The sequence below is a fragment of the Physella acuta genome, unplaced genomic scaffold, assembly GCF_028476545.2.
Source record: "Physella acuta isolate Inbredline_101_S28 unplaced genomic scaffold, ASM2847654v3 ptg000150l, whole genome shotgun sequence".
Taxonomy (NCBI): Eukaryota; Metazoa; Mollusca; class Gastropoda; family Physidae; genus Physella; species Physella acuta.
In genome coordinates, this window is record NW_026731669.1 from 965,477 (window position 1) to 1,037,565 (window position 72,089).

General features: G+C 35.4%; 1 protein-coding gene across 1 annotated transcript; it reads right to left on the bottom strand.

The window, feature by feature from the left end:
• Nucleotides 1-25,969: 25,969 nt before the first annotated feature.
• On the bottom strand, nt 25,970-53,172 carry LOC131935621 (nuclear receptor subfamily 4 group A member 2). The gene is made up of 9 exons (XM_059292124.1): nt 53,094-53,172; nt 47,773-48,008; nt 40,731-41,740; nt 39,773-39,959; nt 38,529-38,658; nt 29,854-30,014; nt 28,303-28,505; nt 27,398-27,576; nt 25,970-26,702 (listed from the first exon to the last, which is right to left on the bottom strand). Exons 1-9 carry the CDS (start codon nt 53,158-53,160, stop codon nt 26,443-26,445), a joined length of 2,433 nt encoding a protein of 810 aa, XP_059148107.1. The 5' UTR covers nt 53,161-53,172; the 3' UTR covers nt 25,970-26,442.
• Nucleotides 53,173-72,089: the final 18,917 nt, after the last annotated feature.

Consider the following 72,089-nt stretch of genomic DNA (forward strand, 5'->3'; position numbering starts at 1 on the left):
TTACAAAACGTTCAGTAAACGATAATATTAACTTAACCTGCAACTGTCCGTTAGAGAAAACTTTATTTAAGCCGAAAATTATAAAATGAGACGACAGTAAAATAATGCTTACAATTATATTATGTATGCAGTGACAAGTAGTATACCACTCAAGAAATGAATAATTTAAAAACCTTGTTTTTATTTTGGTCCGGGAAAGTAAAAAGAGCGTGGCATAGCACGCATCATAATATTGCCGCAAATGAAAAGGCTGAGGTGAGAACAATAGACAAACTCAGGTTCATTTGTTTCGTTGACCGTCCGTTTTACAGGCGACTTAGTTTTGGGTTTTAGCAGTTTAACATTTAACACTTTACAGTAGACATTAAAGCAAATGGGGACATGATTTTAAAAATAAAGCTCGAGTGATCTCCCCTAAACATTCTCGAATATATATATATATATATATATATATATATATATATATATATATATATATATATATATATATATATATATATGTAACGAGTCCCCGAGTCTATCCTGCCGACAACGCCAAATGTAACGAGACTTATCCTGCTCGCAGAGCCAAATGTGACCTTCCCGAGTCTAACCACTCATTCCACACAACATTGACCACAGCATAGATACTCGAAGATGCAGGTTCATTATTGATCCTTTTATTACATGAATCAAAGAATGTTTCACAATAATATATTGAATCAAGAGAGATGTTTCACAATAATAGTCTGAATCAACGGACCCCCAACAGTCCTCACTAGGCTTCATCTAACTGAATACACATGTCTAACGTCCTTCTTAACACAATATAACCAACTGGATACTGCCACACAGACTCACTGAGAGAGAGAGACTGACGGACTGACTCACAGACCTTCTGAGAGACAGACCGACTTTTCTGAGACTTCTGAGACCTTCTGAGAGCTCGAGCTCAGCCGTCGCCTTCCTTATATCCCCTTCATAATCGTACTCATATTCGGTCCTATCATAATCGTAATTGTAATCGATTCTAATCGTTACATCAGACTGTTAATTACGCCGCTTCTGTCGTACAGTCCGATTTTAATAAGCCACCTGCATCCTGTCACATCAAAGTTGACAGACCGTCTTTCGTATCGCTTCCCGAGATACTACGCCTTGGCATCAGCAAACACCTGCACTGTGACGTCAGACTGTAACACGTTATGTCTCTTGGTAACTTCCCCTAGTTACATATATATATATATATATATATATAATTCTCTACGTCGAGACCATGTGGGACACCACCACCACAAATCTATCTATCTTCTAGCCTCCTCCCGCCCTTCCCTCGCCCTCCAGGCATACGCAACAGACCATAGCTCTATCACCCCCACCCCCACCAGTCTTTTTCTACGAGATTCTATTCTATTTTTAAAACGTTTAAGTCATTAAAAATTGCTTAAAAATCATGTCTATATCCCGAGTTTACATCCCCCGTAGTGTTGTATAAGAATATTCGAGAAAGTTTAGGGATGATCACTCCCGCTTTATTTCATACGCTGAAAATAGATCTATATTTAAAAAAAACAATTAAAATTTCTAGACTTTCTACATGGCCAAAGTTTTATTAACCGATTGTGTTATCGGGCAAGTGGACGATGCATGGTCGATTTGAAACTGGACAACTATGACAGCATACGTCAACATGGTACCTCCAATCTGAAAAAAGACGATGTTCACATGATGATAAAAAGTTGAAATCTTAAAACAAAATTAACCCTTAGACATCAATGTGCAAGAAAATGTTTTTTATATTAGTTAAACTAAGTTCTTACGATCCGTTTTATCCATTACAAAACTGGATATCGGTACGAAATGGGATGATTAAATTTTATATTTGTTTTGTGCTATATTTTCATTAATTTACAAAACTATGCCTTAAATTATGAGGCTTATTTTTGTATCGGTGTGCATCATATAAATATAATGGTAGTGTGTGTTGGAGGTAAGTGAGTTTGGCAGATTGGTTAGGGGCATGTAGTTGGGTTTGCATTGTACATCGAGGTACATTTATATATGTATTTGCAATATATATATATATATATATGTAACTAGTGTAGGCCTAGTTACTAGTCACTATTGTTAAGAACGCAATAGTGCAGGTGTTGGACTGATAAGCCAACTGATAACGATCATAAAGCCACGGCGTATTTTGGAAAGGATACGACAAGCGCTGTCAACTTTGACACGACTTGGCTGACGTAACAGTGCAGATGTGTTATTAATCGGACTGTACGACAGAAGCGGCGTAATTAACATTCTGATGCAACGATTAGAATCGATTACGATTACGATTACGATTACGAATCCGATTACGAATACGAAGGGGATATATAGGAAGGCGACGGCTGAGATCGAGGATTGATGATCAGTGAGGGGATCAGTCAGTCAGTAGGAGAGTGGGAGTATCAAGTTGGTTACTGAACGTTGTGGACGTATTGTGTTATTAGGGACGATAGACATGTGCATTCAGTTATGTGAAGACTAGTGAGGACTGTTGGGAGTCAGTTGATTCAGACTATTATTGTGAAGCATTCCTTTTGATTCATTATATTATTGTGAAGCATTTCTTTGATTCATGTAATAAAAGGATCAATAGTGAACCTGCATCTTCGAGTATCTATACTGTGGTCGATGTTGTGTAGAATGAGTGGTTAGACTCGTTAACATTTGGCACTACAGGCAAATAGACTCGTTACATTTATATATATATATATATATATATATATATATATATATATATATATATATATATATATATATATATATATATATATATATATGTATTTTAAACTATATAAGATATAACATTATTATATGATCATAAATAATTTAAACCAATTAGACAATAAACGTATTACTATTAAAGATAACTGTTACAGCTTCGTTAATTAAATCGTGTTTTGCTTTCTACATCAATATTAATAAAACGTGACCTGACCATGAGAAATGTTGACCAGTCAATGACGAACATGCCGTAGACAGAGATGCCCAAACTTTGCAGGTTCTGTTGACTGGCAAACACGGACACCTGTAGACATCAGACATGGGTAGCTTGAAACATTGACCGACAGTATAAAAAGACCAATATATAACCAAATATCGCTTTCCATTAGTGTAGCTTGGTGGTTTGTTATTCGAAATGTCTGCGTGTGTTAGAATTGTTTCCTATCGCATATTTATTCTATTGTTCAGCCTATACATACAATAATAAAAATCTTTATGTCTTTCATTAGGGTGGATAGAAAATAATTTATCTTACTCTTAAAACCATAGAATCCGACGCTTGGTTCCATCTTGACGCGTACACCGTACTCCACACTAAGTTGATCTGATATAAATGTACATAATTTTCATTAAAATCGCTTTTATAACACACATTGAGCAAACAAAATACTTGTTGCATTAAGCAAATGCATAGACAATATACTCGTTTTGTCTACATTATAGAGTTAACGATTATAAAATTTTCATTTTTATAATAACGTAAACCTTTTTTAAGTATTAGACATTAAGCAAATCAGCAGTTAAAACATTTTTAAGATTAATTAAATTGTTAAAATATACTAGAAACAAAATTTGTTTTGAGCCAAATAGTAAAATGCGTTGATTTGTAATTAGATATAGTTGTTAATAACTGACAGTTGATAATGCAACGTAGGCAATGCATGCAATTGATTCTGTCATGAGAATAATTATCTGACTGTTGTATGTCTAACTTTAAACAGATACCATTACAGCTTTAGTCTTCAGACTACTCTGGCTATGAGATTGCAAATGACATTTTTAAATTTCAGGATCCGAATCTAATCGAAAATGACACGAAAGACATTTATTGATGAAGAAGAATGTCATAATGATTGGCCTTACAATCACATATATTCAAAATTCCCAATCTTAGAACTGTCTTGAAATTTAAAGACGTCTATTTAAAAAAATAAAATAATAATCTGTACTTACAAGGCTAAAGCATGCTACGATTCAGAGACACAGAGAACAGCTGAGTCAACAACAAAAATAATCTAAACTTGTATAAATAGGAGTGGTCTAGTGGTAGAGAGCAGGACTGATAACCCGCAAGTCTCGCGTTCCAATCCGGGTTCATGTCAGTAGACCGTCCCTGAGTCCACCCAGCTCAAACAGGTACATAACTCACGTTAGGGAAAATAAAGACAGCTTGGCATAGTGCTGACCACACTATCTCTTCATATGCCGAGGTCACAGAAACAAGTGAACTCTACTTCACTTGCCCTATTTACCGTCAGGTTTGAATGGGAACTTTGCTTGCTTTGCTTTAATAAATAGATTTCTAAGAGGATTATTAAATATAAAATAGCAATACACGCTAGAAAACACAAAATTATTGAAGAGGTTTGGACAGGAAACAATAGAAATAGAAACCATAGAGCAGAAATGATGATGGATCTGCATGGAACCCCCAGGGCGAGACCCTGATGTCGACCCAGGAAGACATGGGGGCGGGCTAGAGGAGGCCGAAAGGATAGGAAGGAATTGGGAAAAGCAAAAAACAGTTGCAGGAGACTGTAGGGAGTGAAAAACTAGGCTCTGTAAAGCACCAAAATAGAAACAATAAAATGAGATGATATTTCGTTTATCTGTGATTTTCTTACCTGGTCGCGTACCCTTGCTCCGCCGTAAGTGACCGCAATCAGCATAATAGTTGATATCGTCATTGTGAACACGGAGACCAGGATATGAACCGTTTCCATTGAACCGCTAATGACACCGTACAAAACACCGCAGAAAGCGGGGATGACGAACATATAACACGCAGCGACAGAGTGTTTGATGACGTCGTGCGTCTTGTCCATGACGTCGATTAAGCATCTCAGTTGTACCAAAAATTCGTCAAATTCCGCCTCGGCTTCTGATTGTGCGATCTCTTCGCGGAAGCAAATTTTGACTTTATGAATCAACCCCGACAGTTCGGTGTGTATGGCTTTCATTAATACAAAAATGACCAGATAGACACTGAGCAGCAAGGTACTCGACAGGGCGGCACTGGTAAAATAGTAAACCATTCCAAGGTAAAACAGGGTTTTATTCTCTTGAGTGAAGGGCCAGTATTGTGACTCTAGTTTGTTAAACCAATAAACGTATGAGAAAGCTACACAACAGGATAATGTCGACTTATAGACCATGATAAATATTGTTGCATACCTTGTCCATTTAACCAGCTTCTTGTTTTCTTCGTTAAGACCGAACTTTTCTTCGTATTCAAACCACGAATTGATGAAGAACCTGGCGTTTGAGTAGTTGGTGATATAGGACATGACGAACAGATACGTCATGTGTAGGTACATCAGAGCCTCTATTAATGCCAGAACAAAGTGCTGGTCACGTTCCAAAGTGTTGCGGAGAATAAAAACATAGCGGATGTTGTCGGAGAGGTGAAATAGAAAAATAAAAACGCTAAAAATAACTTTACACGTCTTCACAAAATAGTTGTTTCCATATTGACATCGGGTATAAGATGTTTCCCCTACTTCTGTCATTGATGAGATTTTTTTGTTCTTCTTTCTTGATAACACGCCATTTGAGAATATGCTGTTTTTAGAATGTTGATCAACATTGCTTAAAGCGACAACATTATTTTCGTTTTTATCAGAAACAGACATGACGGGGGAGGTGTGAGGTTCCCTGGGGCAGGTGCAGACGGCAGGTACGTAGATCCCAGACAAGTTTAGCAGGAGTGTCAGGTACTTAAAAATCTGGCCAAACACAGACTTGTGGAAATTTAAACCTAACCGGCATTTAGCTGCTGCCATGACACAGCCTGCTGAATTGTTTCTAATAAATATTTTAGAATTATTAATTACAACATGTAATTATATTCTATAAATTTTTAAATGAAACAAAATCTTCAAACAATATTCTTTATTTTTTAAAATTAACACTGTCATTAAAAAGTTAAAATAAATGTATTTAAGCCACTACATATTCTTCTTAGAAAATAGTTATAAACTACTTTTATACTCACATCAAACACTTATTCTTCTACGAACATAGTTTAAAACTACTTATAAATTCAGATCAAATACTTATTCTTCAAGACAATAGTTTTAAACGACCCATACACTCACACCTAATAGCCTACTTGCTCCTCTAAAACCATAGTTTAAATTTCCCCGTAATCTCTCACCAAATGTAACGTCCAGACTTATCAAGGTTGATGTTTGCTCGTTTATCATCGATCTAGATCTCTGGTGCAGCCGACTACAATGTTAACATGCGTTACATCTCCACATGCTTCTGTCATGCTTTAATTATCACACTTTTATCACACCGTAATCACAGATATATTGCTAAAGTTGTATAGGGGGATAATCGAGCTGCCCGCGTATAGCTTTTCTTTTTTTTTTTTGGGGGGGGGGGGGATGGGATTTTAACATTTCCTTAATGTGTATTACAATACAATTTAAAACACATTACAACATAATTTAAAACACAAACATTGAGAACCATTTGTTTAACGCCACAGTAAAACGTTGATGGTTTACTTTATCAGAATCTGCTGTTTGTGGTGCACGTTACAATGCATTAGCCGGTTGACACATCGGCACTAGATAAACACTTCCTGCATGAGGTTGGGAGATAGTGAAGTAGTGAGTCAATCATTCAAGGTCAATCAAAGTACGCATATATATATATATATATATATATATATATATATATATATATATATATATATATATATATATATATATATATATATATATATATATGTGTGTGTATATATATATATATTTGGCGCCCCTGGCCTTCCCGTGTTCGCAATGGTACCTACGTTCGCGTAAGTGAGTTCAAAAGACTATGAATAAGTTGGGTACTTTATTCGTTTACTAAGTTGAATCAGGCCGTTACGCCGCACGTCGTCATGGTGCGATTTGGTGCCCCGGGCTAGACTGTGGACACTTTGAGTTTATCTTTGCGTTTGTGTTTTCTTTGTGTTTGCGTTTGGATTTGGATTTGGGTTTGTGTTTGTTTTCGTTTGCTTTTTTCTTTGCGTTTGTGTTTTCTTTGTGTTTGTGGTTGTGTTTGTGTTTGCATTTGCTTTTTTGTTTTCTTTTTTGTTTGTATTTGTGTTTGTGTTATGTTTGCGTTGTTTTTTTTGTGTGTTTTGGTTTTGTTTTGTTGTGGTTGAGTTTGTGTTTGCGTTTGGATTTGTTTGTTTTTTTGTTTGCGTTAGTGTTTGTGTTTTCTTTGTGTTCGTGGTTGGGTTTGTCTTTGCGCTTGTTTTTGTGTTTTCGTTTGTGTTTGTTTAGTGTTAGTGTTATGTTTGCGTTTTGTGTGTGTTTTGGTTGGTTGTGGTTAGGGTGGGCAATGCCGGGTAAATGCTGATTTAAATATAAATGATGATAGACTATAGTAACCTTACTTATCAATAGTCTATCGCACTGTTTAAAACGAAATTATGCAGCATAGCGCTCACGTGATAGCCCAGGTCGCCAAATCGAACCGTGCAGGGGCGCCGGCGGACACGCCTGTTTCAATTTAGTGAACAAAATTATAATACTCCAAGCTTATCCGTAAATGGAAAGAAATAAGCATATAGGATTTGTAGGACCTGGCTTATTAAATGTTATTTATTTTAAAAAATAATTAGTAAACAGTATGTTCAGTGTATAGAATAAATAAAAGGCAGTATTAAAAATACCAACGACATTGCACTTAATCAATCCCCGCTAATTATGTAATTATTTTTTTTCCTAACACCAAAACAAAGTAATAAAAATAAATTCTTTCTTCCCCCGATTTAATGGTTTTTTAAAGGGAAGTAACTGTGTTTTCCAAATCAAGGGACGTTATGAGAACTAAAGGACAAAATGCAAATACATTTCAGACACAATTTTAGAAATTGTATAAACGTTGATACACTTTTTTAATTTAATGTAATGTTTATAATTTAAAATTATTATTCTAAGTATATAAAATGAAAATTGTTTTTAAAGACTTTCGGTAGCAATTTTTTAACTCATAAATTTAGACGATGAGTGCTTTAATAATCTAACACTTTAATCCATGGAAGTATCGGTTTTTTTTTTCTTTTTGTATTATATTCCTTTGTAATCCTTGATTACAAACATTTTACAAACATTTTACATACAGAATTGAACTTTATATATTAGATTCTATAGTAACTCGAATCATACTGTTTGTGGAGGGACTTTAATTCACATGAATAATGAACACATTTTGACTGTCCAATATTAAAGCCACTTTTAAAAGATAATTTAGATCCCTCAGAACACTAGTTCTTAGATAACCTTATCATATGTGCCAGTTTCATTTCCTATTTTTGTTTGTATGTCACTATTAAAATTTCTCTATGACTTCAGTTTATAGAGGGAAGCAACAGCCGTGTTTTTTGTTAGGTGTAGTTTGAAATGTCACAAACTTTGAAATATAGAGCCTGACATAGTCTACTTGAACCATACTTATCCACGTTTATTTAACCATAATTACATGTAGAAAAGTCAATTACGTTTAGCTCATGTTATGTTAAGTAATAAAATCCGCGAATGTTACCGAAACAAATTATTTAAACTTTTATAGATTAGGACGCGAAATGATAAAAGTTAGTTCTCATTTTTTTGTGTATGGTTTTAAATTAATTTTTTACATACGTAAGAGTTTTGTGTAGACCATGAAGACCGAAATAGTTAATTACATGTTCCTATTTCGTTTAGGAAATCTTAAACTTTTTGCCGTGTTTTAGATTACTTGAAGAGTGATTCAAAAGTCACAGTGAAATAGAGAGCTGAATAAGATCACTAAACTATTAGTATTTAACACAATAAATCGAGTTTACAGAAAAATAAAGTCAACATCTAATTTGAATGCGTTTTGTTTCATTTATATTGAAGGAAAAATGTAATTGTTCTTAACTTAATGATCTTTATGAAAAAGAAAAAACATATTTTTTAAAAAATAGAATCTGTTTCTGAAATTTGGTTATAGGAGTAGTTTAAATACATTGATCTTAAAATTTAAAAAATGTTTTATATATATATATTTATATATATATATATATATATATATATATATATATATATATATATATATATACATGTGTGTGTGTGTATAATTCAGAAGCATTGTCTCTTTGCCTATTAATACCTACTTTAACCACCTTTTAAGAGAAAGCGTTGTAGGGTTTTTTATTTGTTACATGCTTTTTTAAAGAAGAGTCTTAGATATAAGCCTATTTATCTTTATGAGTTTGTTAATGCGAAAGCGAAACTGACATCACGTGTGTAGTGATAAAAAAATATTTTTGTTTCTAAATATCGATAATCTAAAACACAAGTTCACAAATTTTGACTAAGATTCATCAACGTTGACGTCAGTAATGTCCCTTTGTGTTGTTCCACTTTGACTCGGGGCCGACTGTTGTCTGCTGGTCAATCTGAAACTGGACAACTATAACAGCATAGGTCAGCAACGCTCCTCCAACCTGGATTATAGAATCAGTGTGGATATAGTTAATTCTTTCGGGTAAATATTCAATAGAGCTTTTATAACTAAAATCGTATACGTTTTTTTTTTAATTAATCATCCTTGTTTGTTTTATTCTTAATTGTAATTAGACGAGATTTCCTCCAATTAGGTATTACACCTAAGGCTTTTTTTTTCATTAAAAAACACACTAAAAGGCAAGCATTGTTTGATTTTTCTCTCCTAGATGGGTTGCTATCACCAGCTATCAAAACGCATGTACCTTGTCCAAAACGATGATAATACATGTGTAATGATGACACATAAGAATTTAGATTATGTTTTTTGAAAAACAATTACCTCTAATAAAACGCCCTTTATCAATATATTAATTAAACCCGGAGTTATTTGCATAACTGAGACTAGACAGCTTACGTTCACACTACCAAAAGTCTCGATTTTGAAGAGTCCACCCAGCTCTGTTGGGTACCTAACTGACGTTAGTTAAAGTAATGGCATAGCGCTGACCCCACCATCCAGTCGTATGCCAAGGTCACAGAAACAGATGAACTCTATTTCACTAGCCCCATTGACCATCAGAATCGAAATGGAACTTAATATACTTACTTTGACTTAAGACTAATATATCAAGTTCTAGTTCACACTATAATAATAGAATGATTCATGATTGCGTATTGACCGTCAGAAATGTATACGTTTTTTTTTTAATGAACGATCCTTCTTCGTTTCTTTCTTAATTGTAAATAGACGGAATTTTCTCAAATTAAGTATTACCACCAAGGCTTTTTTTTTTTCATTCAAGAACACACTAAAGTGTAGGAATTATTTGATTTTCTCTCCTAGATGGGTTGCTGTCCCCAGCTATCAAACCTAATCTGCCCGGCCCAAAACGATGATAATACATGTGTAATAATGCCACATGAGAATTTATTTTTATTTTTTTGGAAAAAATATACATTTATTAAAACACCCTTTATCGAATTATTAATTAAACCCGGATTTTATTGCATAGCATAGACAACAGTGTACGACCACAAAGCCAAAAGTCTCGACTTTGAAACTGTAGAACATCTCTGAGTCCACCAAGTTCTGATTGGTATCTAACTGGCGTTAGTTAAAATTATTGCTGCTGGGCACAGTGCTGACCCCACCATACCGTCATATGCCGAGGTCACAGAAACAGATGAACTCGACTTCACTTGCCCCATGGACCGTCCGAATCGAAATAGAACTTAAGTTAGGCTCCTTACTTTGACGTAAGACTAATACATCAAGTTCTAGTTCACACTACAATAAAAGATTGATTCATAAATGCGTACTGACCGTCAGAAATGTTGACCAATCTATCACAAACATGCCGTAGACTGGGATACCCAATGTACGAATGGAATACTGGCTGACAAACACAGACACCTGTAAGCATGAGTTTCAGATGTTGTGACATACAATTTATACATGAACAAACACGATCAGACAAAATAATATGTAGAGGATAATTTTAACAGTGAAATAAAAAAGCGTCTGGTGCGATTTATATTTTACGGCCGTTTGTGGTCTATGTGAGAGTTTGATGCAGACGGGAAATGTTTTTAATATTATATATCCTTTAAGTGGTTTTCTATAAATAATTACGAAGTTTCATCAAAATTGATAGACTCAACCAAAATAATAAGCAAGTTTACATTAGATAATTTGTTGAAGGAGGATTTTTTTTTTAAAATCAATTTTAACGCCAAGTCTTTATCAAAGGCATAAATCAATTTCGATTTAAGTTGTAACTAGACTACCCGTTATCCTTTGATAACTGTGGGTTTCGGGGGGGGGGGGGGAATATCCATAAATGACGTCACTTTTGTTTGACGATTTTATCTTTCGCTTCTCTTTTCCCTATTGTCACACATCGTCACAAAAAGCCAGACCAAACATTTAAAAAGACGTCACACCTCAGTAAATATGTTTTTGTCTTTTTAAAACAACAATTTTGCGGAGCATGGGTCTGACCTCACAATTTCTTTACATGCTGAGTTCCCCGGTCTTTGTCTATCATAGAACAAACTATTAGACAAGAGTTCTTTTTATTTTTGAAGTTGTCTCTCCTTGATAGACTGCTGTCCTCAGATATCAAGCCTTGAGACTTTTCGGTTTTATCACCCATAGACGGACCAAGACACCTTTCTATAGCATGAAGATGATCTTACCTTCAGAATAAAAGATTCCGGAAGTTTGTTCCATGGCGATGCACAGACATTGGTCCAAACAAGTGTTATCTAGCAGATATAAATATATATGATACAATATATGGTAACAATGTGACTAAAATTATATAATTAATTAAACAACACATTTGTTCTATGTTAAATATTATAAAATGCATTTTTTTATAACAAATACAAATTGACGACTATACTCTCAATGGTAAAAAAACAACACGTTTTTGTTCTATCTGGTCGAATGGATAGAATAAATTTCAGTTTTTAATTAAAGTAACTGATATTTTTTATTCTTACATCTATAAAAATAGTATTAAAAAATACGCCAAACCTGGTCTCGAACCCGAGCCCCACCGTAGGTGACCGCTATCGTAAGTATCGTGTAGACGGCCAGCGTGCACACGGCCAGGACGATGTGAGCAAACGTCATTGAGCCACTGATGACGCCGTACAGGATACAGCAGTAGGCGGGAACCACCAACATGTAACTCGACGCCACAGTGTGCTTGATGACGTCATACGTCCGATCCATGACGCTGACTAATGAGTTCAGCTGCTCCAGGAACTGGTCGAATTCTTTTTCCGACTCGACCAAGTCGACGTGGTTGTTTAAACAGGCAGTGAATTTAACACTGATGGCTTTAAACTCGTTATGGATGGCCTTCATTAAGAAAAATAACGTCGTGTCGACGGTTACAATAAAACAGGACAGATAACTCGAAACGAAATTATACGCGACTCCGTAGATAAACATGTCGTCTGCGTCGAACGGCCAGGACATGAAGCTCAGGGAACCGGGGAAGTTACCGAAAAAGAAAATATTGCTTGCAGATTGAAGAAAACCGTACATTATGGTGATACCAAAGGCAATTTTGGACAGTTGGATTAATTTTTTGTTGACCTCCGCTAGTGCATATTTTTCTTCATAATCAAACCACGACTTAATAAACACCAGGAAATGTGAGTAATTAGCTGCATTGCTCGTTAAGTAAAGATAAAACAAGTACAGATATGTTAGAGCCAGTATCAATGCGAAAACGAATTTCGAGTTATCGTGATAGCTGTTTCGTAGAATAAAACAAAAGCGAATTACATCGCAGAAACGAAACAAACCATTAATAACAATGAGTAGAATTTTAAAAGTTTTCGTCTTACTGCTACTCCTGCATCTACATTGTGTAATGGTTTCCTTCTCTGAAGAGACTCTCACTACATTTGTAAGCGTGTTGTTATGTAAGATATTTTTTGTCTTATTTTTCTTAAAACACGAAATTTTGTTTTTTATTCCGCCTTTTTCCAAAACAGGTTTCGTTTCGTTTAAGCTAGAAACAAATAGCACTTTTCTCTTTTTGGTTTGTCCAAGATCAAGATCACACAGACAGATGTCAGGAACGTAGATTCCACCTATGTGCATCATCCACAGCAGATATTTCATCACTTGACCAAACACTGACCGTTGAAACTTGGACTGGAACTTATTTTCTCGCCTCTCCATGACAGATGCCTTTTACATCTTGTGAAAAAATAGGTAGTCAAATAAAATTGATCAATTATGTCTAAATTTTTAAATTTAGATTTTTGAGTGCAAAGAATTAGTTAAAGTTGAATTTGTAGAACTATTAGGATGACAACGAAAGTTTTAGACGTACAATTTATTTCAGATTTTAACGAACTAATAGAAAAACAAGTCCACTGAATTCCGACTCTGTTGTAGCAGACATCGGAAGAGGAGGTTGGACAGCATACTGGTGAATTGGAAAAATCAGACCATGTAAAATAACTCCTAACTTTACACGGCGTTTGAAGAATTGTTCTAGGTAACCATAGAAACCGAATAATAAGTACCGTCTTTTCAGGTAACACTTTATATTGAACAATATTTTTCTTGTTTTTGTAATGTCGGGTATAAGTATCGGACTTGTACAAAAACAAAAATGTGCACTGTAGCATGAGACAGACATGGTAGATAAATGCTCAATGCATCTTTTACGCTTTAACAATAGGCATATAGATAAAACTTGTTCATAAAATAATCTCTGTTTAATATTATAAAAAACAATAGAGAATATACTTACCTTTACTTAATAACTAGAAATAATAGCCCTCAGTTAAACCAACGCCATGAAAAGAAATGTCAAAATGCCGGGGCACAGCAAGAAAACGGTGTTTTGTGTAATGAGTAACTGGTTTTATCTTTAACAAATAGCGATTAGGTGGAACACTTGCAGGGCAGGGGAAAATCAATACGTTATTGCTCTCATTGGGTTACCGATCAAGTTAAATAAACAATGGACAAAACGAAAGTTGACTAATGTGTTTTTTTATAGCTAGTGTTGTCATGGTGATATATCGAACAATTGAACGTGGGTATTGTCAAGGCTTTGAGATACCAATCGAAGCTTTGGTAATATTTCGGAGTTGCTCTGGGGTGAAGTGTACGATTGCTAACCCGAAAGTCTGGAGTTCATATCTAGAAAACAATTAGATGATGTGACATGTTGACCGTTATAGTGTCACATCCATATCGGTGCCCAAAACAGGTCTCTGTAGGACAATGGACACACAAACGTTATGGAGATTGGATAAGATGCTGGGAGGTCGGCGTGCTCGGGTCAGTTAAAGTCCCGAGTTCAAACCACCGGACAGATGAGGCAACTCCAAAATCAAACAACTGCTGCCTATATGGCGCATAAAAAATTGACATGTAAACTTAATTGTGTTGGTGGGAATCTTTTCCAATACTAGAAATAAGAACGAAACAGAAAAATAATTCTATTATGTCCAGGCTTTAGCAGAGCAACTATATAAGGGATGGATTATGACGGGTTGTATCTCCAACATCCCCGCAGTGGATCAAACTAAGAAGGAAATTATAGTGGGGTCTGAAAGAGTGCTATTTCCCTTCCATCATGCAAACTAATAAAACGTCATAAAGAACGTTTTAATAAGAAACTTTTATGTAATCAATATACTACTAAAACTCAACTTTGTTTACATGTTTGAATAATTCTTTTTGTTTGTCTGATTGGCTACTGGAGAGAATCTGCACTATGTGAAGAGCTGTAAAATAGTATGTAGGTAGAGAACAATTTTTGTTTTCAGACATACTGTTAATCACAAATGTATTTAAAGACGTGAATTAATGTATTGATTTATTCATTGGTAGATTAACCACATACATTTCATAAATTTTTAAAAGTTTCAAACAGTGGCTTTACTTTGACGGAATAGTGACATCAAATGATTTGTTTACTTTTTACATCAACGATGGCGCTATCGAAGAAAATTATGTTCCCATTCCTATGTTTAACGCGTTCTAAAGCTAATTTTCTGTCGGTATAACTTTAACAATACGTCCGTTTGCTGTATTTGTTACGTTCCAACACTTATTTCAATTTTCAACTGTCTTTTTCATTTAATTTTACAATAAATTTCTCTAGATCTACAGATCAGCTGTCGAAGGAAGAAAAAGTTATGAATCTAGATCTAGATCTAGATCTAGGTCACTAGACTTTACGTAAATTCTAGATCTAGACTTAATGTAAATTCTATATCTAGAATCTATTTCAGACCTTCATTATTCTACATAAATCTTTGTTTGTTTAGCTATGCAATTGACTAATTTAAGATAAAATTTAATTTGAAAATTTCTAGACTTAGATCTAGATCTAGATAGGGCATATGCGCGGAAATCAAGTTGCATAAGGAGACTCATAGTATTAAGTTATAGCACACGAAAAATCAGTGACGTCATGAGTCTAGACAGCTTAATTGTTAGTGTAATAGGCTTTCATAAGGGTAAAAGTACCACAAAAAAAATGTCATATTAAATTAAGCTATTTCATTAACATTGTTCGCTACTGAATAGAAATATAATTAAATCAGATAATTATTGTATTAATCATATCAATTCTATAACGGTATTGTTAGTAACTACACCCAACTTCATGTCAGTAGAATGTGATCCATCCATCAAAGCAACAAGCAAGACGTATAAAATTATAAAAAATAATTTGGGTTCCGGACAAATTTTGACTAAGATTAAACAACGTTGACGTCAGTAATGTCCCTTGGTGTTGTTCCACGGTGACTCGAGGTCAACTGTTGTCTGCTGGTCAATCTGAAACTGGACAACTATGACAGCATAGGTCAGCAACGCACCTCCAACCTGAGTTGTAGAATCGTTGTAGATATAGTTCTTTAGGTTAACATACAGCATTTATAACTAAAATCGTATACGTATTTTAAAAAAACTAATCATTCTTCTTCGTTTTGTTATTAATTGTTATTAGACGGGAATTTATCCAATTAAGTATTACCCCTAAGGCTTTTTTTTTCTTGAAAAAATCACGCTTAAAAGGCAGGCATTATTTGATTTATTTCTCCTAGATGGGTTGCTGTCCCCAGCTATCAAACCTCACCTGCCCGGCCCAAAACGATGATAATACACTTGTAATAATGCCACATAAGAATTATTTTAATTTTTGGAAAAAATATACATCTAATAAAGCACCGTTTATCAAAATGATAATTGAATTCGGAGTTAATTTCATAGTTTAGACTACACAACATACGGCCACAAAGCCGAAAGTCAACTTTAAAACAGTAGAACATCTCTGAGTTCACCGAGTTCTGATTGGTACCTAACTGACGTTAGTTAAAATAATGGCTACTTGGCATTGTGCTGACCACACCATACCGTCATAAGCCGAGGTCACAAAAACAGATGAACTCTACTTCACTTGCCCCATTGACCGTCCGAATCGAAATAGAACTTAAGTGAGGCTCCTTACTTTGAATTAAGACTAATATATTAAGTTCTAGTTCAAGCTGTAATAATAGATTAATTTATGATTGCACACTGACCGTCAGAAATGTTGACCAATCTATCACAAACATGCCGTAGACTGGAATACCCAATGTACGAATGGAATACTGGCTGACAAATACAGACACCTGTAAGCATAAGTTTCAGATGTTGTGACATACAGTTTATACATGAACAAACATAATCAGACAAAATAATATGTAGAGGATAATTTTAACAGTGAAACAAAAAAGCGTTGGGTGCGATTTATATTTAACTGTCGCTTTGTATATATATATATATATATATATATATATATATATATATATATATATATATATATATATATATATATATATATACTACTAAAACTCAAGTTTGTTTACATGTTTGAATATTTATTTGTTTGTCTTATTTGGTTCTGTAAGGAAACTGCTCTATATGGGGGAGGGGGGGGGTGGGCTGTAAGATAGTATGTAGGTAGAGAACAATTTGTGATTGCTGACTTTAAGACAGCCGTTGGATTTCCTCCACAACAAGTATTATGTTTCAAAATGGTTCGTTTACTCTCAATTCAGCCTTCTTTTCTTTCTGGAAAGCTTTGTATGGTCTTTGTCTATCGTAGAACAAACTATTATACAAGAGTTGTTTGATTGTCCTCAGATATTAAGCCTCATCTGCCCTGGGTTCGCACTTGAGATTGTTCAGTTTTATCACTCAATGATGGACCACGACAACTTTCTATAGCATAAAGATAATCTTACCTTAAGAATAAAAGATTCTGTAAGTTTGTTCCAAGGCGATGCACAGACGTTGGTCCAAACAAGAGTTATCTAGTAGATATAAATATATATTAGAACATGTGGTAACAACGTGACTAAAATTATAGAACTAATAAACCGAAAGCATTTGTTGTATGTTATATATTTTAACATGTATTTTTTATAACAAAATATAATTTAACGACCATACTACCGATGTTGATAAACAACCCGTTTCTCGTTCTATCTGGTCGATTCGACTAGATTAAATCTCAGTTTTTAATTAACGTAATTGATATTTTTAATACACCTGTAACGATAATATTAAAAATCCGCCCAACCTGGTCTCGAACCCGAGCCCCGCCGTAGGTGACCGCTATCGTGAGTGTCGTGTAGATCGACAGAGTGCTCACGGCCACGACGATGTGTGCGAACGTCATAGAGCCACTGATGACGCCGTACAGGATACAGCAGTAGGCTGGAACAGCCAGCAGGTAACTCGACGCCACGGTGTGCTTGATGACGTCATACGTCCGATCCATGACGCTCACTAATGAGTTCAGCTGCTCCAGGAACTGGTCGAAAGTTTTCTCCGACTCGATCCAGTCTACGTGATCGTTTAAGCAGGCAGCTACTTTAACACTGAGGGCTTTAAACTCGCTATGGATGGCCTTCATTAAGAAACACAACGTCGTGTCGACGGTTACAATAAAACAGGACAGATAACTCGAAACGAAATTGTACGCGGCCCCGTATAAAAACATATCGTCTGCGTCAAACGGCCAGGAAAGGAAGCTCAGGGAACCGGGGAAGTTCCCGAACAAGAAAATAAAAGTCGCAGATTGAAGAAAACCGTACACAATCGTGATACCAAATGCAATTTTGGACAGTCGGATTAATTTTGTGTTGACCTCCGCTAGTCCATATTTTACCTCGTAATCAAACCAAGACTTAATAAACACCATAAAGTGTGAGTAATTTGCCAGATTGCTGGTTAAGTAAAGATAAAACAAATACGAAAACGTCAGCGCCTGTATCAGTGAGAAAACAAATTTCGAGTTATCGTGATAGCTGTTCCGTAGAATAAAACCAAAGCGAATTACGTCGCAGAAACGAAACAAACCATTAATAAGAATGAGTACAATTTTTAAGTTTCTCATCTTACTGCTACTCCTACATCTACATTGTGTAATGATTTTCTTCCCTGAAGAGACTCTCATTACGTTTCTAAGCGTGTTGTTATGTAAGATATTTTTAGTCTTATTTTTCGTTTTCGACGAAATTCGGTTTTTTAATCCGCCTGTTTCTAAATCAGGTTTTGTTTCGTTTATGATAGAAACGAAAACCACGTTAGTCTTTTTGGTTTGTCCAAGATCAGGATCACAGAAGCAGATGTCAGGAACGTAGATTCCACCTATGCTCATCATCCACAGCAGATATTTCATCACCTGACCAAAAACTGACTTTTGATACATGGACTTGAAGTGATTGCCTCGCCTCTCCATGACATATGTATTTTAGATCTAGTGACAAAATAGATCATGAAAATAAAATTGATAAATTATAACTATAGTTTTTAATTTGCATTTTTGTGTGCAGAAAATTAGTTAAAGTTGATTTTGTAGAACTAAGAAAGTTTAAGACGCACATCTTATATAATAATTTAAAAAACGTATAAAAAACAAGTCCACTGAATTTCTATACAATGATAACAGACCTTGGGAGAGGGGGGGGGGGGCGGAGGATGGGCAGTAAACGTGGCACCGTGCCACTTTGCCTCGAGGTTAATTTGTAACTTTTTGGACCTTTGAAGGTACGGTGTGGTCGGGTGGTAGATATTACGACTGCTAACAAAGGTCTCGAGTTTGGAACTCGTGTCTGCAGGATGTCCGTAAGTCCACGCAACTCTGATGAGTACATGATACGTTAATGAAAGTAAGGCGGCAGGGCATATGCGGATCACATGACCCTACTGTATGCCGAGGCTACTGAAACATTAATTCTTCTGCAACTGTCCCAGGTGTACTGGGCTCCAACAGAAAAATAACGTTGACTTAGTCTTTGACCAATCATAACACGTACAAAATTGTTTAGATTTTCACGGCTTCGGGTGGTAGCCTTTGGCCCCAAGGTTCCGTCTTTTTTTAGGTAACAATTTATATATTGAAGAATTGTTCTCGTTATTATATTGTCGTGTATATGTTTAAAACTGGTACCAAACAAAAATATGCCACTATAGCGTGAGATAGACATGATAAATAAATGTTCAATGCACCATTTAAACAACAGACATGTAGATCCTGAACTTGTTCATGAACTAATCTCTGTTTAGTATATAAAAAAATACAGAAAATAAACTTACCTTTTATTTATAACCAGAAAGAATAGCCGTCAATTAAACCAACACCACGAAAGAATTATCAAAATGATGAGTACTCTGCAAGATAAGGGCGTTTTGTATAATGACTAATTGGTTTTACCTTTTATAAATTGCGATTAAGTGTAACTCTAGCTGTGCAGGGGAAAATCAATAAGCTAATGCTCTCCCTTTGGTAGAGGTGGTTAAACGATCAATTTAAATAAACATTGGACAAAACGTAATTTGACCATTGCGTTTTTTGTAGCTAGTGTTGTCATGGTAATATATTGAACAGTTGAAAAGTTGAACGTGGATATTGTCAAGGCTTTGAGACACCAATTTTTAGCAATATTGTGATATGACAGCGTAGCCTGACGGTAAAGCGCACGAAAGCTAACCCGAAAGTCTTGAGTTCAAATCCCGAATCCGATTTGATGATGTGCACAAGTTGGCCGCTATAGTGGCACATCCTCAAGGCTGTCCTAAACAGGTTTCTTTAGGACAAAGAACACACAGACGTGCTGGAGATTCGTTAAGGTACAAGTAGGTTGGCATGGTCGTGTCGGTTAAACTCATGGCTGCTGAACCACAAAGTCCCGAGTTCGAACCACCGGGCAGATGAGACTCGTTAGCTGAGGACAGCAACTCTTCTAGGAGAAGTAAGTCCAAAATCAAACAACTGCTGTCTTGTAGTTTGTTCTTAATGGGACAAAGGCTATGGAAGCAAATCCAAAAAGAAAAAGCAAGCTGAAATTGGAGTCAACGGCATAAATGGCTCATAACAAGCTAACACGTGGTGCTTAACCACCATTTAACTTTTGGGAATCAAGACATGCATTATATTATAATATAAACTGCGCCAAATTTGCATATTTCTTAATTTATAAATACATTTTGTAAAGATATTAAAATTCATGTCAGCCTTTATCTGCTAATGGTGTTGATTTCTTATACCAGTGTCCGATAATAGAATATTCTTTAAAAAGGGGTGTTAGGTTACTGGTAGTTAACTTAATACACATATATGACCTGCATATGTCAGTCCTAACCTGTTCCCTAACCTAACCCCAACCATAGTCTAACCTCAATTTCTATCCATAAATTTAGACGGAAATATAGTACTACTAGCAACAGATCCCACCTATATGTCATTATTATTGTCCATTATTCGTGGTGCAGTGGAGCGGACTGATAACCCGATAGTTTAGAATTCGAATCCGGGTTCAAGTTAGTGGAACGTCCCTGATTCCATCCAACTCTGATGGGTACCTAACTCACATTAGGGAAAGTAGAGGCGGCTGGGCTTAGTGCTGATTACATTATCCTTTTATATGCCGAGGTCAAGAAACATTAACTCTACTTCATCTAGCCAATGGATCGTTAGGTCTAAAGAGGAATCTTTACTTTTACTGTACCGAATAGAAATAACATTTAAATCAGATAATTATTGTATTAATCATATCAATTCTTTAACGGTATTGTTAGTAACTACACCCAACTTCTTGTTAGTAGAATATGATCCATCCATCAAATCAAGAAGCGAGACGTATCAAATTATAGAAATAATTTATATATTTAGCACAGGAGAACATCACGCAGATCACAAACAAATATCTATATATAAATAAACCAAGAACAAAACAAAAACACTAAAGGGAATTATTCTTGTTTTCGTGTATATAAATGACATTTACCCCGTAATCAAGAAAACGTGTTGAATGCGCATGCGTACAAATAAGAATGGCAGACATATGTTAGTGACGACGTCAAGACGAGGCCAAGACTCGAGGCGTATCTCAGACGGAGTGTGGTTGTCCCTGTAGGATTTCATTGCGGCATTCTTGACGGTGCCGTCTCGTCTGGAGCAAACACGTCAATATATTTATCCAGTGGGATTCGGAGAGTCTGTCTGTAGGAAATGAACTCGGGGAGGACCTGAGAATTGTAATGTAGTCGGGGTGTGGCGTATGGTAGAAAAAAAAGTTGTTTACTATTTGGTACATTGTTGTAATTATCAAGGGAGACTATGACGTCTGTGTATGTGTGTATGTGTGTGTATGGATTTAGGGGGGAGGGGGTATAAAGTGGAAAAGTAAGTTACACAATATTTGTTACTTTGCTGTGTCGCAACTTTTTAAAATTATCTTCTTACCTCCCCTTTTTATTAACCGTAGATACTAATCTTAATATTAATTTTTTTTTAAAGATTTTTATCCAGTTCAACGTGAAATATTCTAACATAAACTCTCAAAATCAATAAATATATTTTGAAATCACTGAATCAGGAAGGGGGTCCAAACTGTGATGTGAGATTAAACTACAAACCCACAGAATGATAGAAACAAATGTATTTTTGAGGTAAGTGTTCGACTCCATCCCCCCCCCCTTGCCTACGCCGCTGATTGTAGATCATGTGATCAATGACCAGACGTTTACCTGTATACATATGTCTGTCTCTGAAAGACGCATCAGACTTCACGTGCTTACCAAAAGTCTCGAGTTGGGATCCCGGGCTCGGCACATTGGACGTCATTGAGTCCACCCAGCTCTAAAAATACCTCTCAAATTAGGTAAATAAAGGCTGCTGGGCATAGTACTAACCGCACTATCCATTCATATGCCATTAACAATAAACAGGTTAACTCTACTTTATCTGCACCAGGGACCATTAGGGTTCAAAAGTGTAACTTTACTTCCTTTTTTTTGTAAGCCGCAGAGCAGTGACATGCGTTATAAAATGTAGATTGTCTTTTTATCGTACAGCTTTACTATTCATTAAATATGTATAGGGAAAAAAATCAACGAAACAGTATATCATTAATACGTATTTATTTTGTATCATTTCTCGAACTGTACAGTAGCCACATTTTTCAAAGCTAAGACACAACCTCATGTCGTAGACAGTACATCATGATGTAGGCATGACCTTATGACGTAAACAGTATATCATGGCGTAGACATGACCTCCTGACGTAAACAGTACATCATGACGTAGACAATACCTCATTAAGTTGACACTACGTGTAACCGTATGCTTGGACTTTCCCACTCTTCAATAGTTTATGTAAAACAAAGAGTTCACAGAATGTGGGGCTGGGGGTGGGGGGGGGGGTGATAGGAGGATGGTAAGAGATGTGGGGGAGATGGTAGAGGGTGGTAGGCGCACGGGGACGGGCTGGGAAGAAATGGATGGATAAAAAAAAACATGTCCAAACTATCAAAAACAAATTCACAGGTTTGATTGTGCAAAACGTTGGCACAACAGTTTAAAAAAAACCCCACATTATTTTAATTCAAATAAATTCTGTAATTTAACTTGGACTGAAATTAAATAATGTTTAGATCACTAACCACATCATTATGGCCAATATATTTATACCTTACAAGCAACTGATTGGCTTAATGTTAATTAACTAGGTCATCCTCCTTTAACTTAAAACAAAACTGTATAATTAAAACAAAATCTGATTTTCATATCATACATCTTTTTCTGATTATTTATGTTAAAATTACACAGCTTTAAAAATTAAATTCAATTTATTTAGCAAATTCTGCTTATTATAATGTGTTTGTAAGTTTTTGTCTGTTAAATATTGAAAACTTTACATAAGGTTTCTCAACGAGTGCATTCAGTCACTTCCTCTTGCTGTTAACAACCCTGTATGCTATTGTGACAGCTAGGATTTAACACGAACGTATTATATTTCTTAACATCGCGATATGAGTAAATTTACTTTTTACAAAATGCAATTTACGAATATACATCAACAAAACAATGGTAATTTTTTTTTCAAAAAAAATATGTAAACAATAAAATATAAATTAGAAAAAAAAATGAATACACTTAGAGGTCGAAAATTGAATAAATATATCTTATTTACAAAGTTAAAATAAGTTTTGCTACTTACTACAACTAAAGTACAATTTTTAATTACAATAGTGCTGATTAAAAGGCGAGAAGCCTTAACTAAATACTTTAATGAAAAAAAAAGAAGCGAAATAAAAAATAAAGTGTTTGAATAATCAAAACATTGCATTACTTAATCGTATTATTATAATCTCTGACAACAAATAGCTTGAAATAAATGCCATTATTTTTTTGTTAATTAAAAAAAATCAATAAATTATTGATTCATGTTTGATTTAATCATGATCAGCATTGAGTGTTGCAATGGAATATGCTATTTAAAGTGCGCAAGAACTCAAAATGTACACAGTAGCGTCATATTACTCGTACACAACAATCAAAGGGGTGAACCGACTTCATTCGGAAGGGGGGGGGGGTGTATATTGTGCCAATATAATATGTTGTTTAAACAATACTTTTAAATGAATGTTAAACAATATCTAAAAATAAATGGGAAATAATCCCATAAATTAAACATTTTACTTTTTAAATATTATTACTTTCCTTTAAACGTGAAAGCAGATAGTCAACTAATTATACTTCCAGTTAAAAAACCAGATAAAACTGAATATGTTTCATAAAAACTTAACTTAAAGCTGATAAAATTATTCAACTTACAGGGGACAGATTTAATTATTATTCTAATTTTATAGTAGTGAGATGTACAATTGATTACACATATTCATAAACAAAACCATTTTACAATTTAAACATAATATTGCAAAACATCTAAATACATCGTTTTTCTTATATCGAAAATCCAATTAAAATATGATAAAATGACATTTATTTATATATGTATATATTTATAATTAAAGGCAACATTTTGTAGGAATAATGAACTCAATATTAACACCAGGATATTTCAAATTGTCTTTGTGTGATTCAACAACAAAGGGAACTAACTCTACGATTCAACTTTGAGAAGTATCTAGACTATTCTAGACCTACAGAAATGTCTATAAACAGTTTCTAATTTTAAAATAGAAATCATAAACAATTTTTAGATGTTGAATACATAAATAATAATTATATTTATGACATGAGATAACCCACTTAATATATATATATATATATATATATATATATATATATATATATATATATATATATATATATATATATAGCCTATATATCAAAATTACTAATAAAAAAAATTCTAATAACTTCACATAGGATCACTCACTCAAATCTTGCATATGGGAAAATAAAAGTGATATTTTCAGTAGCTGTATGACATTTTATCATTGGGCTCCATATAGATACATTGTAAGAAAAAAAACACACATAAAATTATTTAATTTACATAATTACATCTAAACAACATTTAAATGCTATTTCTACAATGAATAAACTTGAAAAAAAAAATTCACAGACTAGAATAATAATAAAAAATAAGTAAACACATTCAAATTATTTATTTAAAAATAAAATTACATTGAACTCAATGCTATTTTATTCCATAGTTAAGTACTTATATAATTGTCAGAATATTTTTCTTTGCATTATGAATGATACATAAAAAATAAGAGTGTGCTTGAGTTATTAAAGAGGAATGGTTGTGATTATATGAAGAGGATTAAAATTAATAGAGATACATTTTTTAATGTGAATATTAATAATGCATATGGTAATACCATCAGAGTATGAAAATTTACAGAAAGAAAGTTTTAGTATGGAAAGAGAAAGGTATGCAAAGTACGCTTTAATACATTAGGATCATTAACAACATAACAGTTTTCACAGTTTTTGTTGAAATTTGTTTTTTACAATAAGGTTAGGGGGGGTTTACATCGATGAAAGTTAAAATTATTTTACAGTGCAGGCAAGTTAATTTGTACGTGTTGATTTCATAGATGACTCAATTATAGAATAAAATATCCAGGTATGTCACACATATTTTCACTCACTTTTAGACTACAGCATACACTCTAACTAGGAAATTTAATTAAAATCTCAATCAAACTTTTTTAAAATGCTATTGTTTAAGTTAACTTAGGAACAAATGATATAAATGTTATAACCGTGTTTAACTTAATGATATGCACACATTTTGTAGCCAATTTTAAAAATTAATTTTAATAATGCTATTGACTAAAATAAAACATGAAAAAAATGTGTATTGAATGACAAAAACATAGTCTCTTTAGAACTATGTGAAAAATGGTTTACTAATATTTATGAAAATGTTGCGTTCATTATTTAAATCAATTATATTTTCAACACTTTATAATTTCGAATACCACGTAGGTGTAATTTTAACTCTATGAAATTAAACTTTTTTTTTAATATACATGACAAATAAAAATAAAAGAACCATTTCTAAAAAATGGTATCCGTGTTAATAAAATAAAATATTAATAAAATACATGACAAATAAAAATAAAAGAACCATTTCTAAAAAATGGTATCCGTGTTAATAAAATAAAATATTAATAAAGCTTTTACCTTGAAATACTTTCTCGGTGCAACGTTTAACTCACAATGACAAAGCTTAACTCTGATTTTGTAAACAACTCACACGCAACCTCACACACAGCTAAACATAAGCTCATTAACTCAAGCTCTGTGTTAACAATAAGGAAAAGGCAGGTGATGAAAAACAGCGGGGCTCAGATATTGAATATAAAAATACTTTTATGACACATTTAAAAAATAAACACGGTTTAAATTTATAAATAGTAAAAAATAGATTTCAATTTTTTTCCCCACTCTTTTTTGTGTAGGGATAAAAAATACTTCTTACATATAATACAAAGATTTAAAAAAAACTAACTAAAACAACGTAGTAACAAAGTTAACAAATCACTTTGACAAAAAGCAAATATACACAATTATAATTTCAGTAATTTTAAAGCAAATCAACAACCAGATGAATCGTGTAGATTGTTTCTTTAAAAAGGCAACTGATTCGAAATATAGTTTTGAATCACAGCTGGGGCGGAAATGGAGTCGTCGAACTTGGCGACTTCCGTCATACATTGCAAGCCCTCTCGACTCAGGGTGCGTAACTCTGCTATCTTGCTGAGGATGCGAGAGAAAAAATGGGGCTTTCTCTGGGCCTCGCTGTTGTAGGTGCAGTGGTCACGTAGGCAGTCAATTATCTTCATCTGTAGCTCTTCCATTCTCTCTGGCTCTCGAAGTCCATGTCGTACTGAAATGGGAAATGATGTTATTTTTAAAAATAATCACAAATTATAGTTTGGTATTTAATTTATTAAAACATGTTTAAAATTAATATTATTTTTTTAAAATTAGATCCAACTTATTTTTAAAAAAATGTGATCTTGATTTATATTTTGGTATGAAATCTAGTTTGCTTAAAAAATAATTCAAAACTGTGTTTCAATATTAGTTTGTTAAAATCGTTGACGCATTTTTGTTTCGGCACTAATGTGATACAAAAGAATACTGTAATATGTTTTTATAGTTTCTTTAGAAAATCACTGTAAATTAAAATGACTCAATACATTATAGATTTTAGCCCAAATTATGAGAGATGTATTGAATGTGATGCTTACATACACATGTAAATACTATGAGAGGTAAGTAAGATAATATATGTAGGCTACATGCAAACACTGTGAGATGTAATGAAGGTAATACTTTCATGTATAAACTTTGTGATTTATTAAAGATAATACATGTACATATGAACACTATGTGATGTAAAGAAGGTTATACATAATATACATGTAAACTCCATGAGATGTAAAGACGGCAATACTTTTATGTAAACACTATGTGATGTAATAAAGATAATACATGGACATGGGAAGACTATGTGATGTAATGAAGGTAATACATGTATATATGAAGACTGTGTGATGTAATGAAGGTAATACTTACATGTCACCATAGCCAGAGCACTCATACAAGCCAGGGAAGAAATATCCAGCCCAATACGGTGTAGACTCAGGCCGAACTCCACGATAGAATTGATCCATTCCCCAAACGTCTTCATACACTGAAGACGGTGGTACACTTGGCCGTTCTCAAAAATTATCTTCTCATCGTTTGGTTGGACTCTGTCATATAAGACAAATGAAAATAATTAATTTTATTTTTTATTTTTAAAATTTGGTACTGCTTTGTTGATTGCAATGATTAAGACAAATGGTCAGGCAGAATTAGTCCATTTGCTATATATTTTAATCTTAATGTGTATTTTGATATACGTTACTGTCTGTAAAAAATGACCTATAATTTTAGTTGGCACTATGAATGTTTTTTTTTAAGCTTTTTTGTCTATTTTTAGAAAATACATGTTTTTATTTTAATTTTAAATATGCGAGTATGTTTTGATAAAAATATCAAGTTAAATTGACACCTGAAATTAAATGCAGAGAAAAATCGAGGGGAAATGACAAAAGCTTAATTGAAAATTACTTCTTGCACAATAAAAATTAGTTCTGGTTCATGTTAGACTGTTTTTGTACTAGCATAAAACAGTTCAGCATAAACAAACAAATACAACATGTTGACACAATGCACAAATAATTTTAAAAAATGGTTAGTTTAACAACAATATTAACACAACACAAAAAGAAAATAGAACATCATTAACAAAGATTTGACACCAACACAAAGATGAAAAAGTTTAGCATTAACAAAGATTTCACCACAACACAAAGAGAAAAAAGTTTAGCATTTACAGAAATATGAGAACAATACATAGAGAAAACAGTCCATCATTAACAAAACTATTACCAACACTCAAATAGAAAACAGTAAAGATTAACAAAGAGCCGTACCTGTAAGCCGCTTTAAGAACAAAGAGTTCCAGAGAGGCGGACTGGAACAAAAGTTCCTGGTCCTCCTTCTGGAGGTCGGTGAACCCGGGGATCTTCTCAGCCCATGCCCTCAGCACGTCCATGCTCTGCAGCAAGATGTTGTAGAAGGCTCGGACATTGTCTTCACGTCCACAGTTCGGGTCCTCAGGCTTGGACATTTGAAACTGTTGACACATTGATTATAATTAGTATTGTGTTCTTCTTCTTCTTCGTTCTTAATTCTAGTGTTGGTAGGCAGTGGCGTAGCGAGGTCGGGTGTCACCCGGTGCGGCACTTAATGGTGTCACCCCCCAGAGGCGTAGCGACCCTTCTCGGGGACAAACTTTCAAATTTTTTATTTGCACCCCCCCCCCCTCAAACTTTTGATTTGCACCCCCCCCCCTCAAACTTTCGATTTGCACACCCCCCCCCCCTCAAGTTTTTCTTTATATATTTTGCTATTTTTTGCCTTGGTGTCACCCCCCTAAATGTTGTCACCCGGTGCGGTCCGCACCCCCCGCCCCCCCCCCCTCGCTACGCCTCTGTTGGTAGGGATCCCTTCCAACACAATTAAGTATACGTGTCAACTGGTTATGCGCTATTGACTCCGATTTTAGCCTGCAACCTAGAACAAAGTACAAGGCAGCAGTTGTTTGACTTTGGAGTTGTCTCTCCTAGAAGAGTGGCTGTCCCCAGCTAACGAGTCTCATCTGCCCGCGGGTTTGAACTCGAGTCTTATCGGTTTAGCAACCATGGGCTTTACCGAACTTTTTATTGTGTTGATGAGTTGGATATTTAAGAACAGTTAAAATTACGCATGTCTGATAGCTTGTATAGTGAAAAGATATTCATCCTATAAAGTAACAATTTATGTGTTACTTTTTAAGTATTGAAGTTTAGTGATGTTTATAAAGTGGACAGCACAAGAACCAAGATATTGCATTGAAGTGTATTAACTACAGGGTTTATAATACAAATCACCTGATTGGTCGAATTGTGTAAAATGCATGGCTTATAAAAATATGTAAGTTATCTATCAGTCGTATAATGTTATTTATAAAGTTAAATTTTGTAAAAATAAGTGATCAGCTAAAAATCTAATTAAATTGTGTACAATACCTGGCCGAAATTAAAATGTGAAACTAAACTGAATGGTTTAAATATGAGCATAGTCTTCTCCAATATAAATATGAAAATGAACTACCCTAATTAAAATGTATGTGCTACCTACTTTAACTGTGTAAGCTAACTCCTCTAGTTAACATGTGTAAATGAACGTCCCTAATTAAATTGTATGTTACCTGTCTTTATTAAAATGTGCTAGTTACCTCCCCTAATTAAAATGTGTAATAGAACTGCCCTGATTAAAATGTGCTAGTTACCTCCCCTAATTAAAGTGTGTAAGTTACCCCCCCCCCCCCAACCCTCCCCCTCAGTTAAATGAGTAAATCAAATACCCTAAATAAAATGTGTAAGTTACCTCCCCTTATTAAAAAGAGTAAATGCCCCGCCCCAATTAAAAGATGTAATTACCTGGCTGTAGTCCAGGTTGGGGATATCTGGACACGTGTCTACGTGAGCTCTGACAAGCGCCGTGATGAGGCTGACGGGAGGGGAGGGTGGGGACTCCTGGGGTGACTTGGGTTTGGAGGGGAGGCGGCCCCGTCTTCCTTTCAGTCCATCTGTTCTGACAACTACAAAGAGACAAGAGAAATTCACATTAGATTAAATGTTAAATGTTATGTTACATTTGTATGGTGTGGCATTCCATTTTAAAATGTATATAATAACGTCTGCAATGTTCTGGCCCCAAACCATAACCTAATCTTTACTTAGGCCTACACCATTTATAAAACTATATATATATATATATATATATATATATATATATATATATATATATATATATATATATGTGTGTGTCTGTGTGTGTGTGTGTATAAAATATATATTATAGATAATATCTTATATATATATATATATATATATATAGATAGATAAATTTATATACATATATATATAATATTATTTATGTATATATATATATATTTATATATATATATATATATATATATATATATATATATATATATATATATATATATATATATATATATATATATATATACATAGCGTAATCTTGATTTGACAATAAATACACTACAAAAGAGAGATAAGAAGTACCTATATTTGTTATTAATTTGTATTTTTTAAGTATATAATTTGTATAAGGATAGTACCTCCGTTGTATAATATGCAGTAGCGTAAATCAGAGAATATCATTGAGACAATGAAAGAGGCGTATCGTAGCAACACAAATAAACCACATGCCGGGAATAGAAGCAGGGGATGTAACCCAATCGTACGGTGCATCAAAGGATTTCTGCGCCCATTTCAGAATCTCCGAGGAGCTTAAATAAACCCGGAACTCGCCTTTGTACCTTCTCCCCTGTTCCCCTACGCTCCTTTACGGTGTTATTATTTTATTTCACCCCCTTTTTTTCATCGGGAATTTTTTTTTTTTTTTTACTCCACTGTCGGATTTCGTCTACCGTGTTTTCTGTGTTGTCCAATAACATAACACATTAGAGGAAAACATTCCACGACATGGCTGGTGCCGGGGGAGGAAAACAGCGGTGGTGTTGGCCGATGTCTTCCGCGACCCCCACCTTTGTCTTGGGGTAAATTCTAGCCCGGGCGTTTGATGTGGTCGAGGTGTGTCGACGAGATAAATCAGATTACTGGTGAGTGCTGGTGTATGGTGGTGTGGTGGGGCTGGTGTATGGTGGTGTGGTGGGGCTGGTGTATGGTGGTGTGGTGGGGCTGGTGTATGGTGGTGTGGTGGGGCTGGTGTATGGTGGTGTGGTGGGGCTGGTGTATGGTGGTGTGGTGGGGCTGGTGTATGGTGGTGTGGTGGGGCTGGTGTATGGTGGTGTGGTGGGGCTGGTGTATGGTGGTGTGGTGGGGCTGGTGTGTGGTGGTGTGGTGGGGCTGAGTGATGTACATGGGCGTGGTGTGGCTAGTGTACACAAATAGATTGGTGTACACAGCTAGACTGGTGTATACGGCGTTGATGGTGTACATGGGCGTTGTGTGGCTGGTCTACACGGCTTATGCGGCTGGTGTACATTGCGTGTCAGATCTGGTGTACTAAGTATGGCGTGGCTGGTGTATAGGGCAAGGTTGGGTTAGCGTACAGAGTGGCAAGTTAGTATACACGGCGTGGCTGGTGTACGTAGTTTCTTGTGGCTTGTGTACATGGCAAAGTTGGATTGGTGTACATCTATACTTGTTTGTGTACACGGCGTGTCAGATCTAGTGTGCATAGCATGGCTAGTGTACGTATGTGTATAGACAAACTGGTTTACACGTTCGTGAAAAAAAATTCGCCAACGCCACTTTTATACGAAAAATTAAGTATTACTAGAAACAAATTATTTTTAAACAAATAAGTCCCACCCGATTGCTTTAGGGCAAAATCTTTTAAAAATTGATTGGTAAAAAATTCTTAATGGTTTTGATTTTTTTTAATTTTTAAATTTTAAAATTAGGAATATTATTTTTTTTTAAATGTCTTCATCGCGTTAATTACCTTCACTTAGTTTAATACAATATTAAAATACAATATTAAAATGTCATCAATATATTTTTCGTCGTTAAAACCTACCTATCTTCTATTTATTTACAAAATAAAAAAAGAAATTTATTGAAACCCAGTGACGAGGTCATGTAACAAAAGATGCTTGATCTGGACACCAAGAAGAATCGAACCCACGTACAACAACATCACCACTTCATCACTCTACTTACTTTCTCTTGTTTTGTCACCGGTGGAGTTTTCTCCCCTGCCCCCCCCCCCACGCCCACACTCCCCACACACACACATCCACACCTGCCGTCATCACATCTATTGACCTCACCTCACCACACCATACCAGCAGGAGTCTGTGACGCTTTCAACGGGAACTACTTTTATTTCTTACAGGACGCGTATTTATCTATGTAATTCTATCAGGGTGGGACTTGTTTCTCCCGTCTAAGCGAACGCAGGCTGATTCATTCTTGTATAGGAATAAACCAAAGTTATTAATAGCATAATTTAAGGTCTTTTTTGTCCTATAAATTGTTATCAATAATATACTTTTGTCCTATTTGTGTAGCCTACTTTTAAAAATAATTAACGGTATCAATCCAATTTCACTAAACACACACTAAACACACTCACATACTCGTATATGTACAGCTACTCCTACCGCTACGGCTACGGCTACGGCTATGGTTACGGTTACGGTTACGGTTACGCCTACGCCTACGCCTACGCCTACGCCTACGCCTACGCCTACGCCTACGCCTACGCCTTCGCCTACGCCACCTACGGCTAAGGCTACGGCTACGGCTACGGCTACGGCTACGACTACGCCTATACCAAGTATTTAATAAATTGGAACTAGTAAGAAATATATACTTAAAAGACTCAGAGTGCCATAATATCGTGACCATCCGCTTTTAAATCTTTACCTGGAAACTTACAATTTGTTGCTTATGCACTTCCTAACGACCTACCCCCACCCCGATTTACCACATCCCACCCCTCTCCCTATGTAGCTTGAGCCTGGTTGGGGTACAAAGTCCAAAGCTCCAGCAATGATTGAGGCACCCTACAGGGACAGGGGTGAGTGCTTGCGCGACATAAAAAAAAAATTGTTTCGCTTTCCGAATTCCGATGTGTCCCGGAACAAAATGGACGGAAAAAAAAATTCCCGGAGCGGAGGACATAACTGTGTGGTGGACAAGTTGAACTGTGACATTTGGGTTTGACTGACTGTCTGGATGAGGGGGTGAAGTGGGGGTGTCAGAGGGAGGGGGGGGGAGTGTGAAGGGGGGGGGGGTGTTAGGGGGGAAGGACGGGGGGGTAAAGGTATGATGAGGGGATGGTTGGGTGAAACTAGAATTTAGGAAAGTATTAAACGAAGGGTTAAAAAAAAGACAAGGAAATTAAATAAAATTGTAAGGAAGGATTAAATGAAGACGTAATATATTAGGCAATAAAGTAAGGAAGGCATAATGAAAGGATTAAACGACGATGTAGAGAAGGGATTAAATGAAGACATAATGAAGGGATTAAACGAAGAAGTAAAGATGTGATTATACAAAGAAGTAGAGATGGGATTATACAAAGACACTAAGAAAGGATTATGCAAAGAAATTAAGAAGGGATTAAACAAAGACATAAAGAAGGGATTACAGAAGGGATTAAACTAGAGATATAAAGGGATTAAACTTGAAGAATCACGAATGAACGAGATGGCTACAGCTTTTGGTATAAATTGAGGACAAGGTCACGGCTGCTGCGCCTTAATTACTGCATTAAAATTGTAACATAGATATTGATTGGAAACTTCATAAAAATTAGTGCAAGTGTTTAATTGCGTCCGCGAATTCAATAATATCAAGCTTTTAACATTAGCCAATATTTTCTCTTCGTAGTAGAAAAAAAATTAAATGTTTCATTCACAAACCCATTTAAATTTTATTTTTTTACCTAATTATTGTTATTCTTTTCATGCTTTGTTTAATGGAATTAATACACCAATGGGATTAATTTAAAAAAAAAAAAGAACTGCAAGTAACTACACACAATAATTTAGATGAACGACATAATTCTTGAATTACCCGATGATTTTTATGGAAGCATATAAGTCAAAAACAAAAGACGCAATATGAAAAAAAAATAGTTTTAGTTTAACTAGGATTTGAACCACATGAATCAATATACATCGGAGATTGAAGGGTGGGGCTGAACGAATTAGATTTCTAACACAGAATTTAAAACAAACAAATGAGTCAATAAGAACTGAATTTGTCTAAAAAGGATTGGAATTTAACAATGGATAAAAAAAAACTTCAAGCTTGAAGGAGAGTACGGGAGTCTGGGACCTAACAAAGAATAACAGGCCTAGGGCGGAATTTCCAGCACCGTATCAGACGGCTCTACCGTAGACGCCATTCATGGCCCTGGAAGCGGCTCAAGAGCCGGAGCGCGGCTCGAGTTTGGCATCTCCGGGACGGAAGACGCAAGCCGGGGATGTCTGTGTTTTCATAGGCTCCGTTTTACGTCGAGGGTAGAGGTGTAGCCTAGGGCTTGTAAGTTGAAGCAGTCTGGCTGTTGTGTGTGTGTGAGTGAGTGTGAGTAGATGTCCGTGTTTATGCCTGTTTGGAGAGTGCGTGCGTGCGTGTGTGTGTGCACGTAATTGTCAGCGTGAGTAAATATTGCTTTGTCCTGCCACGCGCGGGATTGGAAGAAGTCAAGATTTTCCTCTTAGAAAGAAAAAAAAATATCACAAATATTTTTTTTTCCTAATATCGTATTCGCCCTAGAAGATTTAGCGAGCAGTATAATTTAATAGCAGGCTTAAGAGATCTTCACCCATCTTGCCCACGTTTCTCTAAAGAGGCTCTCTCGTCAAAGCGACGATTAACGTAAACACGTTTTAAACATGTATTTGCAGTTAACGTAAAATTGTGAAAATCGTTCACCCAATTGATTTATACTACACCAGCCGCAGGTCTGTCTGCGTAGCACATGGTGTATGAATTTATAAGAACTAGGGTCAATAGAGTTGTCAAGTGATGTAAAGTTTTTGGCACTATTTCTTGTGTTACCTGTAAAGAATTATCGCGAGATAAATTATGTGTGTGTTAAGGTTGATGTTGAGGTTAATGTTTAGGTTTGTTTTGAGGTTAGTGTTGAGGTTAGTGTTGAGTTTAGTGTTCAGGTTAGTGTTGAATTGAGTGTTACGGTTAGTGTTGAGTTTAGTGTTCAGGTTAGTGTTAACGTTACTGTTGAGGTTAGTGTTGTTTGTGTAAGGAAATACACCAGTGCTGCAGGTAACATAGGTAGACGGTCCACATCTTGATGGTATGTGTGTAAATATGGGCTTGGTGTTTTCCTTGGTCCCTTCACACAGCCAAGACGTTGTATCAATTAAATAAAGACGCCCAGTTTTTAGCTGTGTTTAGCACCTATTAATTACTTAACAAGTAATGATTTAAATGTCTGATTTAAATGTCTGTTGTGTTAATGTTATTCAATGTATTGCTACTTTAACTTCGAATAATAAGTGTCATTTCTTGTTATAGTTTATTACAGTTTTATTTAAGTAAAAATGTATTTATTGATGAGAAGATAATATTCTTGCCTGCATGGTGAATTTGATTATCAAACACAATATATATATATATATATATATATATATATATATATATATAGATAGATAGATAGATAGATAGATAGACAGAGCGTTATGTGTGCGCTACGCATGCTATTTAACTATTTTGAGCTTTTAATTTATACCAATTGTAACACATTTTTTGTTTCGTCTCATACAGCGTAGCACATAGCACGTGTACAACTGATTGATCTAGCAGGGCGTTGATCACAGAAAACTTACGAAAACTGCCGCATCCAAAGAGTTATAAAAAAACAACTTAATCTTACAATTGTTAAATAAGGGAGCGCACCGCACAAAGTTATACAAGGGACAGCACCACGCGTTAAAGAGCCATTCATTAGTTTCCCGACCAAATCAATCCAGCGTCCATGTCCGACCTGCTAGAAGATGTCGATCCACTGCGCTAAGTGATACCAATTTTTCAATTAACGTAATTGCTGGTTAGTGTAATTCCCCACCCTGGAGGTGTTGAGTTAAGCTCTGATGTATTCATCTGCCAGCGGCTCTTTGTGAGTAAGTTGTTTCGACTAGCGGGCTAAAGACACTGTCAGCCTCACCCTCAAAGCTGCATCCCAACTCATTATCTAAAAAAGTTACCGTTAAGTACATTAATTATTTTTTTTTTGTACTTGCTTTCATATTAGGAAACTATTTTATTTTAATAGTTTGAAAGCAGTTTTAAAACGTGTACTTGATTAAAGTTATTTTAAGGCTTTTAATTTTAGAAGTTTAAAGGTTGTTTTGAATAATTGAGGATACATTAATCAGGTATTTAATTAAATAAAAGAAGTAATTACTATTAGATTATTATTGTGCAAAAAAAAATGCATTTTTTTCAAACGTCATTTAATTTTTTAAACTGTAAATATTGGATCGTAATGTTTCATTTTTCGTTTTATTTAAACATTTGTTTTGTGAATTAGTGATATAACTCCCACAATTCATTTCTCTTTTAGCTATGAATAGATAGTATCATGGAACGGAGTGTTAGAGTGCGTGATATTGTACCTCCCATCTTTGGACTCCTGTATGAATCAATATTGACACTATCATGTGTGGAGAGTGAGATTATGGGATATTGCAACTTACCATTGCAACCCGGAATTTACCATAAAGCAGTATTGACACTCTCATTGAGTTGAATGTACTCCACATGGAAAACGTCTTTATTTTTTTGCAAGATGTTGCAGCTAATTCCACATTGATTCTCATCTTGCTAAAGATAAGTGTAAAACAGACGTTTGATTTTAATCTCTCGTTTGATATTTGCAGTTCAGTTTTGTAACCTGTTCTTTTTTTTTCTTTCAAGACAGAATATCAACTTTTTGTTTCTATCTTTCTACTTTGTGGTGAGTTTTCTTCAACAAAAGTAATATTTAACTCTATAAAGAAATTATATTTTGTAAAGAATCTAGAATGTTTGACAATTAATAATGGGATTATCGATTTTGTGAAATGAAATTACAATACAGATTAAAGATTAAAAGCTTTCTGGACAAAGGTGGACACGTAGTTAATACCTTTGAAAATGGAGGGGAAGTAGAGTTTGCGTACACAAATTTCAGGAAAGTAGGCCTATACCATGTTGCAACACAGTTTAATTTGCTTTAATTTCGGCTAAACCTAACCTATGACTAACTGTTTAAAAAAGTATCTTTCTACTGTTTTTTTTTACCAAAAACAATTATGATGAAATTGTTTGCTTCAACGGAGCTCATGTTTTTTTTTTAAAGAGTTGTTGTCATGTGCCCAGACAACACGTGCGTCATGCAAGGCCACGCCCCTCCCTTTAAATTATTCAGGAAAGAGCTACAGTGGGCTAACTGCACATCAGCATGTTGTAGTACTTGGCGCTGTTGTGAAATTAGCCGGCCGCCAGCTTAATCGCTCTATTTTCTTTCCTCACTGGCGAGTACGGTTCGCCGTTTTGTCACATTTCACATTTCACAATGTACCGCTTAAAAAATTATATGAGAAACAAGTCTATTAGTGTTCTTTTTACGCATTCAACTTTCGCAAATAGTGTTTTAAAGTATAATGAGATTAAGGAAGGCAACTTGTTGAAGCATAATGTGTGCTTATTTCCAGTAAAAGAAGCTAAAAATAGTTACATTAGACGCTGTAGGTATCATGAGTTAAGGATTGTAGATAGATACATATATGATTTGTTTGTTAAATTAGACGCCGTTGGTATCATGGGTTAAGGATTGTAGATAGATACCTATATGATTTGTTTGTTAAATTAGACGCCGTTGGTATCATGGGTTAAGATCAAGGATGGTAGATAGTAACGTATTTGATTTTTTTGTTACATTAGACAAACTCGGTTCGAGATGGATTAAGATGCCGTTGGATTAAGAACTACTGGGATTAGAAGACATGACAGCAATTGTATCAAGATGACATTTGACATCATTAATGGCATCAAGATGGGCATTTGACATCAAGAAATTGATCAAGGTGTCATTTCACAGCAAGAACTTGATAAAGATGAAATTTTACATCGAGAGTTGGACAGTGGCGTTGCCAGGATCGTCTCAAGGGGGGGGGGGTTCCAATTTTTACCCGGGGACAAACTTTCGATTTGCACCCCCCCCCCCCCTCAAACTTTCGATTTGCACCCCCTCATACTTTTTATTTATATACCGAGGGGTCTATGAGGGGGGGGGGGTTATGACCCCCCCCCTAACCCCTCCCCCTGCCTACGCCACTGGAGTTGGATATAGATGACATTTTACAGCATGAACTGGATATATATGACATGTGACAACAAGAAATGAATCAAGATCGCATTTGACAGCAAGAACTGGTTATAATAGACATTTGGCAGAAAGAACTAGAAAATATGGGATTTGCCAACAATTCTAACTAGATGACATGTTAACAACAATGTCTACATGACATATGACAGTAAGATATGAAAATATATGACAGATGACAGGTTAGATGTCAGATGACAGTTATAGCCTGACCTACCTTCTTTGACCATCCCGACGGCTAAGCACTTCTGGAAGCGACAGAACTGGCAGCGGTTCCTTCTTCGTTTGTCTACAGGACAGTTTTTGTCGGCCAGACACACGTACTTGGCGTTCTTCTGTACCGTCCTCTGTGGGGATAACAAATTATAAGTCACGTGATAGGGTACAAGGATACATATCAAGACTTCGTAGCTTACATAAATAGTTTTGTATGAAGTATAATGGGGTATTTTTTTTTAGTAAACACTCCAGTCTCTAATAAATTCCATTTAAATAAATACATGTTGACGGAAAATAGATAGGGGCAGTGGCGTAGCGACCCTTCCCAGCGCCCGGGGACAAACTTTCAAATTGGCGCCCCCCCCCCCCCCCCTGAAACTTTCGATTTGCACACCTCCCCCCCCTCTAAAACTATTTATAATGCAAAAATGCAGCTAAAATGACATTTTAATTTGTTTATACAACCCATTTTGGCGCCCCCTTTGGTCGGCGCCCGGGGACATATGTACCCCCCTCCCCCCCCCCCCCCCCCCCCCCCCCCCATCGCTAGGCCTCTGTACGGGTACAGGCCTGTATACCAAGACTTAGTAGCTTAAAATTACAGTTTAGTTAATGTGAGGAATAATGAGATATTTTTATGTTTTTCATATAAACACTTCACCCTTTAATAGATTCCAGTTAAATAGAGACATGTTGATTGAGAATACATAGGAGTACTGGAAACTGTGTCGTTAAAGTGAAAACTATCACAGGATAGTCCTGCGCCATAAATCAGATATTTGCAATTTGAGACTATGATAAACACAGTGTACTAGACTTTGTGTTAGTTTTTAATCTAGTCTACCTTATGTAAAAGTTAAATCAGGCTTAAGTTTAAGATAGATTAGAAAATCACTGAAAATACATTTTATTTTAAGTTATTTATTTGAATATTTCAGCAACCTTTACTAAACAATTTACATAGTACTTGATATGTATTTTCTTTAATGATTGATCATTAGAATCTGACCATTTTTCAAAACCCCCATTAGATCTAGTAGCTTCTGCTCTTTGAGACATTTATACTTGATCACTGCTTCAACTTCAACTAGTTCCATCTCATCTCCCAACCCCTCTATAAATATGTTTTGCAAACTTGTCGTTTTAAAGTGTATAAAAATGTATGTGTTTACGTTGCCAGTGTCGTGGCTATAGGAAATAAATATGCATAGATTATAGCTATGACCTTGGTGGTCAACTGACCTTGAAGAATCCCTTGCAGCCTTCACAGGTCCGGACACCGTAGTGCTGGCAGGCGGCGTTGTCCCCACACACGGCACACAGCAGGCTTTCCTTCATGGGCTGGCTGCCGTCTCGCAGGGGCGGGGATCGGTTGTGGGGGGTCGGAGGGGTGCCCGGGGATTGGAGCTGGTATTTTTGAAGGTCAAGGCTGCAGAAACAAAAACGACTGATATGTTTATTTCAATATGTATGCGCATTATATTATGTTGCGTATTAATTAAAAGCTTTTAATTAAATGTACATAAACCCATTATACTATGTAAATATGTGTGTAATGAATAACTGTCCCCTGCATCTATATAAATGAGTATAGGCCTACAAGTTGACCAAATTCTAGATAAACTTAAATCATGGCCAGAAGTATAATATATTAAATAAAGGCAAGTAGTGAATTGTATATAATTAATATCAGAGTTTCTTTCAGTCTTTTTTTTTCTTCGTCAATAGGCGAGGGGTGACTTGAAAATTTGGGGTGGGAAGGGGATGGTCGAACTCAATTTTACCAGTAATGGGGGGGGGGGGGGGGGCAGATACTGGTAAACGTTTATATTTTCTCTATAAATAATATTTCACTCTGGTAGGGCGGGGCGGTAGATGTGCCTCGGAGGGGGTGCGGGAAATAAGCCCCGTTCCCCGAAAAGATGCCAGAAAGAAACACTGATTAGTATTAATCTAGCGAATGGCTTATACAGATGGCTCATAACTATAAGACACATAAACTAGAAATAAACTATAAATACATTTTAATCATTACTTGGCAAAGTTGGGTTTTTTTTCTTTACAATAAAATAACACTTTTCTTGAATTAAAAATATACTGCACTAGTGGGTTGGTTTTTTTTTTTTTATATTTTAAAAGCCGCTCTTTTCTTTTGTTTTAACATGTCTACGACTGTTGCTATGGTAAACCGATAACTTACCTATCAGCGTTGGGGGGAGTGGGTATCGTGAGTGATGTCCGCCTGTGCGAGTGATGCATGTGCGAGGCGTGGTGAGCAGACATGGAGAGGGATAGGTCGCTGCGATAAGCGTTACCGTGGGGCACGCCCGTGGAGGAGAACGCCATCCCCGGGGGGCAGTGTCCGCCCTGTCCCCCGTAGAACGCCGGGTGGTAGGGCTGGTACAGGCTTGAGGCCTCGGTGCAGTACGGCCCGGGGGTGGTCGTGTCGTAAGCGTTGTGGCTGTAGAGGTGGGATGGTTTCTGTTCGAGGTCGGTGTAGGCTAGGCTTGACTGGGGGAACACTAAATCTTGTGCGCTGCTGTCGTTGAAGGCGTGTTTCTGGTAGACTTTGGACACGTCCATGGGAAAGTGGGATTTGGTGGTGGATTCCATGTAGCGGTGCTGAGAGTAGAAATCGCTGTCGTGGGTCTGGAAACCCGACCCGTATACGTCATCGACCATGCTGTGGGGAGGGGGGACTGAGTACTTATCCAAGGGTCCGCTGTCCACGAACATGTTTGGAGCAGTGTTGCTGTTGGGGTGGGTGTTTGAGCCGGTGGTGTTGTTGCTAGTGGGACTGTTGTTGTTGGCGGTTGTCGTGTTGTTGTTGTTGAGAGTGAGAGTGTTAGTGGTCGACGGGGCGGAGGCCGGGCCGTATGAGGTGTGTTTGGATTGTTCTCGGGGGTGGAGGTAGCCGCTGTCGAAGTTGTAGTTCTCCAGGTACCCCTGGGGGGTGGGGTGCGTCTGTTGCTGGTGGTCATAGCTGAGACCGCTGGACTGGCTGTTGTCGTACCCGGGGGAGAAGTGGTCGGGGGACAAGTCGTCCGACGCGTACGGCGCCACGTCCGACTGAAAGTCGTGCATGGGGATGGTGAAGGACGCCGCCAGGATGTTGATGTCCGCCATGGCGGATTGTGACGTCAGAGAGTTCGAGTAAGCACCGGAAGTGTAGTGGCTACCAGCTAAAGCCCCTGCTGCATCGTAGCTGGCCTGAGAGATGAAAGCATGGAGGGCGTCAGGATTTGAACATGACATTCAAGCATATAAAAGCATATATTATCATGTATTAATAACATAAATCCCTACAGCTAAGGTAAATTAAAATTGCAACTAGTTAAGGGAATTTAGTTCTATGTACGAGAATGGAAGGGGAGATAACCTCGATGAAGATTTATTTCTTAAATATTTTTTTTAAATGTTAGAGAAGGGAGAGTTAAATAATTCTTTATTTTTTAAATACCTAACTCCGAAACGCACATTATCTGTTTGCTTTTTTATTAATTAAGTTGCTATTATATATATATATATATATATATATATATATATATATATATATATATATATATATATATATATATATATATATATATATATATATATATATAAATATAATCGTTGATGTTCTTAATTTCGAATGATCATTAAAATATGCATACATTTATAATTAGGTCTTGTGGGAGGGGGTGAGGATTTAGGAGATCAGAGATGCCCCATATGGGGTGACATGGCCGGGAGATAGACCAAAGCTCTACCTAGAGTTCGGAACGCGTTGTTGTCTCCGATGCATTGCACGTAAATGAGATTATTGGCTCATTAAACTGATTACTGTGTTTCATAAACGCCGAGGTCACAGAAACAGTAGAAATCTACTTCATTTAACACCTGATTCGAAATAATAATAGTATTTTTAATTCATAACTTTTACAAACTTTACTTTTTAATTGCCATTTTATATTCTTAAATAATCGTAACTTTTTCTTCGCGCATGCTGTATAATTTATATACAAACAATCAAGTTCAATTACAGTGGTTAGAGTTCATGGACAGTTAGTACTACAACAACACGACATCAAATATCATGCAGTGAAAACATCCATCAATGCAAGAAAAAAATACAACACCACGTCTTCTGATCAAAGAGAAAACACTTGATTAACCATTGCGTGTAGCGTTATCAAAGCGACGCCGGCCGTTGAGCTATGATCTCTCTCTGTAAACATTGACTCAACGCCATTTTGAAATCCAAGACAGCACGTTTCATGTCTGTTTCGTTTTTATTTTTTTTATTTTTTATTATTATTGAAATGATGAGACAGATTAGCTCCCCTGATAGATTAACTCCCCTGATTTATGCCCCACTCCGCCGTGTGCGTAGGTGCGTCCACACGTGCGGTTTGGTGTCGACGGCTGCACGCCGGGCTCTCCGCACAGATGACCGTATTTTCGTCACCGCGGTGCGCATGCGGCGCCACCCGCTGTCGTGTTCAGTCAACCGTGCATTATGGACAACACATGGGGTTCTGTTAGGGGCCGATCAGGGGGAGAGAACTGAGGGAAACATTGAAGGCGAACGGATGGGTGAAATACCAAGACTGGGACAATACGAGTTGAGGTTGTCGCCCCTGACACGAAATTTGAGAAGAGTTGGAATAGGGGAGAGAATTACGACAATATTATTGTATTTCTTTCAACCAAAGAAAGTTATTAGCCTAATACGTTTTTTTTCTTCTTTATTTTCCTTTTTTTTTGTATTTAGAAGGCGCGTTAAAAATAAATGGAAACATAATAAACAAAACAAATTTGAAAATTTAATTAAAAATAATATAAAATCTGATTTAAATTAAAATAAAAGTAAAGTATTCTAATAATAGAAAGGCAACAAATTATGCATTTAAAATTAATTAATCTGTAACAAAAAATTTATAAAGAAAATATAGAACTAATATTACAAAAGTATATATTAAATTAATGTAAAAATAAAATAATTAAAGACTTTTCATTAAGTATTTTTTTTTAATAAATAAAAATAGAATTTATTTAATTTACAAACCAAACAAAAAAAAATTAAAAAAAAATAAAAATAAAATAAAAAAAATAAAAAAGACGATATGAGGCCTACTGCATTATTATAAGGGTTCGTCGTATTTTCGGGTTGGTTCATCATGGGCTGGTGTTTTTTAGTGTTTTTTACAGTGGTGAAAATATCTTGCACAATATCAAATAGATCCTTTATTTTCGATATCCTTTTGGCTGAAAGGTCAAAGGTTAGTGGCATATTAATGTGTTAGTACAAAGAACGACAAGGCCCCTCACACGATGCATGACAATTCTGACAGAGACAAAGCATGCTTGATTACACCTTTCTCATGCACAATTAGAAATAGACACTAATTAACGAGACGAAAGATTTGTTTAGCGGTACCCTCATAAACAAATCACTTGCTGTTAACCGTAAACAAGTTTACCCGAGCAAAAAAAACATGTCTGCAATTAAAAACCCAGGGTTTAACATAAAATCAAAACTTATTTCAACGAAAAGAGCCCAAACTAGTTAGTTATGAGAGTTCGCTAAAAGAAAATAAAGACAACACATGAGTAACATAAAGTACAACAATACAGAGGTAAAATACAACACAGACACGTCTATAATGGTAGAAGTCAGTGTTTCTTTCAGACATTTTCCTCCGGGGGGTGGGAGAGTCACTTTAAATTTGAGGGGAGGGGTGGGGTGCGGACTATCTTTAACGGGGGGAGTGAAGACACTGACAAAAGTATGTATTTTATAAATTTTTTTATACATTCTATTTTTTTCGGGTGGGGAAGTGGGAGGGGGGGGGGGGGGCATTCTTTGGTAGATGCCAGAGTTGCCTAAAAGAAACTCTGGTAGAAGTTGGTTGGTTTTACTGTCATCACAATAACAAGTTGTGTAGTCAAACTATCCTGCCATTGTCAAAATGTCATAGTTTGTCTAACAAGGATGACAATGTTAGCCTCAGTGAATTAGAAGCAAACAGTAATTATAAAAACGGGTTATCCGAGTATTCTCAAAAATGTAAGACAAATACATTGGACGTTTCGACCCAAGGTCTTTGTCAAGCACCGAACAGTGTTTCAAGACTAAATAACACTACCTGTTTTTATTATCACTTTACGATATCACACTTGTCCATGAATTGTCAAAATATTGTCAAATATTGACCATCGTTTACTTGCCAAATTTGGCCAGTGATTGTCAAAATATTGTCACATGTTGACCGCCGTTTTGTTGTCACATTCGCCCAGTGTTCACCAAAATGGTGTCATATGTCACCCCTAGTTCTGCTATCTGCTATGCAGCCTCAACGCTAGCCGTCCTATTGTATCCTAAACTCTGTTTATGAAGTCGTGAAAATTAATTCCGCCATTGAACTGCACCGCTGACGATTCCACGCCACGCGTCCACTGATTAGACAGTCCCCCCACCCACCGCGCCCAGGGAGGGGACAGGGTGTCCCACGCTCCGAACAACAAACGGCGTCATTGTTGTCTCGTGACGCCTGCCAGCGACAGTTTGAACGCGTCCGTTTCATAAAGAGTCAGTGACGCACGACACGGCTGGGAGGGGGTGAAGCGAGACAGGAGTCACCCCTCGTCTTTTTACTTGATGAGTGATACAAGTTTCTTAATATTTGTAATTGATCACTCGCCGTCCGCCCCCTATTCTACCCCCACTGACAATGTTTGTTCTTTGAGTGGGGATAAAAATCATTAGACGGTGTATTACAATGATGACGTTTAAGAGGAGGGGTGAGATACACGGAGAATTTGTTTAAGGCGAAACTATCGTCTTAAGGTGGGAGGGAATCTGCTATTGTGAAAATCTCGTAAATGAAAAAAAAAACCGCAAACCCTAGCAAGAAAATATCAACGCGTGGTGAGTATGATATATGATAATTTAGCGCGCGCTGTGTATGAAATATGACAATACCGCACGTGGCGTTTATGATACATGACAATATATGTTATAGATGACTGTGATGAATGTGTACATTGACGGATGGAGAGAGAAAAAAAACCGCAAGTAAAAATGAAGATTAATTTTGTGGAAGTAATTTGAGAGTGGCGATGTGGTTGTGGGAAGAAGGTACGAGAACAGATGGGGTGGGGTGTGGTGCGAGTGTTGTAAGCGTGGCGGTCTGTGTGTAAGTAATAGAGCGGTTAATTGCCAGCTCCATATGTGGTCGGTGTGGCGGTTGGGCGTTGGCTGGATAGGGACACCACGCAGAAGATACGATATAAAAAAAAAACAAGAAAATAAGCTTTCAGTTGAATTGGAATTTTTTTTTTTGCGGTGCTGTTTTTTGTTTTTGTTTTGTTTTTGTAATTTATTCATGAAGAGAGGTGCTATGTTTCACTGATCCCAGCGCTACTAAATTACAAAATGATAAAAACTGTAAAAATGTATGTTGGGTTTCTTTCTTTTTTTTCTACATTTTTTTTTCTGAATTTGTATTTCCTTTTTTTTAAATTCTTTTTTATTTAATTAATTAGTACTTCTTTGTGCTAATTATTTCTAGTCATTATTATAATTTTTTTTTACAAATCTTTGTTTTCTTTACTTTGTGTTTGCCTGTACTAACAGATGGCAATTGTAACTGACACAAAAAAAAATTTACCAAATTAAAACGTTTAAAAAAGTTAAACTTAGAAAATAAAAAAAATCACAAAAGTGTTACTAAACTCTAAATAACACAATTTAGCGTATTTTTATAATAACGAATATTCTTAAAAATAAATTAAACGTTTAAAAGTGAGCATTAGTCCTTAACATATACGATATTTGTCGCTACTGAAGTAGGTCAACGTTTAGTTGAAGGTTAGTAAAGACAGGTCAAAAGTGTCTGACAAAAACAAATACGTTTTATAGACACGTTGTTTTAAGGTCAACATCACACATACATATAGCATACAGACATACACATACACGATGAATAGAAACTGTTAAACATTACACGTAATGAAAAATAAATATCTAGCATAACACATACATGATGAACAGTAATTGTTTAACAATACACTTGATGAAATATAAGGGTTTAACATGGTACATACAACATATAAGAATGGTTTAACAACACATATACACATTCTATTTTAATTGTTTGACAACACAAATACAAATAGATATTAATTAACAATATTTAACATGACACATAATTTAACAACATACACACCATACGAGATAGTACAACCAGCAACCAGCAACCATACAACACGCTAATGCATACAATATTAGAATATAGTTAATGTGGAAAATACATGCAAACATGCTTAAAAGGTCCATGTGCGTCCACTGGATTAGTTATTTGTGCACGTAGGCTAACTATGCCCATGCCGTAGGCTTATTGTGCCAATGCCATAGGCTAGCAGCCTAAATACAAAATAAAAATTATGTGGACGCCCATGGGTTATGGTTATAGAGCAATCAAGATAAAAATCTGGTTAGAGACAACAGCAGGTTAAAAGATAAAAAGTGAAGGTTAAATTACAGATACCGGGATGCAAGGCTAACGAAACCTAAACCCACACAAAGCAAACTAAACCAAAACCCACACAATGTTAACTAAACCTAAACCCGAAAAAATGATAACTAAACCTTAACCCGCAAACTAAAATCTTTTTTTTTAAATATTGACCATAACGTAAACAAAAACGAAATCCCAGTTTTAATATTGAAAAAAAAAGTTTTAACGCGAGTACATCTTCTAACCCATTAGCTAGACACAACTTCAGCTGTAACGATTGAATGAAAATCTCAGGGTTATGATAAACTTGTTCAGTTACTGCCCTTTAAACAAACAAATACGGCAAAGAACTCCATAACTTCCAGCTTTAATTAAGTAATGTTTAATTTTCATTGATCCTAGAATCAAGCGATCAAATTTATACACACACAAACGTATATATATATATATATATATATATATATATATATATATATATATATATATATATATATATATATATATATATATATATATATATATATATATATATATTGTGGAGTAAAATAACTATCAATGCAGTATCAACGCATGAACCCGTACCTACTTCCTAGCTATACCATAGCTCCTCTATTATCCAAACCCATTGCATCCCACTATCTCTATAGTAACGAACAATAGTAGGATATATAGACGACAGTTCAAGCAGTATAAAAAAAAAGAATAGAAAAAAAACATGCCGGAAGGTTGAAGACTTACTTGGGACTGAAGAAGCAACATGGGTCTGTCGGGGTTGAGCGTCCCGCCCCCAAGGCCGGGTTCTGGGTCGTGTGGGTGGGGCTGGTGGCCGAGGGGTAGCTGCTGGTGCTGGTGGTGGTAGCCCTGGTGCTGCGTAGGGTGGGGCGGGAGGTAGTAGCGGCGGCCGATGTCGTAGCCGGTGCTGAGGCTGGGTCCAGCGAAGGTCGGGCTGGGGCAGTGGGGGCTGTTGGAGATTCCTGTGGGTGAGAGAACAAGACAGCGTTAGATGGTGTTGTAGAGGTGACTATATAGATAGCGTTAGTTGGTGCTAGAGGGGACAATGGAAGACAGCGTTAGTTGGTGATGTAGGGGGGACAATGGAAGATAGCGTTAGTTGGTGATGTAGAGGGGACAATGGAAGACAGCGTTAGTTGGTGATGTAGGGGGGACAATGGAAGATAGCGTTAGTTGGTGATGTAGAGGGGACAATGGAAGACAGCGTTAGTTGGTGATGTAGGGGGGACAATGGAAGATAGCGTTAGTTGGTGATGTAGAGGGGACAAAGGAAGACAGCGTTAGTTGGTGCTAGAGAGGGGACATAAATATGTAGGTAAATTGATGCGTTAGTTGGTGCTATAGAGGGGAAAATGGAAGACAGCGTTAGTTGGTGCTATAGAGGGGAAAATGGAAGACAGCGTTAGTTGGTGCTAGAGGGGACTATGGAAGACAGCGTTAGTTGATAAAGTAGAGGGGACAATGGAAGACAGCTTTAGTTGGTGATGTAGAGGGACAATGGAAGACAGCGTTAGTTGGTGATGTAGAGGGGACAATGGAAGACAGCGTTAGTTGGTGCTAGAGAGGGGAAAATGGAAGACAGCGTTAGTTGGTGATGTAGAGGGGACAATGGAAGACAGCGTTAGTTGGTGATGTAGAGGGGACAATGGAAGACAGCGTTAGTTGGTGCTAGAGAGGGGAAAATGGAAGACAGCGTTAGTTGGTGATGTAGAGGGGACAATGGAAGACAGCGTTAGATGGTGATGTAGGGGGGACAATGGAAGACAGCGTTAGTTGGTGATGTAGAGGGGACAATGGAAGACAGCGTTAGTTGGTGATGTAGAGGGGACAATGGAAGACAGCGTTAGTTGGTGATGTAGAGGGGACAATGGAAGACAGTGTTAGTTGGTGATGTAGAGGGGGCAATGGAAGACTGCGTTAGTTGGTGATGTAGAGGGGACAATGGAAGACAGCGTTAGTTGGTGCTAGAGAGGGGACAATGGAAGACAGCGTTAGTTGGTGATATAGAGGTGACTATATAGATAGCGTTAGTTGGAGCTAGAGGGGACAATGGAAGACAGCGTTAGTTGGCGATGTAGAGGGGGCAATGGAAGACTGCGTTAGTTGGTGATGTAGAGGGGGCAATGGAAGACTGCGTTAGTTGGTGATGTAGAGGGGACAATGGAAGACAGCGTTAGTTGGTGCTAGAGAGGGGACAATGGAAGACAGCGTTAGTTGGTGCTATAGAGGTGACTATAAAGATAGCGTTAGTTGGTGCTAGAGAGGGGACAATGGAAGACAGCGTTAGTTGGTGATATAGAGGTGACTATATAGATAGCGTTAGTTGGTGATGTAGATGGGACAATGGAAGACAGCCTTAGTTTGTGATGTAGAGGGGACAATGGAAGACAGCGTTAGTTGGTGATATAGAGGTGACTATATAGACAGCGTTAGTTGGTGCTAGAGGGGACAATGGAAGACAGCGTTAGTTGGTGCTAGAGAGGGGACAATGGAAGACAGCGTTAGTTGGTGCTATAGAGGTGACTATAAAGATAGCGTTAGTTGGTGCTAGAGAGGGGACAATGGAAGACAGCGTTAGTTGGTGATGTAGAGGGGACAATGGAAGACAGCGTTAGTTGGTGCTAGAGGGGACAATGGAAGACAGCGTTAGTTGGTGCTAGAGGGGACAATGGAAGACAGCGTTAGTTGGTGCTATGGAGGGGACAGAAATGTATGGGTATATAACAATGCAACGTTAGGGTTATAGGAGGTATGTTTTTTTGGGTTATAGAGGAGTCAGAAATGTATGTCGGTAAAATAATCCGACGTTAGTATCATAGAAAAGACAGAAATTTGTGTCGGTAAAATAATGCAACGTTAGTTTTATAGAGGGAACAGAAATGTATGTTGGTAACATAATGCAACGTTAGTTTAATAAGAATACAAAAATGTATTTCGAAAAAAAAAATCTTAGATTAATAATAGAGTACAGAAATGCATATCGATAAAACAATACAAATCAACATTAGTTTTATAAGGAAATGTAGAAATTCAATTCGATAAAAATACACATTAGTTTTATAAGAAATGGCAAAAAAGTTTTTCGATTAAAAAAAACAACGTTTATAAAGTTTATTTCATAAGGAAATAAAAAAAAAAAACCGCAAACAGCATAACTATGTATACACCATAATCACTTTCAATCATAACAGGGCGGATTTTTCGTTCAAGTTCACACAATGTAATATTCTTGGACAGAAGAGTTAGGGTGTTGCGAGTGTAGTTTCAGTTTATTTAGCTATGGTTAGTTAGGTTAGGGCTCTACTTTAGATTATGGGTAGAGTTTCTTAGGGATATGATCGGTGTTAACTGAAGTAAAGGAAGTTAAGTTAGTTATTTGTTTACTGTTATTATCCTAATAACCAATATTTTATAGGGTATCATTATCATATCGTTATTTGATAATGTTAGATAAAATAACTTAGAAAACACAGCAAATGTATTGTTCTGAAAAAAAGACACTTTTTTTCTTTGAACGAAAAACGACTCTTTAGATAATGGTTAGAAATGAGACCAAAAATAATGAATAATATTCAAATATTTAAGTCAGCGTTACAGATTCAAGTTTATTTTCAATGGCATTTGTCATTTTTCTATATCGGGTTTAAGAGGAAAGTTCAGAACATTTTAAACACAAATCCAAACCTACTAAACTCATGGAATATTCATACAGGTTCACATATTTTAACACGATTCTAAAGTTCAATCTAGAAACGTGATGCACACCTATCTAGTATGCACATATTTAACGGATTATAATTGACTCGGCGTTGTTAACTGTAGATGTGATTGGTTGAAGAAAAATAATTATGCACAACTTCATTCCCCCTGTACATTGTATACCTTGTGTTTAGTATTGATTTAAACTTTCATATAATTAAAATGCTTCAGTATTTCTATGTTTGGTATAATACAGACTTTGCATTTTGTTTTTATGCTTAGTTTTTTTTTTTTAATATTATGATTATTTATATTCTAACTATACGCTTAACTTAAAAATTGGCTATTATTAACACCGCCTTGCCAATATAACTGTATAATTAAAATGCATATATGTATATCAATGTTTGGTACAGTACAGATTAAGCATTTTGTTTTTATCCTTTTTTTTAAATGTATCAGTACTATTATGATTATTTTTATTATAACTATTTGGTTATTATTAACATCCCCTATACCATTAGAACACAAACTAAACGCAACAAAAACTAAACGCAAGACAATTCTGTCATAACTTTTCTTATTACATAAATCTGATTATTTTCACCACGGTCATAACAAATAAAACCATACAAAAAACAACAAACTTGATATAATCAACACCTGAAAGTCAGAACATCAAAAACATCAAACACATACTGTGTAATATTTCCAGTCGATTGATGATAGAAATCAGTCACACAGCCTTCATGCAGTACGTAGTAACAAAGGAACAATTTGACATCAAAACAAGCGTATTCGCGTAATTACTGCCATAATCACACAAGAACTCGATAATTTTAGTTAATTAGTTTATTAGAATTGCTAAATATTTCTTTTACTACTTATTGTTTATTAATATTATTCGAAGCGGCGTTTGCAGATGTATATTAAACGTATATGGTTTCAGACATTATCACGGTGGCATATATATATATTAACAATTATAGCAAACGTGTTTATTAAACATTAACAAAATTATAACCTGGTTATGCTGAACAATAACAAAATTACATAATGTATTATTCTGGCCATAAACTGAATACACGAACACACGTCCATTTCAGGAAAATCGTGGATTAAATAAATCATGGATTAAATACATTTTAGTATTCAAATTATTAAAAAAAAAAACTTTCTCCTGATAATTTGTTTAACTGAAAACGCAGAACGTGCCAATAATACTTGATATCATTTCGTTCTTACCTACAGGGTTGTTAAAAAAAAACATTTACTTACATCAAATATTTGTGTTAATTAGACTGCGAAATATTACGTGCTAAAGTTCGATGACTGACACGGAATTTTAAATACCAGTGTATGCAATTATATTCTTAAAAAATTGTGTATAGAAATGTATAATTGTATTTGTATACACTGGAAAAGTCTTATTTTAAAATATTGACAATTTTCAATAAGGATAAATTTAATTATTATCTCTTTAATGATCTATTGATGCGATGGCACTACTGTTAATAAAGAAGTCAGCTAGTTAATGAAGCGTAGGGAAATACAAGTTTTTATGTCAGTTCTGGGCGGCATGATAACAAACACAGTGTGTAGTTATGTCTTTGTATTTAACACATTCGATTAAAACAAAACATTAACCCGTATCTCAAAGCATCACAACACACAATATTGTTATGTACCTGAGCATCGAATTCCTTTTTCATATTAAATTTATCAGAAACAGAATGTACGGATAAAAAAATGTAAATGTATCAAAACAAACAATGTTCTAAAAAACTATGTACGAACATTGCAAACCGTTATTCTATAAACAAGTTGATTATTTTAATCAATATTTAAACCAATGAATACTAATCACGGAACAGGGATAACTAATGAAATTAAGTGACAATGTAAAAGAAAAAATACCCCCCCCCCCTCCCCCAGTTTAAGTAACATAACAAGAAGTAAAAAAAATAAACGGCACACAGAATGTTTTTTCATTCTTTTTTTGGATCCATCAAAAATATGGATAGTATTAAACAAAAAATAACAACTGATCATTAAGAATGTCTGGTTTCACTGTGTAAGTGTAAAGTAATACACGCAGGCTTCAGCAAGACGCTTCAAACGTTTTAAACAAACAAAAATCAATTCTTTACGGAAATTTAAAGCACAATTTTCAATTCAATTATCTCCCTTGAATATAATTATTTTTATATTTTAAATGCAAATAAAGATTTTAGTAGTATAAAAGGGTTTTTGAATTAATTATATAATCCTACTATATTTTATTATATGTTTTTAAAAAATAAATTTTTAAAAAGTAAAAATTTTAAAACGCCCAAAACAAAACTAACCTCTGAAGTACACCGTCTGATCAATGTTTGTATTCGAAACACAAGGATTGGGAGATTTGAATTTCATGCCGAATTTCGACAAATCCGATATCGAATTGACTCCTCATCGTGATTAAAAGAAATTTCTAAATTTCGCCTCCCCCGTTCTCCCTTACTGACAGCTTCCTGGGGCGATTCCAGACAGCACTCGACCAATAGGAAGCCAGGAAATATTCCTGTCTCAGCTCTCTGCGGAGGCTTGCTACGGATGTACGGTGCTCCGCGAAGGTCATATTTCTACAAAACATGAGCGGAAACGCGGTTTTTCTTTCTTCTATTACAACTAAAACCAAATTTCTCTATTATTTTCAGCATTTATATAAACATTATAATATATAGTTATAAAAAGAAGATTTTAATGTTTTATAACACGAAATATTTTCGTATTTTGTTATATCAATTTTCTTTTTTGATTTATAATCGACGAATCGCGTTCCCACGCGCGCAATCGTGTTATTAGATTCATGAATTATCAACGCTGACCTATAGAGCCGCACTACACAGACAACATCAGACTTAAAGGTCAGGGACTGTGTTGGACACACCATTAGACAACACATAAGCGACATGGCGCCTCATCTAACACAGATGGGAATATAAGGGGATGGAAGTATTAAAACACTGAGAATCGGTACAAGGATAGAGGGAGGGTCATTAGACGGCATTCGATGCTGTTGATACTTATTACAGAAATTTTATTTTTGCGCATTTTTTTTTTCTAAATCTAAATTATGAAAAAAAGTTATATTAAAAAAAAAGAAAGAAAAAGGAAAATCAGAATTGTTACCAGAGTTTCTTCCAGGCATCAGAAAATATATACTTTTAACAGTGTCCGCCCCCACCCCCGAAGAAAGTCTACCGTCCCCTCCCCACCCCCCCCCCCCCGAAATTTTCAAGTGCCCCCCCCCCCCCCCCCCCGTGAAGAAAAAAGTCTGGAAAAAACACTGATTGTTACACTGATGTTTACAAAAAATATCTAGAAGATAATGTATCGTATTACATTATCAGAGATAATGTATTTATTTCTATTACACTTGATTTAGATGGGGCTGGGAAGTAAGCATTTGTAACTTTTATAATGCGTCTGTTACTCAGATAATCTAATGTGATTCAGAATGGAACACTGCTCATATACGCTCCCATACAAATGCACACAGACATACACAGCTAAAAGTGCATTTTAAAATGCTATTACAACACACAGTAGAGTTAGACCACATACACACATACGAAACACATTCGCAAAACTTCGCGTAAACGCACTAAAAAAGCCACACATCTACATACACACACACACACATACATACCACCACCACAGTTCACGAACTCACAAATTATACAAAGTGCGGGCCAGTACTCCCGTACACCGTCAACAGTCCCCTCCCCCCGTACACAAAATCTCCAGCGCTGGACAAGGAACGCCCTCTCGCACAGTACGAGTTCAGCCCCCTTCTCGTGTAGTACTGTTCCCTGTTTACGTTGCATGAGTGCTCTTTCCTTTTTAACCCGTGTCCCACTTTAATAAAAGTGAGGGTTTGATACAAACAAAAACATCACACATCTTTCATCGGCCTGATTAAATGTTAAAAGTTAAATTTATCCCAGACTTGTAAACAAATTTAAAGTGTATACTTTATCCTTTTTCAAAATCCCAAACTTCGGAACATAAAGAACACAAATTTGACGCATTGCTCTTATTTATGAATATTTGAAACGGCTGAAATAATTAAATGTATTAAATAATGTTAGATATACAACGAACATAGGTATGTTTATTGCCATTAAATATAATTAAATAAAAAGAGCAGAGCAGAATTGATACACATTGATTGCACGGGCGACGCACAAAATGCGAAACACTCTGAGTCAAAACTAGTCAAGTAATGACAACAAAATTTACATAGTCATTGATCAGATTTTAAAATAATGTAATGATGGACTAATAGTTAGGCATATTTATCGTTTTTTTTTAAATGCACCGAGTGCATACATTTCGAATTATATGCTACTTGTTTGTTTCTAAATAAGCCAGCTATTTTGTATAATGATAAACTATCATTATTTAAATTAAATATCCATTTATGACGTCCACACGCGGGGGGGGGGGGGGTCCGAAAAAAACTGACTTTAATGGACGCATATGGACTTTTATAAGGGAAAAAAGTGGATTTTTGTGGACGGGGAAAAGGGGGGGGGGGGGTCCAAAATCCAAAAAATTGTGGACGTCATAAATGGATGACCCTTTAGTGTAGTTGTTAAATTAGACGTGAGTGTATTTTGATCTTCGATCAACAGTGACAAACATTATTATGCAAGCAATCTATTTTTAATGAAGAAGAAATATAGCAACTGTAAACAGCGCCATCGTATGTCTTGTTTTAAAAATGTAAGACTCGATTTTAAAACGGCCTTATTAAGGGCTGTTTGCTTCTCATTGATTTGAAGTACATTTCATTTTTGTTAATGTCACAAATACAAAGAATTAATACATCAGCATGTCTACTTTTGTGGTTCTATGGAATCGACAAAAAAGTAATGACCCCGTAATAACAGATATTCCGAATCATAATACATGATAGTAGGCTATACGTAGTTAATTAAGAAATTTTGTTAATGGATTTCTCAAATTTATTTACATTGAATATGAAGAGACAAAATAAGTATGATATTTTTTTTTATTTCTAGAATAGTTTTTATTCTGATTTTCGAAATTCCCGAAATCTATTTTAAAGTGATGACGAAAACAGAGAAAACAAAGACGCCGCCATCTTGGAGGTTGAAGGTTAATCACGCAGCCACACCATCCAGCACCACAGCGCACCAAATCGCACCGTGTGTTTTTTCTTACCCCCACACCTGAGGGCGCCTTATCACTCACCAGCCGCGCTAATGGTTGGCAGTGATTTGGGGGAGGGGGGGGGGGGGGGCTACATCTGGAGCTGTGATGGTGAGGATGGAACATGATGGTACCACACCGCTAGAAGATGGTAGCGTCTATTATTACAATGTGAAATAATGCACCACTGCGATTTAAAGACCTGCCAATAATAATAGAAAATGTCTCTCCGTAAGCCAAGAAATTTTTTTTTTACTATGGCTGATATTGTAAATCATCTAAATGTTCTTTGTTTAAACCGAGACGTCTTCATCATCATCTTTACCCTTTCTTGCCCATGGGGCAGATGAAGTAGAGTTTATCTATTTTAATGATCTCGGCATATGAGCGATAGTGTGGTCAGCACTATGCACAGCTGTCATTGTTTCCCTAAAGTAAGTCATGTATATATCAACCTTCAGGATTAAAAATTCCGTAAGGGACGTAGCCTATAGCAGACCCAAGCAGTGTTTCTTTCAGACTTTTTCTCTTGGCCGCGGTGGTGAGGTGGGGGGGGGGGGGTGGGGGTGGGGGAGAGAGTACTTGAAATTTTCGGGGGGAGTGGGGGCCTACTAAATATCAGGGGGGGTGGACACTGGTAAAAGTATATATTTTCTTTATAATTTTTTTGTGTTGTGGGGGGGGGGGGTAATCACCCCTCCCCCCGAAGTTGCCTGATATAAACTCTGGACCCAAGATCCGAACGAGTGACATTCGGGTTGGCCGTAGAGCGCTCTAATATCTAACTACGTCATTTTTTTAAGTACCAATATAATCCAAAGTAAATGCATAACTGGCCCTTATACGAAATTAAAATCTAACTCTTAAACAAAAGAATAGAACAACAGGAAAGAAATATTTAAGGCAAACTTTCCAGAAATGTTGCCGTCCGGCGTCCTGTTAACGACAACGTACGTAGAACTTGGATTTATAGAAGTGGCCGAAACGGAATGTCAGTATACACTGCTAATTGAAACAGTTCTGATAACAGGCAAATAAAACAAAACGTGTAACATAAATAAATTAAAACGCACTGTTCATCCCAGCCGCTTTGTAGGCAAACATAAGACAGAATAGTGGCTAATTTTGTTGACATTAAACAAAGGTATATCGTTGGAGTCTAGACGACAGGCTACATTTCAAAATGGAGTTATTATATTTCTACTGGCTAATTTTGACGAGGTCTTAGATTTTTAATATTTCGTCATGTGTGTTTGACGTCATCAGGTTTTGAGCTCTTCCATCAGTGTTTAGTGTGCCTATGTGAAGGGACAAATATGTGATTTGAGGCGGTGGTCGGGAGGTAGAGCTTACGACTGCTAACCTGAAAGTCTCGAGTTCGGATCGTGCGCTCGAGTCTTTAGAACTTTCTGAGTACACCCAACTCTAACGTGTACCTAAATCTCGTTATGGAAACCAAGTCGGATGCGCAAATTTCTGACCATACTTTATCCCTTATTACATCGGACTTAAAATCAGATAACTCTACTTCACCTTGAGCACAAAAAGATGATGATATTTAAATTTACTCCAACAGGACGACTTCTAGAAGTACTTCTCTTGCGGACAGAGTTATACCGCGATTACATTATATAATGTGTTTAGGAAACACATAAACTTGAAAAAAGTTAATATTTTATGAAAACATTTTCCCAACAAAATGTATATTTATTTGCTGCGAGATTTTGTCTTATAATCATGATTGAGTCAGGAAAAAGGTTAGCTTTGGGTGATGATTATGGTTTGGTAAAATTTGAGATTTAGGCTAATTTTAGGACTAGAATTTAACGTTTCCTTTATTTCCATTAATCTCGATACTCCCAGAAGACGATCGAAGTAACAATACATGTTTTATATTTCATTCAACTACTTCAACAACTCGAACACGACATTCGTTAAAAAAAAACTTAACTCAAGTACTTAGCCACACAACTACAATACTTAACGCATCTGTATCCGATTACTCACTAGTTAAAATAATCAGTCCTTTTATCAATACTGTATTCAACGTTTTAAAAGCTAACCACTATAGGGATACTAAAAACGTGAGCGACAAGACACGGCATACAGAAGGAAGCGAGACTTTGCAATGTTATCATTTCAGCATGAAAAGTTGATGTTACGCTTCTGTTGTTGTCTGAGGAATTATTTAATACTGTGTGTCATGATCTTTTGGTTGGTTGTATGGACAGTTTGCTCTCTGTAGCTCATTTGGACACGCACACATACACACAAACACACCCACAGTTCATCTTTTCCTATTTAAGCCCAAGACACATGTAAAATAGAGTACACCTGTTTTAATGAACTGGACATACATAATGTGGTCATTACTATGTCCATCCACCTTAATTTACATAACGTGAGTTAGGAGCCAATCAGAGCTAGGTACGTGCTTCTGATTAAAATCCGGATTCCAACTCCATCTAGCAGTCAATACATGTATACATATATATATATATATATATATATATATATATATATATATATATATATATATATATATATATATATATATATATATATATATATATATATATATATGTGTGTGTGTGTGTGTGTGTGTGTGTGTGTGTGTGTGTATGTAGTAGGTGTGTGCAGTTGCGAATTGTCTATTATACTTTATATTTTCTATTATTCTATTACAACCTTATACAGCAGATGAAAACAAAGACGAACCAGTAGATACATATATATGTATAGCAGGAGACTACACACCCCCACAATGGCCGACCGATGCGTAGAAGCAACTCTTGCCAACGTATTTATAAACGAGGCTGTATCAAGTCCCTAATCGTGGAGGATATCTCCCCCCTCGCTGCCAGAGACCGCCGCCATTTGACATTTGCAGCTTGGAATTCCCCACTCTGGTGGGGTGCCGCCTCTGAGGTTCGCCCGTCTCACGTTCCGAATGGTAGATAGTTTGGTCGATCAGGCTTTACTACATTATAGTAGCTTTTAGTACTAGGTGCTAACAGTACTTTTGTCGAAACACATAGATAATAACCTATCGTAAGATAATAAAATATTTGGTTTGTTAAAGTTATAGTGTATACAAACCACCAATAGGCAAAGCACCCGTGGTGAATTCCCAGTTTTGGGCAAACCCCTGTTGTGAACAAATTCCCGATATGGACAAAGAACTTATGGTAAAAAATCCAGCTGTCGTGAAACTACCTTTGGTCAAATCACCTATGATCAAAGCACCTGTGGCCAAAGCAACTTTTAAAGTAGGCAGTTTAGAGGATATTCTCTTAGAGAACTCAGTGATAGAATACCGAAGATTTACAACAGAACATTTACTATTAAAGAGTTTATATTTTTTATTAAATTCAAATCCGAAACAAACCCAAGCCCAAACCATCAAACACACGACCGAATATAGACTATACAAAAATGTAAATAATGAACTGCAAAATTATTTGAAAAATACAGTAACAAATACTTGTTTTCTTTTCATTTCTTATCTTCGCTCATTGTATTTATTTACCCACAGACTTTTATAAAAAAAATACCTCGAAAACAGTAGAGCACATCGTAATTGTCACCAATTGTTCTACAAACAAATTAATTAGCCCGTTTTACGAGCTCCAATAACCGGCTATAAAACGAAAACTCATTAGGACTAGAGCAGTGGTCCGGTTGAAGGGGAAACTACTCCAAATTTCCTCGGCTTGATGCCACGCTATCGTCTAGGGGGAGGCAGGGAAGGGAGCCCGGATAAAAACTCGGGGAGCGAAATGTCAAAGTTGAATCGAACATATGGGAGTGCGGAGGAACGGAGTAAGCCTAGCGAATTCATAATTGATAACCTAGGCAAACTCCGACAGGGTCGTGGAAGACAAGTTGGCACATTTAGGGGCTACACGTTTTGGGTTGATTCCATTGTGGGGTGTGTTTTTGACGTGATGGAGTGAAAATTGGGAAATGGGGAGGGGGGGGGGGGGGTAAAAATTAGGGCAATTAGGTGTTGTGTTAGTCGTGTTGGTATGATGGGAAACAATAGTCTAGCTGGGTAAAGGTATGCAATGCATGCATTGGATTTACAGCAAACCAATTTCTATTACTGCAAAGGAGAGACACTGAGTACGGCTTTGGATTGTATAAGGAAGTGTGGTACGGTCTCAATAAAGACAATTCACACAAGCAATCAAGAATATTATCGAGAATTGCAACCGTTATGAGGGGTCGGCGTGATCGAGTAATGCCCAGAGTAGTCAAACGGTAGAACGCATGACTGCTAACTCGAATGTGTCGAGTTTGGATCCATAGGCCTATCCACGAGTCAATGATGGTTGGCTGAATCACGTTAGGGAAAGAAAGGTTTGCTGGGCATGGTGCTGAACACACTATCGCTTCATTAGCCGAAATCACATGTTCGAAAAAGTACTTCGTTAAAAAAACAGTGCCATTTCAAATCCATTATTTAGTACATATTAAAAAATAAACAAATGAGAATTGTACTTATGTTAACAGTATTAAGTGTGACACTATAAATTGTACTAGGTAAAAAGAATACGTATTTTATGTAAGTGAATTCACACATTTCTTAATGTGTAAAATACATGAGATGTTCACATATTATTTTGAATATAAGCTTTGAATCGTCAAGGATGTATACTCGTTAGGAGACTTGAATTGTTATCGATATGGCAAATATGGCCACGTGGCAGACATAAAACTTTGGGAAGATGTGCCCTACTCAGAGAAATTCAAGAACACTCCAAACCTCATATATTTCAAGTGACCATGCCCTGAGAAAATGTCTAAAAGAAACACTGTATTCATACAAGTGAGAACAAAGCCCCCGCTTTTTAAAACTATGAAGCAAAGATATAAACAATGTTTAAATGCCTACACATTTATATAGGTAAATACATTTTTAAAATCATACTAATACGTGACTGTTTTTTTTAACTGATAGGTTTCTGGTGTTTTAATTAGAAAAGATTCTCTTTTAAACACAATCAGTTTGAAATGTCACTTACACGTTATACCATTGTAAACAATATTTTATGATATTTCCAGTAATGTAACAGTGGTTTTAAAATATATTTTAAAAGGGTTTTTTTCAACAAGTTCAATACAAAACGAAAGTTGAAATTCACAAGCCAACTTTCTCACACTTACATACAGACAACACCACGTGAGCCACCATAACTCAACCCGTACTCCCTCGCTATAATTCACACGTGACAAATGCACCGATTATGTCCCCTTGATTGCCGGTAATTTCCCCTGCCGAATCCCCAACAACTCGGGCACGATTAGCCTTTCATTGCCAACCTCCCCCCTCCCCCCCTTCTTGAATGGCGAGACTAAACGTTTACCAGCGTGTAGGGGTTAGGGCCCATTATGCTGAATGTGAAGATAAAGGGAGAGCACTACGATGAATGATAAAAGATTTGCATGTAAAAAAAAACGTACCGTGCAGATGTTACGATGTATAATATCGCTCAAGTTTTCTAATGTGTAGCAGACTTAAATGTATTTACTTTTATAAAAAAATATCAATGGACATTTCGGTTAGCCGTACCTTTATAATCGGATCGCTAGTATCGTATTAACCTTAGTCTCGGTATTTACAATAATCTTATCACCAATACCAGGGATTCGATTATTTAGATACGGCTAGCCGAAAAATAGAGAAAAAAAAAGCGTATGGATCTGTAGCGTGATATTAGCCCAAACACAAAAATGCAAAAGAAATAAAACGAAAAATAAGTAATAAGAAATTATAATCACGCCCGCTAAAATACGTAAACATTTGAGGCGCTTTTTTTCGGACGTGTTGTTTAGATTCACACACACCAATCAAATCTACACTCAATAGGCCATTTTTTTTAAACTAGAAAATAAAAACAAATATCTCGAGATAATATAGAGAATAATAATATTTAAAAGACCAGTAGCGCACTTCTCTCTCTCTCTCTCTCTCTCTGGTTAAAGTATATATTTTGTATATAAAATATATATATTTTCTATTTCACCTGGAAGAGTGTTGGGCTAGTTGGGTGGGGTGGGGGGGGGGGGCAATAATTTTTACAACCCCCGAAGAGATGCCTGAAAGAAACTTAAAAAATCAAATGTATGTTTAATTTCGCGATAATCCTAATCCAAAACATTGCCATGTTCAGCATTCAATTCACGCGACCAATTGCTATGTTTAGTCCCGCAGCTAATATCACCCGTGATGTTTATTTGTGCAATTGATCGAAACCGCTGTGTATAAATCTTCCTATAAACAGGCAGTTAGCACTAAGTGCTGTGTGGTCCGTGCTTACACTTTTCGTTTATACCTACGCACACAAATACACGCGGCACCGTTTATTCCTTTCAGTTAACCCGACGATTATTTATACCCTGATACAAATACACCGATAAAAAAAAAAGTCCAAACTTCAAATAAATAAATTTAAGGACCGAAAAAAAAAATTTCGGGAGTTTACGTGAAATAGTTTTTCTCGGGAAAGCCAAGCGGTACGGACGGAATAAACACAGGAAGAGTGTAATGAGGATTAAAAGATGGCGGGGGAGCCTGGGAGGCGCCAGGGAGAATCCTGTGACACGGTACCTGAGCGGTTCCATCCCCCTCGAGATCTCTCTGGATCCCATCACCCGGCATGTTTGGGTACAGCCTCTGATATGGTGCCGACCCCCGGGTTCCTTTGTGGGCACTAGGAAGTTTTTTGGTGGTTTTTTTTTTTTTATTTTGTTGTGTAGTTGGAGGCTTAGAGTATTTTATCGCGGCAGAGACATTTCGTGTTCAGATGTTAGTTGGTTTATGATCAAAGGAAGGGTTTTATTCAAAACGAAATGACACTTCTAATGAGTTTTAGAGGAGTCAATGGTTTCTATGGTGGGATATAGTTGTGGGATAGATTTAAGGGTTATAATTTTTTGGCTTTTTATACAGGCTAGAGTTTTGAGCTAACGTTATGGGCTTCAGTTTTGGGCTATAATTTCGAACTATATTTGCGGACAATACTTGTGGTGCATGAATACGATCTAGAGTTTTGAGTTAATGTTATGGCCAAGAGTCGTAGGAAATAATTGTTGGACTAAAGTTGATGTATAAATTGTGGGCTACATGTTTGGCTTTCTATACTGTCTAGAGTTTTGAGTTAACGTTATGACTAAGAGTCGTGGGCAATATTGCATTTTTTGTCGGCTATAAAGTTGAGGTATGTTTGTGGGTTACAATTCACGACAATGATTGTAGATGAGGATTGCTGTCTCTAAAGTCCACGTAAACGAACAACTGTCAACATCAGCAACATTATCTGCATCTACACAAGCACACAACAAATAAACTTGTAATTTGTTTGTTTTTGTTTGTTTGTTTTTGTTGTTGTTTTTTTTGTGTTTTATTTACAACGAGCCGACCCGCGACATATCATACGCCGCTATTTAGTTGTTGTTTCTTCAACTTTTCATTAATTCATAATTTGTGAATTCGACAGTACCAACGCTGCCACTGAAAACACTATAAGTAGCTCGTAAAGGACGATAACCCTCCCCCCTCCTTTCCCACCCACCCCCACCCCTCTGTTAAAGTAAACTCCACTTAGTTACCCCCCCCCCCCCTTTACGTTTAAAATCGTTTCAAACTAAATTATCTGCCCCTAATAGTCGTCACTAAACCCGGCTCTGCTTGTAAACATTTAGCGTGAACCACAGCTCACCAGACCATGTAGGGGTGGGCGTGGTAGGGAGCGCGCTTACAGCTTGTTTTCTAGCGTCTCCCAGAAGAGAATTATATATATAGATTCGTTTTCGTAATTTTTACCTCATTTACATTTTGTTCATTCTCGTGCAAATTTACAATAGCATTATAAATAGTTAAAAACATTTTATAAAAAAAAAATTATTTTTATTAACTTAATTGAAAGTTAAAAAAAAATATTTTAGACAACGTGGTGCAATTTAAAAACTATAAAGGTACGCATAGTTTAAATGTAATGTAATTAAAATTAATTGTAAAATACTTGATCTTTCTATTTTTCTGTGACATGTTTCAAAATGGTCAAAACAAAAATATAAAAAAGTTTAATCCTTAAGGCTTGGCAATTGGTGGGGTAGATGAAGTGGAGTTGATCTGTTTCTGAGACCTTGGGCATATGAAGGGGCAGTGTGGTCTTTTACTTGAGTAAGGTGCCCATCAAAGCTGAGCGGACTCAGGGACAGAATCGAGCCCGAGACTTTCGTGTTAGCAGCCATACGCTCTAGCACCTGACCACACAGTCCCGTACTTCTTAAATATGCAACCCCGTTAATTTGATCTTTTTTTCTGGTATCGTATTTCAATGTCTCTAAGTAGTTAAAATTCCGAAAGCTATTTCGAAATTTTGTTTTAAGCCAAATTTGTTTAACCGTTTCTGAAACTAAATCCGAGAGAGAAACGCGTCATTTCAAAATGATTGTAATTCTTGATTGTTCTTCTTGATTGTTTATGTGGATTGTGTTGAGTGAGACCCTACCACACAGCCCGAGGGAGGTTGATACGGTTTCACGTCGAGTTTAAGTTTCGTTACGTGAAAGTCTAACTCGCGCAAATTGGAAACCCGAAGAGGTTTCATTGTTCAAGTGTTAGGCAATACAAGTGTAAGCTATACTGTTTAATTTATATTTTATGTTTCTTACGCAGTTTTCATTGAAAAAATAATTAATAAAGATAATTTAAAACGATGATTATGATTTTGATTTTAACTATGAAAATATAATAATAATGAGGACCCCAATGTTAATATTACTAATACCAAAAAAAAAAATATATATATATAATAATAATATAATAATAATAATAATACAATAATAATAATAATAATAATAATAATAATAGTATTATTAATTATTATATTATTTATTATATTATTATATTATATTATATTATATTATATTATATTATATTATATTATATTATATTATATTATATTATATTATATTATATTATATTATATTATATTATATAATTATTATTATTATTATTATTATTATTATTATTATTATTATTATTATTATTATTATTATTATTATTATTATTATTATTATTATTATTATTATTACTATTATTACTATTATTATTATTATTATTATTATTATTGTTATTATTATTATTATTATTATTATTATTATTATTATTATTATTATTATTATTATTATTATTATTATTATTATTATTATTATTATTATTTTTATTATTATTTCATTTTTATTTTATGAATATTAAAAATAATAAATATACAATATGATTCAATTTCTTTTCATTTTGATTGTTACCGTTATTATTATAAGTATAATTATAACTAAAATTATTATTATTATACTTGCTATAATTATAGTTATTTATATTATAATGATAATTATTTTTATTGGTATTAAGTTAAATAAAACAATTATAATAATCTTTTTCACAAACTAACTTATTATACTAATACAATAATCTCCGCATTGAATAGAAACAAAAAGACTATAAAATAATGATTCATGTTACCTTGCAAACCTGTTATCCATCATTGAGATTGTGTAGCCTATAACACAAGAATCGGAATATCCAGTGAGTGTAACACAAACACAATGTTAAACCGTTATATGATGCTTGGTCTGTACACGTTAACCCTAACGCAGGCTGGGTTAAATGTTAACTCATTCAAACACTAAAAGTGTCAGAAATAACTGTTACATTAATAAACCTGTTGCAGAGTAAAATTTTGAAACTTTTATTTCACAGTAATATTTTCCATGGTATAAGTAGCAAGTAATTTAAATAAAAACTTAAATCATTATCCCATTATGTAATACATTATTTTCTAAACATAGCAGTATTGTAGCGTGTTAATGTGTAATCACAAATGTGTTAGCTATTCTGTACTTCTATCATTACTATTGTCATTAGTTTTTACCCAAACAGGATTACATTTCATATTAATTTGTTTAGTCTTTTTGTGTTATTTAACAATCACGGCTGAAAGAAGAAAACTAGATGTATGAGAAAAGTATGTACTGAATCCATAAACAATATTATTTTTAGTCTTTTAATATTGCCTAATAATCGTGTTTAGAATAGTATGTGTTGAATTTTAAACGAGATGGTTTATATAAATTTTCGTTTTTAAAGTTTACTTCAAAATCAAAACTTATTAGATCACAGCTTACAATATTACCTCTATTGTCATTTCAAGACATATTTTAAAATTTATTTATATCTAATTAGTTGATTAGAATTGTAACTTGCGCACAAAGTGTGTTTACGGGTACATTCGTAAATTCAACAAAAAATAAAAAGTATCTAATTTTATAAAAATAAAAAACATTGTGATGTTAAACTATTTACTGATCAATTAAAATAAAGATTGTGGATGTAATCAGTTATGTCCTCTTACTAACAATTTTGTACATTTCTTAAATGAGGTAATGTTCCTTAATTATTAAGAGACTTAAAGCAACTATAAATGCTTTTTACTTGACTTAATGTAAAATTATCAGTCTTTATGAGGATTGAGGGCTAAAGGTTTTAGAGAATATATTTTTACTTAATTCCATTTTTTTTTTGGAAAGCTCATAAGTCTTATACTAGAAAAAAAATAACTTGCTTTTAGAAAGTAAATTTTGCAATAAATATATTTAATGATGTAGGCTAAATATTGTTCTACTTTCAATAATTTAAAATGTGTGTGACTATTGCATTTTGGGTTTGTTTGTTTTTTTGAATTGACATTTTTATTTTCTAGAAAAAGCAAACAAAATTTTATATCAAATCTCTATTTCATAAACTAAATCCTAACAGAATATAAACGTTTCCTTCATTACTATCACTGCCCTATATACCCAACAAACAAAACCTTCATTCATAAACCAAAACTTATATTATTAGACCTATACATAAATGTTAAATCTAGACGTGTTTAAAATGTTTATATTTAAAAAAAAATAATTTAATGGATAGAAAATTTTTTTTTTTTCCCAGTGGCACGCTGTAATTTTATCCCTGCTACTAAAAATAGAAATAATTTCAGCTTAGCCAGTCGCACCGTGTAAAATTTAGCGGAAGTAGTTAACTCTTCAAATTTAAAAATTACAAAACTTAGATTCACTGTTTTTATTTTCTATTTTAAAACATCAACCTTTTAAAACATAAGCTAGAGCGAATATTCCCTAGTTTGAATGAGAATAAACGAGGGTAGTAATTCCATGAAAACACAAGCACAATTTCTAGCTAATCACGAACTCCATAGGGTTAAGCAACGACAATGAAAGTTTGAAACTTTGAACAGAGATGTAAAACACGACACCCACACCAACACACCCGAGGTTTTTGTGCATTGAGAAATAGTAAAATAAACCATCCACCCATAAGGGCCGGTACTTATGGAAATGACTAGGAATAAGAGAAAAGCTAGCATAATGGCAAGGAAAGGGCATGGACTTTATATCCAAAGGTTTGAAAATATCACCATGTATTCAATGACATTTTACTTCACCTTTTCGCCGACCGCCATCCTTGATGCATGCAAGCGAGTGTGTTGGAGCTGGTTTGGCCTATAGAATAATTGTTCTTGAAGGTCCGTAGTGACCCCGTATTGATGAAGAATACCCCGAAGAAGGGGGGAAAAAGTATTAGATGTTTGTGAAGTTTAAATAATAGAATACGATTTAAGTGACGTCTTGCGGCGGATTTGTAGAATCGATGGTTGAGGATTTCTCGGAATCGAATACGTTTGTTGATTCATTAGGAATAAAGCGAATACTTTTTGTTAATGTGGTAAAAATTATTTTGTTAAAAAGTTTATTTAGTGTAGTATTTTTTTTTAAATAAAGAATTTTTTTTTTACAAAATGAAGGTTTATTTTTGAATTTGTTTTTCGGGGAAGATGAATAATCGTATTCGGGGTAAAAAGGTGAAACGGGACGTTCGGCCTTGGAGCTACCAGCTGGGGTGGAGAACATTATACAGGCCGGTAGAAATTGGAACCCTGGACTTGTGGAAATATCACCCTGGCATTTGGTACCCTCGCCAGCCCCACTGTAAATACCACCGGCTGTGGTTGGACATGGGGGTTCGACGTTATGTGCTAGTAACTGAAGTCTTAGTTACATACAAACTGTGTTGTTGCATTGAAGAATTTATAACATTAAGACAATGTTTGTTTCTGGGTTAGAAGAGTTGAGGGTAAAACATCCTACTTGAGTGCAGCTAAGGCTCAACTGAATGGGGAGACTTTTATATGTAACACCTGGTCAATACGTTCGTTTCCATAGCAATAGCACTCAGATGGCTGGCAGAAGGTTTAGAGTGAGAGCTTTAATCTCGATTTACGTGGCTGTATATATACACACACACACACACACATATATATATATATATATATATATATATATATATATATATATATATATATATATATATATATATATATATATATATTTAGGCCTATTTATAATATTTAGATATATATACATATATATATATATATATATATATATATATATATATATATATATATATATATATATATATATATATATATATTATATATATATATATATATAAATATATATATATATATATATATATATATATATATATATATATACATTCATTATGTACATATATACAAATACATATACACATATAGCATATAGCATATAGCATATATATATATATATATATATATATATATATATATATATATATATATATATATATATATATATATGTATATATATATATATATATATATATGTAATATTATATATAGGCCTAAATATATATATATATATATATATATATATATATATATATATATATATATATATATATATATATATATATATATATATATATATATATATACTGTAGATACGTTTCTACGTGGGTATGGTCATATATATTTATAAATGGATTTACGTATGTGTATACACTTACAATTGTATATGAATATTTATACTTATAAATATACTAACATTTACACATACATTTATGCCTATATTTATACATGTAAAATGTTATGAATATTTATGTTGTGTGTATGTATCCGTATAGATGTATGTCTATACTGTAAAAGCTACACCTCACCCTGTCAATGAGACGGTTATGGAACCCACTAGCCAGCCCGGGGCTGTGAACTAGAGACGTCATACACGTGCGAGAATGAGGTCAGCACGGTGCTAACTACTTGCCGGCATCAAGGCTTCTGTTTCCTCTTGCTGCTTGCGTCTCGGCCACCTCATTACATGATTTACACAACCAGTGTTTCTTTCAGGATTTTTTTTCTCCTGGGAAAGTGGGGAGGGGGGGGGTCACTTGAAATTTTCGAGGGGGAGGGGGACTAAATTTTCCGGGGGCGAACCTAATTCTATTTTGTTCTGGGGCGGTAGACGTTCTTAAGGGAGTGGGGGCGGTCTCATCCGCCCCCAAAGAGATGCCTAAAAGAAACTCTGTTCACAAAGAGTTCTTCTCGTAATTAAACAAAGCTAAAATCTAAATATTTTTTTCTATAAAAAATCTTATGCCGAATAATGCAATGTATACATTTTATTATCTAAATATTAAAAATAATTCACCATATTAAAACTAGATCTATGCTCATTCTTAAGGGATAAAAGGAAGAACTTTTTTTTTCAAAGCTTAGCCGGTGCCTATTCTTCAACAAACACAAGAATCACTCGCCCAAGGGAAGTAAACTACTAAGGGAGATAATGTACTAATGATGAAGACCTCCGTGCCATGAAACCGTAAGACCTGGCGCCACCAGCACACAGCGGCTGACCACAAGTAGCCACGGGCTATTCTTCCAGCGCTCTCCCCGCGACCGGGCATGCGCTTTGATGCCCGACACAAAAGGCACGTTAGTGACCGCGTGCCCACGTGACCTGGGGGAGGGGGTGTGAACTGGTGTAGGCTTGGACCTCCAGCCCCGGTCCAATTAGATTTTCTCTTGTTTACTGAGGCGACCAGGGCGGTAGCCGTCAGCTTCCAAGTTATGAAGGGGATATTGTACATAGGAAACTGGACTAACTTTAGATACGCCTCTATCATATATATGTGCAAGCTATACATGTATGTACTTAGGAAAGGAAGAAGTGCATTAAAAAGGATTGCACACTAATTTTAATATGAGAGGCTTTCTATAGTAGTTACATAACTATAGGAAGACACTTTTCTTCATAAACTGCCCTTCCTAGGCATAATATATATAGGTATATAAAATATATAACTAAATAAACATATATATATATATATATATATATATATATATATATATATATATATATATATATATATATATATATATATATATATATATATATATATATATATATATATATATATATATATATATATATATATATATATATGTATATATATATATATATATATATATATATATATATATATATATATATATATATATATATATATATATATATATAATATAAATATATATATATATATATATTTATATATTTATATATATATATATATGTATGTATATCGGGCAGTGTTTGAATAGATTTACAGCAATAAGCTAGAACGAGCACCTGACTAGCCTGTACAACACACACAACGTAGAAGACACGGGTCTATAGTGAAACCTTGAGCCAGTGTTTTTGGACAACCCGTGTAAATATTGTCAGGGTTGTTGGACAACCCGTATAAATATTGTCGAGTGGAAGGCACAACACGTCACTGTATACCAAACACACCCCTCCCCCATCCCCTCCTCCCCACCCCCACACTCCTGTCAAGGAAGGATTCTGTTATAACGTAAATAAAATTCCGCTTCATCTAGGACGGAGTTAGATTTTCTTTTCTCTTCTCGTTCACGTTTTTTTTTTCTACATGAAATAAAAAGAAATTCATCGGTGAAACGAAGGATTATTTATTTTGTTTTATTATAAAAGAGGAAATCCCGATTTTCACGAACACTCTATTTTTTCTTTCCTTTACCAAACACTCTTTTTGACACCCCCCCCCCCCCCCCCCCACATCCCACCCACCCACCCCCCCCCCCCCCCCCGGCTCTTATTTTTATTTCATGTTCTTCATTAGAGAGGCGCGAGCCTAACCGGCATATCAAAGTGACTTCACATGTGACCAGATTTTTGGGCGTTTACATAAATTCGCTGGCAGGATGGCGCTTGAGATGCTGGGAGTGAAAGAAAATAAGCGAACAGCGAAAAACCAGTTGTTCGCCAGCTCGAGAATTCGTGTCTTGGGTTTGAACCTTAACCCCGATATCCAAAGTAGTCGTCAACCACTTTAAATAAACTTTTAAAAAAAAATATATATAGTTTGCGAAATTTACTTTATTTTAAACAGTTAAACACGAAAAAAATATAGTTCTATTACTTTTATTTGTAGGCATATATATAACTTTAAAACGTATTTCCTATTTTCTTAACTTTTACAAATTAAATTTAGCTATAATTTACTATTTACTTTATGTTAATAGTAATTCCATGCTGCTAAAGCAAAATACTGAAATATAAAAATTATGTATTAATTTTATATTAGCTATACAAACTTTATATTAGACTTATGCTTGTGTTTGTAGTATATGTTACTATATTTAAAGCATGCTTAATGCTGCTCAAGCTAAAAAAAATGTCTATTTCCCATTTATTGCAATACAACACAAATAAAACAACAACAAGCATCTTGCAAGCTTTATGTTGGTGTAATATAAGCCAATCGAGTTATAGAAAACATAACGTCAACGCAATTAATAAAAACATATCCCTATTTTATTAAAGTCGTAACATACAAGATGTATGAGATTTGCTGTATTTTTAAGAGAATTAGATATTATTTTCGCGACACGATAAAGAATTAAATATTAACGCATTGAAAAAAAAAATTCTTGTGGAAATGTTTGTCTTCAGATCATGTTTTTTATTTTATTTGATGTGCTCCAATTGTTACTGGAAATTAAGACTAATTAGCTGATTACATCGTTACGACATTCAACTCTTTGTCTCTCCCCAAAACACGATCAGTTGCGAGGCAGTCAAAAGTTAAAATTCCGATTATCGCCATGATTTACGAGACCTCCGCTAGACGACCCACGGACGGGTAAAGT

Bases quoted from the DNA above. Each gene is read 5' to 3' on its own strand.
- LOC131935621 (XM_059292124.1), bottom strand. From the start codon at position 53,160: ATGAAATTCAAATCTCCCAATCCTTGTGTTTCGAATACAAACATTGAT. The intron at 30,015-38,528 runs GTAGGTCAGGCT...GTCTCTTTGTAG, and splicing joins CGTCGGGATGGTCAAAGAAG to TTGTCAGAACAGATGGACTG. The intron at 28,506-29,853 runs GTAATTACATCT...ATGTGTCAACAG, and splicing joins CCAACCTGGACTACAGCCAG to TTTCAAATGTCCAAGCCTGA.